Here is a 72,089-nt window from a genome sequence, read left to right as displayed (position 1 = left end):
AACAAGACCAAGGCCACAGATATATCTGGCAATGAGGTGGAGGTGCTCCCGGACGTCAACATTAACAACGTCAAGAAAAAGCAGTACTTCTTTGAGACCACGTGCCGTGGCGCCCGGGCGGGCAGCTCTGGCTGCCTGGGCATCGACGGGCGACACTGGAACTCCTACTGCACCAACTCGCACACCTTCGTGCGGGCGCTGACTTCCTTTAAGGACCTGGTGGCCTGGAGACTGATCCGCATCGACGTGGCCTGTGTGTGTGTGCTCAGCCGAAAGTCCTGGCGACAGTGACCGTACTGTAATCACTAGTCCTGTAGTCACTGCAGTACTGACCGACAGGACCACATGGTTACTGTTATGAAGTCACTGCAATACTGCATTTCCAACCCCCCCCCACTGGAGTACTGCAGTTCAAACCCCCCCACCCCACTGGAGTACTGCAGTTCAAACCCCCCCCCACCCCACTGGAGTACTGCAGTTCAAACCCCCCCACTGAACTGGAGTACTGCAGTTCAACCCCCCCCCCCCACCCCACTGGAGTACTGCAGTTCAACCCCCCCCCACCCCACTGGAGTACTGCAGTTCAACCCCCCCCACCCCACTGGAGTACTGCAGTTCAACCCCCACCCCACTGGAGTACTGCAGTTCAATCCCCCCCCCACCCCACTGGAGTACTGCAGTTCAACCCCCACCCCACTGGAGTACTGCAGTTCAACCCCCCCCCCCACCCCACTGGAGTACTGCAGTTCAACCCCCCCCCCCCCACCCCACTGGAGTACTGCAGTTCAACCCCCCCCCACCCCACTGGAGTACTGCAGTTCAACCCCCCCCCCCCCCCACCCCCACCCAACTGGAGTACTGCAGTTCAACCCCCCCCACCCCCACCCCACTGGAGTACTGCAGTTCAACCCCCCCCACCCCACTGGAGTACTGCAGTTCAACCCCCCCCCCCCCCCCCCCACTGGAGTACTGCAGTTCAAACCCCCCCACCCCACTGGAGTACTGCAGTTCAAACCCCCCCCCACCCCACTGGAGTACTGCAGTTCAAACCCCCCCACTGAACTGGAGTACTGCAGTTCAAACCCCCCCACTGAACTGGAGTACTGCAGTTCAACCCCCCCCCCCCCCACTGGAGTACTGCAGTTCAACCCCCCCCACCCCACTGGAGTACTGCAGTTCAACCCCCACCCCACTGGAGTACTGCAGTTCAATCCCCCCCCCACCCCACTGGAGTACTGCAGTTCAACCCCCACCCCACTGGAGTACTGCAGTTCAATCCCCCCCCCCACCCCACTGGAGTACTGCAGTTCAACCCCCCCACCCCACTGGAGTAGTGCAGTTCAACCCCCCCCACCCCACTGGAGTACTGCAGTTCAACCCCCCCCCACCCCACTGGAGTACTGCAGTTCAACCCCCCCCCCCCACCCCACTGGAGTACTGCAGTTCAACCCCCCCCCACCCCACTGGAGTACTGCAGTTCAACCCCCCCCCCCCCCCCCCCCACCCCCACCCAACTGGAGTACTGCAGTTCAACCCCCCCCACCCCCACCCCACTGGAGTACTGCAGTTCAACCCCCCCCACCCCACTGGAGTACTGCAGTTCAACCCCCCCCCCCCCCCCCCCCCCCCACCCCCACCCAACTGGAGGACTCTGACACTCTCTGCCCCACCCCAGCCCTCAGCTCACAGTTAATTATTGATTGAGGACTGCATGTATATAAACCAACCATTTGTTTATTAGTTGTTGTTATTTATTAAACACCTCCGTACATGCACTGCATCTGTGTGGCGTTATTGTCTGGGTGGTGGGTGTGGTGTCCGTCACAGGGACTAATGAGCAACAGTCAGAACGACAGAAGGACAAATAACAGGTAGGCTAGGAGACAGTACTGTAATGTCAATACAAGTCGCTATACTTAGAGGTTTTCTAAACGACACAAAATCCTGCTCCATGAGAACGTGGATGAATAGAAACATATGGCATTATTTTGATGTGCTTTGGTCAGCCTTTGGCTCATGCCTGCTGAGATTTCACTTTGTTATTTCAGGAAAAAAAAAAAAAAAATTTTCCCAAGAATCTCCATTTCAACTTGGATGAACCAGGCATATCTAAAATAAAAAGTCCCTGTGGAAAAAAATGTGTCCTAGAGTAGGTTTCCCGAAAGCTTCGTAGCTAACGTGATGCTTTATTTCTCTACATGGGCTGACTTTCCCGAAAGCCTCAGTCTGTTTGCGTCATGGAGAGAAATAACTTGAAGAGAATACCTAAAGTGCCATGTTGGATACGAGGCTTTCGGGAAATTTACTCCAGAACACAGTTTTTCCACTTTTTGGTCTATTTCAATTTTTATTTTAGAAGATGTGCCATGTTCATGTTCATTGAAAAGTTTCCCGAAAGCTCCGTAGCATTTTTCTCCCATGGCCATGACAATCCGATGCGTTCGGGAAACTCAACCCAAACAACTCTACTGTCCCTCAGACACCTTTTAACGTGGTCCAGCAGTCCTGGCTACATCTGGGATAGATCAAGGGATTGGAATATCCTCCTGGCTGAATGGAGCATCTCCACAGCCCAAACACTGAGCTGGACAGCCAGCAATGCATCCACCTCCTGGCTGTGACCCAAGGGAAAAGCAGGTCAGGGTAACCACAGGGTAATGAGGTCACATCTGTGGAGCTACAGCACTTGTCTTCAACCCTAAACCTAAAAAGACCCACATGGTGTGACTTGTTGTAATGTAGGTATTGTAAATTAAAGTTTAAAAAAGATACTTCAGCATGTATACAAATGTAGGATCTTAATTTGAGCAAGTTTCCTACACACGGAAAATAAATGTAAATTGTTATGTGGATTATAAACAATGAACATTTTTGCAGGTGTTGATACATTTTTCATTAGGGCAAATCAAGTGGAAATTCCAAACGTTAGAAGCCTTTTTAACCCTCAAATTAACTACAAGTTTGCATTTCCTGCAGCGCAGGAAAATTCTCAGCAATAAAATACTAAATAGATTAAGATCCTACATCTGTACGTATTTTCAAATCTTTCTGTTGGAAAATTCAACTTGAAATTGCACTTTTGTTCCAGCCCATGTGCTAGAACAACTGGTTCAATGCATTCAACTTATAATGAAGCCATTGATTAGTTGAATCAGGTGTAATTCTCGGCTGAAACAAACACATGCATACCATGTGGGTCTCTGGGACCCGGACAGAATAACACTGATCTACAGTCTGAGAGTTTACAGAAGTCACAGTAACATTAAACAGAATACTTTCAGTCCTAAAGACAGAAATGTAAGAGCAGGCCAGCATTTGTGTCTCATTACTGTTACACAACTGTTTCTCTGTCATTTTCAGTGAGCGCTTGTTCTGTTAATTCCAGAGGAAATAGAGGTGGCGTTTTTGTTGACCAAACCTAAGTGACATGCTGGTGAAGAATGCAGACAAATGGGCTCTATTCAATCCACTTTGTGGAAATTCAGATTTACAGTGCTTAATTTCAAATACACACTCAAATGCATTTCCATTTCACTCTGATATTTAGAAGGCTGATCTTTTAAGGGATGTTTTAAAGCTGAAGAAGAGTAAACCCCTGAAACAAGGTTCGCCAACATTCAATAGTGGAGCGTAAACCACAGATCAATACTGCCCTCTAGTGTTCTTCATGATGATCAACAATCTCTCTACAGCTCAAAGACATCACAACATTGACCATCGCCAATCACATTCATACTGCCATAGACAGGGTACCATTCTGCTCATGGAGAAAGGACAGGTAAAGACAAGCTCCTCTCAGAGTAGTAATGTTAAACCAACAATCTCTATGCCATGATTTCTTTGCCAGCTAGTTACACTTGATAACCATTTACTATTCCTAGCTGGAAAACAAAACCATATGTATGATGTAGACTGATGACCCAATATAAATGCTTCAGTTCTTGGTCATGTCCTTAACCAGAGAGAAATAAAATGTTGAAGTTGTTTGATCCACAGGCTGTATTTGGATAGAAAAGCCATTCTGAAAGAGAGCCAGCAGGGGTCGCTGTTTACCTTTCCTCAGCTAATAAAATACAAAATGAGTTGATCGCTGTGACCGTCGCTGCCACAACTAATGCCCTACCTCCTTCCCTGCCAATGGACAAGAGTAATACGAGATTAAAAAAGGTCCTCTGCTATTCTAACAATGAAACGAAAATCAGAGGTAAAAAATAAATAAAATAAGTTAATACCTTCATTTGGATGAGTGAAACTATATGTCATTTTCACCTATTTTCTCTAATCAAGTGCTAGCATAGGCTACTGTGCTTTAAAATCATATATTTAGTGGAAATTCAATACTACCAATATAACGCTGTCCGATGTTTCAGAACTTGGTCAACAAACTTGTGTACAACAGTGGAATCCTGAGTGACTTACAAGGCGTGGTCATGATGGTGTTCTGGGCATAACAAAGATCCCACAGGACTATTTCCATAATAAACAGATTATTCCATGGGCGAATAGCCGCACACAAGCCTAAGATCAACAAGCGCAATGCTAAGCGTCAGCTGGAGTGGTGTAAAGCTCACCGTCATTGGATTCTGGAACAGTGGAAATGCGTTCTCTGGAGTGATGAATCATGCTTCACCATCTGGCAGTCTGACGGACTAATCTGGGTTTGGCGGATGCCAGGACAATGCTACCTACCCCAATGCATAGTGCCAACTCTAAAGTTTGGTGAAGGAGGAATAATGGTCTGGGGCTGTTTTTCATGGTTCGAGCTAGGCCCCTTAGTTTCAGTGAAGGGAAATCTTAACGCTACAGCATACAATGACATTCTAGACAATTCTGTGCTTCCAACTTTGTGGCAACAGTTTGGTAAGGGCCCTTTCCTGTTTCAGTATGACAATACCTCTGTGCATACAGGTCCATACAGATATGGTTTGCAAGATTGGTGTGGAAGAACTTGGACTGGCCTGCACAGAGCCCTGACCTCAACCCCATCGATCCCCTATTGGGATGAATTGGAAAGCCGACTGCAAGCCAGACCTAATCGGCAAACATCAGTGCCCGACCTCACTAATGCTCGTGGCTAAATGGAAGCAAGTGCCCAAGCAACGTTCCAACATCTAGTGGAAAGCATTCCCAGAAGAGTGGAGGCTGTTATAGCATAAAGGGGGGGACCGACTCAATATTAAATGCCCATGATTTTGGAATGAGATGTTTGACTAGCAGTCCACATACTTTTGGTCATGTACTGTAGCTATGATGTCCCACTACATTTCCAATCCCCCTCCCTCAAACTATTTGGAATTGTGACTTTTTTCTGGAAATGTGTCTTGAGTTTTGTCTGGGAGGGATTTGGGGGGTCTGTTTTGGCCACATCTTAAAGCTGTTTATTGTTATTTTAGAATGGATGGGAATAGGCTCTGCTCATTCTTGGTAATATCAAGGTTACATTTGCTTATAGACATGTTGTCAGACTCAGCACACATTTAAGGCTTTTACCCACAGATTAAGGGCACAAGGCTGTCAGCAGTCTACTAACAATTGTTGTCACATTGCTAAGAAATGTGTTCATATCATATGTTTTTTACCTGGTTTCATATTGTTTTCTAATAATTGTTTACAAATGTGTCACATTTCTGAAACACATTGTTCTTGATTATACAATAAAACATAAACCAATATATATAAATGTGATGGATGTTACAGTACTTTAGCTCTGTTCCCGAGTGTAGAACTCTAGAACTCTCCCTCTGCCCTCTAAGACAATTGGTCATCCCCAGAGTGGTGTCACTTTGTCAGACAGCAGCCCTTTGTGCCTAGTTAAGAGACAAAAAGCAGTGGTGTTGTGAAACAAGCCAAAGAGGGCGGGTGGTAGAGAACAGGAGAAAACAGTCTGTTTGGGTTACAGTGCCTATACTTAGACAGCAGTACCATTCTGGTCATGGAGAAAGGACATGTAAAATACAACGACAAACTCCTCTAAGAGTAGTAATGTTAAACCAACAATCTCTATGCCATGATTTCCTTGCCAGTGATTTACTATTCCTAGGTGGGAAACAAAACAAAAACTAATTCAAAAACATTTAGTAAAACGGTGATTTTACCCTGATGTAGACTGATGACCCAATATAAATGCTTCAGTTATTGTCATATCCTTAACCAGAGAGAAATAAAATGTTTAAGTTGTTTGATCCACAGGATGTATTTGGATAGAGAAGCCATTCAGACCGAGAGCCAGCAGAGGTCGCTGTTTCTCTCCTCAGCCAATAAACAGCCAATTGAGTCAAAACAAAATGAGCAGAGATCTCTGTGACCTTCACTGCCACAACGAATGCCCTACCTCCTTCCCTGCCAATGGACAAGAGTAATACAAGTTTTTTTTAAAGGTGCTCTGCTACTTTAACAATGAAAATAAAACCAAAGATAACTGTAAAAATGAACTGAATCAAACTAATATTCCTTTCATTTGGCTCAATGAAACAATGATATTCGCTTTTCAACTATCGTCTCTGAATCATGTGTTAGCATAGTGTATTTTACAAACATATATTTGCTGGAAATTCAATACCACCAATATAATGCTATCTGATGTATCTGAACTTTTTCAACAGACTTGTGTACAAATATTTTTCTCATGAAATGATTGATGAGCAACGTCATAGTGGAATCCTGAGTGACTTACAAGGCGTGGTTATGATGGTGTTTTGGGCATAACAAAGATCCCACAGGACTATTTCCATAATAAACATACTTTGATATTTAGCCAACAAGTGCTCAGCTTACACTACCGTTCAAAAGTTTGGGGTCACTTAGAAATGTCCTTGTTTTTGAAAGAAAAGCACATTTTTTGTCTGTTAAAATAACATCAAATTGATCAGAAATACTGTGTAGACATAGTTAATGTTGTAAATGACTATTGTAGCTGGAAACGGCAGATTTTGTATGGAATATCTACAGAGGCCCATTATCAGCAACCATCACTCCTGTTTTCCAATGGCACGTTGTGTTAGCTAATCCAAGTTTATCATTTTAAAAGGCTAATTGATCATTAGAAAACCCTTTCGCAATTATGTTAGCACAACTGAAAACTGTTGTTCTGATTAATAAAGAAGCAATACAACTGTCCTTCTTTAGACTAGTTGAGTATCTGGAGCGTCAACATCTGTGGGTTCGATTACAGGCTCGAAACCTGCAAAACACCAGTCTCAACGTCAACAGTGAAGAGGCGACTATGGGATGCTGGCCTTCTAGGCAGAGTTACAAAGAAAAAGCCGTATCTCAGACTGGCCAATAAAAATAAAAGATTAAGATGGGCAAAAGAACACAGACACAGGACAAAGGAAGATTGGAAAAAAGTATTATGGAGTTCCTCTGTCCAGTGTCTGTGTCCTTTTGCCCATCTTAATATTTTATTTTTATTGGCCAGTCTGGGATAGGACTTTTTCTTTGTAACTCTGCCTAGAAGGCCAGCATCCAGGAGTTGTCAGTTGAGGACTTGTGAGGTGTCTGTTTATCAAACTAGACACTAAATGTACTTGTCCTCATGCTCAGTTGTGCACCGGTGCCTCCCACTCTTTCTGTTCTGGTTAGAGCCAGAGTTTGGGGATGACAATTTTCACAATAAAAATGCACCTTTATAGTTAAAGCATTACATGCATAATCGCATTTGCAGTCACTTTTGACAATGGTGTTTTCCCGCTAATGGAACATTCACCCTTATAGCCGACAGCCATGTGTGCACTGCTGTGCTTATAAATGTGAAGAAATAGCCTACTAGTTTATAAACATTTTAAGCTAAATGTTCTGATCTGTTGCATCAGCGACATTGCGTAAAAATATTTTTGGGATGCTAGTGGTTGTATTAATTTAGGATTTATTGCACCCCACAACTGTCCCAGACCATGTTTGGAATATTCATTTATCGCACATAATAGGTTGACTTTTGTACTATGGGGGATAGTAGATTGACATAGGCTAGTGGTTTTGCTGTTTGTTAGGCCTACTCAACTTGTTGGCTGACAAAAAGTAAATATGGACAGTTCTTCCAATATCTTCAATATGCACCTCGGAATTCGGATTTCGGATTCTTCTGAAAAGAAAGGTTCTTTAGACCCGTCTAAAATAAATAATGGATTTATTGTGAAGGTGTAGCCTATATTACATGGATTTATTATGCTTAAAAAAAATGCTTGTAGGCAATGTGTGGAAGCCAAGAGATGGTAAATATGACTCATCACCTACATTTGGTCTTATGTAGCAAAATTTGAATTTCAGTTTTTTGGATAAAAGTTGAGACAAAACCATACACTGTATTTGAGGAACAATGGGAAAGTAATTCTGCTTTGAATGTTGATAAACTTGTAAACACACCTTTACTAGTGTTTTTGTTTTTTTACAGCAATTCGACCATGAAGGCCTGATTCAAGCAGTCTCCTCTAAACAGTGGATGTTGAGATGTGTCTGTTACTTGAACTCTGAAGAATTGATTTGGGCTGCAATTTCTGAGGCTTGTAACTCTAATAAATGTATCCTCTGCAGCAGAGGTAACTCTGGGTCTTCCTTTCCTGTGGAGGTCCTCGTGAGAGCCAGTTTCATCATAGCGCTTGATGGTTTTTGCGACTGCATTTGAAGAAACTTTCAAAGTTCTTGCAATTTTCTGGATTACCTGACCTTCATGTCTTAAGGTAATGATGGACTGTCATTTCTCTTTGCTTATTTGAGCTATTCTTGCCATAATATGGACTTAGAATTTTACCAAATAGGGCTAACTTCTGTATACCAAACCCTACCTTGTGACAACACAACTGATTGGCTCAAACGCATTAAGGAAAGAAATTCCACAAATTAACAAGGCACACCTGTTAAATTAAATGCATTCCAGGAAGCTGGTTGAGAGAATTCCAAGAGTGTGCAAATCTGTCATCAAGGAAAAGGGTGGCTACTTTGAAGAATCTCAAATATAAAATATATTTGGATTTAACACTTTTTTGGTTATAAAATGATTCCATGAATGATATTTAATAGTTTTGATGTCTTCAATACTATTCTACAATGTAGAAAATTGTTTTGTTTTTTAAAGAAAAATCCTTCAATGAGTAGATGTGTACAAACTTTTGACTGGTGCTGTATGCTATTGTTCTGGCCTGTGTGGTTCATATGTGTTGTAGTTTGTTGCATCGTATTGCTTAGTTCATCATTTGTGTCAACTTTGAATTCAATCTAAGGCATAGATTGTTAACTACCTCCATTTTGTACTTGACCTTTACAGATGCAGACCCGAAGACAAACCAAGTCTCCAATTGTCCCAGTACTGTGGTGTACTGGTGTACTGCAGGCCTAAGTGACCACACACACTCAAATGGACCTACAGCTGGGGTAAGATTCTTCCATCATTCACACACAGTAGACACAGTTTAATTAAACGACCATGTTATCAACCAAATGCTGTCCTCATTGCTTAAGTTGTATTGTCTATGGCTCAATTTGTGGAAATACTGTGATCACTCATCTTTAATGTTGTGATTCACAGACACATGATGACCACAATTTGAACGCTGCAACCGAGATGGAATGACATGGAGGGACACACGCTGAGACCCTGAGTATGACTGGACATGGGCTAGGGTATTTGTGATGACCTAAAAATGGATGCAGAAGCACACCAGCACACCGTTTAATGTTCATTCCGTGGCCAACCATCCCTCTAGTTACCCCTCATTCCACACTTTGCCTTTTATGCTCCATGAACCCTCAACTTGACACCTTCACCCATTTTCCAAATCCAGCTACCTTCACTTGTTCTTCTCCTGATATAACATCTAGCAACACATTTAAAAGTGTTGTGGTGTACTGTTTTTGCTACCTTTTTTCACCTGTGTAATGCTGTACTCCTCTTATTCTGGGGTTCAGACTGAATGCAGTGGTAAAGGTGCTGCTCACAATGGACATCAGCAACATGGACCTGTTACATTGACCAGAAGACTGTTGATATAGCTGTGTTCAGGCATGGCTTCCTTGTTTTGAGTCTGTTGTTTCTCATTCTGCAGGAGTTGACCTAGCATTTTATATTAAATCTACTTCACACATCCAGTAGTTTCTCCTTTTGTAACCCACCAAAAATCACTACATGCTGTTTTACATTGTGTTATTTCTGCTGGTCTAATTCCTAAAAAGGAAAAGTAGACAAATCTCTGCGCTCTCAGATAGTAATAATAGTTCATATGGTGCTCTTCAATGTCCCATGTTTGTGGCATTGATGAATAAATAATTTGTTTACTTCAAATTAGATGTTTATATTTGATGTATAAAAGACATACAGTATGTATGTATTGGTTACTGTTGTGATTTCTTTAAAACAATGTAATTGTTGGAGTTCAAGTGTTTGACGTGATTGATGGGTGATTAGGTGCATTCTTGTCAAATAAATAGGCTTATTAATGCATGATTATGGATACATTCTGCAAAGAGTTAATCTGGCTTTGAATCTGCAACAGAACATGTCAACAAGTTAGTTCTGAATTTCTTTAATAAAGCAGTGCATTCTGACACCAAGAATTGAAATATATATCACCTTGTTCATATAGTTGGCAGTAATTCTAAGGGATTAAATATAGACCTCCACCGGCTGAAGGAGCAGAGGATCTGGTAAAACAAAGGTGTCAACTAGAGATGACATGCAGGGAGGGATCTTGCATGTCTACATTTATGCTAATTAGCATTTTCGAATTAGAGTAAATAGAGCCGAATATATTGATAAAAGTCACCTTGTCCAGGAGAGATTTACACAGTTATCAAAACGTCACGCCGGGGAAAGCCTACAATGAAACACAAGCCTTGTTTGAAGCAAAATGAATGGTGAAAAAAAACTAACGATTGGAACCATTTCAGTGTTTGTCGCTAGGTTTTATGGGTATTATGAGACGTCCACTGTGGTGAAGTAGTGGGATTGGTTGTTTAGCAACAAAACCGGTTTAGATTGTTGACAAAATATAAACTATATTTTTTCTCCAATGTTTATTGGAAACATATATACATTTACACAATGAGCACTTGTTGTCGCTCAAATACAGCTTGCAGTTGTTGGTAGCTAGCTACAGATGTTTTTGCCATGAAAATCTGTCAAAACACCTCAAAACAAGACATTGTTTAAATAACAAGATGAAACTAGCTGAGACGAGTCACTTACGATTCCCCACATGGCAGTTTCGTGTCATTGTTGATAGCTAGCTACCTGGTCATCCATAATCACAACAAGAGATTATTACCCCATTAAAGTGTCCATATCCTTTTCGTGACGTTGTCAACTAACCCAGCTATCTGATTAATCTCTACACTCACGAGTCAATGACAGAAAATGGGCAGTCCGACAAATAGCGTAAAATTCCTCTACAGATAAAACAATGAGACAGATATTTCACTGGATGTATAAATGTGAAGCATCCGGTGTGCGGTTCCACTCACTACCAAATATGGTAGTGCGGGGAAGCATACTGGCGGGCTGTGGGAGAAGTTGGAACGATATGGATTTTGGCCGACATTTTGCAAATCTTTTCATCAATTAAACATTTAATCTCAATACAATTTCTGTTCCCAAACCTAGAATCTGTTATAAACGGAACGGACTAAGTTTTGTAGACTTCACCATTTGCAAAAGTTTGTAAAAATCGAGTTGTTTAGGCGTTCCGTAAAGGAAATATGCAGATGTTAACTAGAACGCGCCAATAGGATATTGCTAGCGCGTGCTTGGCTCTGCCCACCTCCTTGCTTGTTCTGCCCACTCTGACTCATTTGTTGTTATTGGAAATGACAAGTTCTGGTCTATCTTGGTTTCCTTAAAAATCTTTGGCTCCTGCAATCATTTTGAGACTGCAGCGCGGGTTGTATGGTTGATGTCCAGTTATTTCCAACCCACATTTTTTAACAAAGTCTCACTCTCTTCTTGATCTTGTATTAGGATCTAGGACAAAAAAAAGCCTTTGGAATCATGAGTAAAGTGCAAGGTGGGATGAAATGCGTGAAATATCTCCTTTTCGTTTTCAACTTCATATTATGGGTAAGTGTTGGTCCTACTATCGATAAATTAATATACAGTTATTCAATCATAAACAAGGTTGCATGTGTGCATAATTGATCGTGATTGCAGATGCATTTTGCAGCAAGTGAATCTCTCACGCTGGTTGAAGCCGATTCATTTATATTCTTATCTAGGTCTGGGGGGAAACTTCATTTCGTTTTAGATCTATCTCTGCAATGTAATCTGATTTTTATCAATATAACTCGTTTCTTTTTTCCACGTATTCCACGTATTCTGACGGATGAGATAGGACTTCCTCACACATACACACAAGTACTGTACACACACTCTCTATTCTCATCCTTCTTTAACCATGATGTGGCACAATGTACCATCTGAATTTAATGTATAATGTCAACAAAATGCGTGAATTAACTATGTTAACAACTATTATATGTCTGCAAAAAGTATGTTCAAATTACATTTTCAAATCAAATCGTATTTGTCACATGCGCCGAATACAACAGGTATAAACTTTACCGTGAAATGCTTACTTAACAAGCCCTTAACCAACAATGACATTCAAGAAATAGAGTTGAGAAAATATTTACTAAATAAAGTAAAATTTTTACATATATATATATATATATATATGTATATATATATGTGTGTGTGTATATGTATGTGTGTGTATCAAAAAGTGACAAGAAAATTACATAACAATAAGAGGCTTTATACAGTCTCACTATGTTGCTGTAGACACTGTTATTCCCTGATGTGAGTCCAACATAGCATAGGCCTATGAATTTGTTGCAGAACTGCAGTTTGTTTCTATATTTCCAACATAGCTATCTATGATAATAGAGATCCTATTAAATAACTAGATGGGACATGTCATAAAACCTTAGAGTTCCAGAAGGGTGTGGAAAAGGCAGCCATATTGGTCAGGGAGACATCCAAACCTGTCTAATTGGAATGAATGGCAGTAGAGACATAATCTTGATTTTTCTTATGTAGGAAAATAAAAGTAAGGCATGTGATATCAGAAATTGTGTAATATAATTATTGTCAACCTACAATATTAAAATAGTTTCCACGGGTTTTATACCAATTTTCCGATAAATAGCCTAAAATATGTAAACAGACCATACATGTCTCCATGTTTTGTTTCATTGGAAAGCTGTGATTGCTATTATATTATACATTATCAGTACTTGTTGCATTTACAACTTGTCTAAGTCCTATCATCAACTGATTTCAGCCAGTGTATGGCTGTGGATGGACTGCATTTTCTGAATGGAATGTTGGCATAAACTTCTTAAAATCAATCCCATATACTATGATCTCACAAAACAAAGGTTTTAAATTCTCTAGTTCAGCAATATTAAAAACAGTCAAATGCTTCTCAAAGATGCCCTCTGGTGGTCAAACTAGCACTAACTAGCATTAATGGCAACAATGGCTGACACTAAAATAACATGCCATAGAATTCTGCGACTGCCCGCAAGCTGTGCTGCAGTACGACACAACCACTGTAGTCCCAGTCGGTATTAGATAGAACGTTGCGGCCCTACCCGCCAGTGGGGAAACAACCAGTGCTTACCTAGGTTACCCCATTGGCTCACACCAAAAACATGACCTTTTTCAAACACAATTTTCTTGTTGTCTGCTTTCTTGTCAATTACAAAACTACATTCAAGTAAAGTCCAACATGTCTAAAGATAACTATCAACAGTGCCTGTTCTCAGGCGTTCTCTCTACTTAAACGTAATACGATAGGGCTTCCCTCATGCCCCTTTTCATGATGGTGCTAGCAGTCACGTGAGTGAGTGTTAGCTAGCTATCGACCGGAACATTAAGCTAGTCAAGACCATTAACACAAGCAAATGGACTATTCAGCTACAAGTAGTAGTGAGTGGATATACAAATGGACAATACTAAACAAGTTAAATGTCTTACCTGTGGTGAAATGTTTTCCACACTCATAGCTACGTGTGTCCTACTTGGACACCGGGTCACCACATTTCCCACTATCCCACTCTGAATAGCCTGAAGCCCCACGGCTCTTCTCGCAGGCCTTATTTCCCTATGTAGGAGCATTGTGAACCGCAGGCCCTTATTTCCCTATGTAGGAGCATTGTGAACCGCAGGCCCTTATTTCCCTATGTAGGAGCATTGTGAACCGCAGGCCCTTATTTCCCTATGTAGGAGCATTGTGAACCGCAGGCCCTTATTTCCCTATGTAGGAGCATTGTGAACCGCATGTCGGGATTTTTGACCTGGTTGAACAGCAGCTTTTCGGCACGTTTTGTTATTTCTGTATAACAGAAAATTAGCTATGAAGTTGTCTCTTTTACACTGGGGGTCAATGGGATTTTTTTTTTCTTCCCTCAATTTTCATATATGAAGTTTTTAACCTGTTTTCATATTGTTTTCTAAAAGTAAACATTTTGACCAATGTGTCACATTTCTGAAACTGAAACTGAAATACAAATACATTGTTCTTGATGATATACGTAATATTATGGATATTAGAGTATCTCTATTCCCGACTTTACGATCTAGAGCTCTCTGCCCACGGTAAGACAATTGGTCGTCCCCAGAGTGGTGTCACTTCGTCAGACAGCAGCCCTTTGTGCCCAGTTATGAGACAAAAGCAGCAGCGTTGTGAGCTGAGCCAATGAGGGTAGGGTCATAGTGGTGAGGAGAAAGCCAAAGAGGGCAGGGTCATAGTGGTGAGGAGAAAGCCAAAGAGAACAGGGTGGTAGTGGACACAGCTTGAGGCTGAGACACCACGGCCTGCCCTGTCTAGGTTTTAGCTGTAGGCACAGATGTAGGATTAGTTTACCCTCTGCCTATCCCTCTGCTTATGCATCCCCATTAGGGGTTTAAAATGTAACACGGTCTTGGGGCCGTGTCTGCTTTGGCTGCCCCTCTACATGGTGCTCTGAAGGCCAAAGGCCCCAGAGGTTAAAAGCGGACTAGTTAGAATGTGCTACTTTTTTATTACAACATAATACCATTAGATTTCCACTATGTGCAGTAACGGTTGAAAACAACTGGTTATTGTGTATGTATTTTTAATGGGACACAGAGGACACACAAGGGCTGTGGTTAGTTGTGAAGTCAATTTATTCGTACTGGCTGTTCCTTTTAATGAAAACAGCCATTTTTGACAGTTGTTTTTTTTCTGAGTACAATGTTTTATTGAAGAGTCTGCCCAAGAGCATCTGCTCAGCCTCTATGTAAGGCCAGGCAGCACATGGATGGAATACCACCGTGTATCTGGTAAGGCTGTCATGGGGATCAGTGCTGTCCTGATCTGTTCTCAAGGTCAACTCGAGACAATGTTAATTAATAGGCACCAGTCAGTCTGAATCTCATCTATAGTATGCAACATCATGCTCTAATAAAGGTTAAGGTTCATGATGACATAAAAAAAAGGAATGTAATATTGTGCAGAATGGGTTAGTTGATTGTCAACGTGTTGCATTGTTAAACAGTGAATATCTGTATAACAATGTTGATGATTAATGAATACATTTATTTATTTATTTCCACTAAATGTTATACAGTGAATATTGGTGTATGTTTAAGCTTGATCTCTCCTTTTCTGCACCCCAGCTGTGTGGCTCATTTGTGTTGGCAGTGGGATTATGGCTGAGGTTTGACCCAGAGACAGTCCAGCTCCTGACTGGAGAGGAAGCCCCTGAGACCTTCTTCATAGGTGAGTCCAGTTCACAGTGAGACCAGGAGCCCAGATCAGCTGAACACCCTCCCAACTGTTCTACTGGAATTAGTTACCAGTCTTGTGTTTAGAATGGCATAACATAACCATAGCAAAATGCTAACATCTCCTCTGTTTCAAAAAAGGTTTTCAAAAAATGTCCTTACATTTCCTTGTACGGAACACAGCCCAGTTACCCACAATGTTCACTAGGGTAGGAATACGTTTGAAGTACAGTATTTAATGCGTGGCTATCTTTGTGTTTGTTGAAGCATTTCCCATCAACCTGGTCCTGTTTTAATCTCACAGGAACATACACTGAGTGTATAAAACATTAAGAACACCTTCCTGATATAAAGTTGCACCCCCTTTTGCCCTCAGAACAGCCTGTGTTCGTCGGCATGGACTCGACAAGGTGTCAAGCGTTTCGCAGGGATGCTTCCCACAGTTGTCAACTTGGCTGGATGTCCTTTGGGTGGTGGGCCATTCTTGATACACATGGGAAACTGTTGTGTGAAAAACCCAGCAGCGTTGTGATTCTTGACACACTCAAACCAGTAGGCCTGGCACCTACTAACATACCCCGTTCAAAGGCACTTAAATCGTTTGTCTTGCCCATTCACCCTCTGAATGGCACACATACAGTACACTACCGTTCAAAAGTTTGGGGTCACTTAGAAATGTCCTTGTTTTTAAAGAAAATATATTTTTTGTCCATTAAAATAACATCAAATTGATCAGAAATACAGTGGAGACATTGTTCATGTTGTAAATTACTATTGTAGCTGGAAACGGCAGATTTTGTATGGAATATCTACATAGGCCCATTATGAGCAACTATCACTCCTGTTTTCCAATGGCACGTTGTGTTAGCTAATCTAAGTTTATAATATGAAAAGGCTAATTAATCATTAGAAAACCCTTTTGCAATTACATTAGCACAGCTGAAAACTGTTTTGCTGATTAAAGAAGCAATAAAACTGTTCTTCTTTAGACTAGTTGAGTATCTGGAGCGTCAACATTTGTGGGTTCGATTACAGGCTCAAAACACCAGTCTCAACGTCAACAGTGAAGAGGCGACTCTGCAAAGAAAAAGTCGTATCTCAGACTGGCCATTAAAAGGAAAAGATTAAGATGGGCAAAAGAACACAGACACTGGACAGAGGAACTCTGCCTAGAAGGCCAGCATCCCATTTCCAGCTACAATAGTCATTTACAACATTAACAATGTCTACACTGTATTTCTGATCAATTTGATGTTATTTTAATGGACAAGAAATGTGCTTTTCTTTAAAAAAAACAAGGACATTTCTAAGTGACCCCAAACCTTTGAATGTTGGTGTACACAATCCATGTCTCAATGTTTAAAAATCCTCCTTTAACCTGTCTTCTCCCCTTCATCTACACTGATTGAAGTGGATTTAACAAGTGACATCAGCGTTTACCTGGATTCACCTGGTCAGTCTATGTCACTCAGTGTATATGCTATGACAGGAATCTTAACTTTTTGATGGCTTATTCTATTAGAGTCAGCACTCAATTGCCTGTGGGTCATCATCCCCTTTTAGGACATAATCACAGGTTTATTCTTGCAACAACAAACATATTTCCCACATGAGCTCTTTGAAGAGAAAGTGCTTGGAGGGGCATTTTCCTGAGCGTCCAATTATATGAAAATGATAACAATAACATTCACACAATGCCTCTCAACGTTCAGTATTAAGTACACTTCAGTTCAGTGTTCCATACAATAGCATCTCTCTCAATGGGTCTCCACCATGGAAATTAGTAGAATGCAGCCTATTCTTGTTACTCCCACTTAGAGCATGACCTAAAATGGTGACTTCACTTCATCAGCTCTTCACCATGCCTTCACCCAGTTGGCTGCTGTCCTCAGGGTGCTCTGAGGCTACAGTCTCCTAGTGACCGCCACTCCCATCAGCCAGAAAGTCATGATATCATCAAACATTGCGTCATTCATTGCACATTGTGATATTGACATCTGGTGCCAACTTCTTGATTTAATCCTAGTTAAATGCAGTAAAAGAAGATCTGGAAAGATGCCCAAGCTCTGGGATGATGTATGCAATGTAGCTGGTTATGATAACACTATCAAGTTAATTTAGGCTTTCAATGCAAATGTCATACCAGCGCTTTCCTGGGCATCCAAACCATGTGGCACAAAGAGAGCTTCTTACCCAACATGGTGACTTCTGAGTTTGGTAATACGCTCTTAGAAAAAAAGGGTTCCAAAAGGGTTCTTCGGCTATCCCCATAGGAACACCCTTTTTGGTTCCAGGTAGAACAGAACCCTTTTGGCTTCTACCTGAAACCAAAAAGCATTCTCTTAGGGAGACAGCCGAAGAACCCTTTTAGGTTCTAGATAGCACTTTATTTTCTTCTAAGAGTGTATTGGTTGTAGCCAACAATACATGCATAACCATGTGTTCTTATCCATTTCACTTCACATTTAATGTGGAGACGTTGCAACGACAACAACAAAAATCACTACGATTGATCATTCTTTTATCATATTGCCTTGGCAACACAAGACACATATTATCTTGGGCTGCATAAGAACCATAGGAGAGAGAAAGGCCTTATTGCAGCTGTCCCGACGAGACAAGACCAGACTGAACAGACAGAGATACCATAGAGGGGCAATATGCAGCATTCTCTACAGATGATTCACTTTCCATTCTGTCACTTCTGTGTCTGTCTAAGCTGAGACAAGCCTATGGGGAGCAGCCACAGTAGATTTGCACACTGAACTCTCAAAGATTTGCATTGCCCATTGCTATCCTCCACCAATACTGGGCCAACACAGAAGTGCAAATGCTTAGATATGGCAGATATCGATAAGGATGAGTGCTGTACATGTGTTGGGAAGGCCTCTCTTATCAACGTCGCTGTGTAGGTGCCTTTGTTTGTGTAAAGCAAGGCACCTGTCTTGTCTCATGGTGTTTTCCATTGCTAAGCAGGAGATAAGCTTTGAGCTCAGCCAGCCCTCTTGTTCCCAGTTTCCTCCCCCAACCACAGCGCAGCCACAGCGCAGCCACAGCGGACCGTTTCGCCACACCTCCTGTCTATTGTTCTTATGCAACGAAAACAACCTTAGCGCACCACGACCCCAATGTGGTTTAATTAGGCAGCCATAGCAGTTCCTGCCTGTGTCATTGATTAAGCCCTGAACACGAAGCATGGGGACTGCCCTGGTGTACCATTACTACCCTATCACAGGGCTGGTAATAAGAGGTGTAGGAAAGCAACACAGGGCTGGAAGTTAGGAGTATGGGGGGGAACCTCAGGGCTAGTAGTGAGGGTTATGGAGGGCGGCACCACCGGGCTGGTAGTGAGGGGTGGGGGGGGCACCACAGGGCTGGTAGTAATGGGTATGGGGGGGCATCACAGGGCTGGTAGTGAGGGGTGTGGTGGGGATACCACAGGGCTGGTAGTGAGGGGTGTGAGAGGGCACCACAGGGCTGGTAGTGAAGGGTGTGGGGGTGCACCACAGGGCTGGTAGTGAGGGGTGTGGGGGGGCACCACAGGGCTAGTAGTGAGGGGTGTGAGAGGGCACCACAGGGCTGGTAGTGAAGGGTGTGGGGGGGAACCACAGGGCTGGTAGTGAGTTGTGTGAGAGGGCACCACAGGGCTGGTAGTGAGGGGTGTGGGGGGGGCACCACAGGGCTGGTAGTAATGGGTATGGGGGGGCATCACAGGGCTGGTAGTGAGGGGTGTGGTGGGGATACCACAGGGCTGGTAGTGAGGGGTGTGAGAGGGCACCACAGGGCTGGTAGTGAAGGGTGTGGGGGTGCACCACAGGGCTGGTAGTGAGGGGTGTGGGGGGGCACCACAGGGCTAGTAGTGAGGGGTGTGAGAGGGCACCACAGGGCTGGTAGTGAAGGGTGTGGGGGGGCACCACAGGGCTGGTAGTGAGTTGTGTGAGAGGGCACCACAGGGCTGGTAGTGAGGGGTGTGGGGGGGCACCACAGAGCTGGTAGTGAGGGGTGGGGGGCACCACAGGGCTGGTAGTGAGGGGTGTGGGGTGCACCACAGGGCTGGTAGTGAAGGGTATGGGTGCGCACCACAGGGCTGGTAGTGAGTTGTGTGGGGGGGCATCACAGGGCTGGTAGTGAGTTGTGTGGGGGGGCATCACAGGGCTGGTATTGAGGGAGGGGGGTCATCACAGGGCTGGTAGTGAGGGGAGGTGATTATCTTTCCTACTCCTTGTGTTGAGAGGGGTAATGTTGCTCAAGCAGGGATGAAGCAGCTAACGACATCCACATGCCTCTGAAAATGAGTGTTGTGTTGATGAGAGAAATGTACTGCTGCACGTTCAGCAAAGATGTGCGTTGGATTACTTAAGCAACACCAAGATATTCAGGGTATGCAAAATATATTCAATCAACCGAGAGGCACTTTGAATAATGTGCAATTAGCACTTTGAAGTGAAAAGTACCTTGTTTTAATGACACTTTTCACAACTGTCAGGATTTTGCATCTCCTTTCAGCTCCTGTATTTTCCACATCGAACACTTCAGAATGTTAACATGTTAGCTGTATTATATACGGGATATTCCTTCACTTCAGTTTGCAGTTATCTAGATTGTGTTGCTGCATGGTTTGGTCCATGTGCAACAATCTTTGTTAATGCTGTCACCATCTGTTGATTCACTGAACCTCCCCCCGCTCACTCTCTGTCTATCTCTCCTCAGCCGTGTACATACTGATTGGTGCAGGTGGGGGAATGACGCTGGTGGGATTCTTTGGTTGCTGTGGAGCTGTGAAGGAGTCACAGTGTCTCCTTGCTTCGGTGGGTAATTGGTGGGAGTTTTACCTTAGGCACCTGTCTCTGTTCAGTGGAATGCAATTTTATCTTAGCTCTACCCAACCATTTTGAGTCAACACAAGCCTCCCACTGGGCACAGACGTCAATGCAATGTCTATTCCACGTTGGGTCATCATAATTTCATTGAACTGATGTGAAAACAACATTGGTTCCACCAGTGTGTGCCTGGTGGGCTTATCTTATGAGTATACTGTCAGCAGGCCCTGAGTTTTTACTAACCATATGTCCTGATCTGGGAAAACTCCTGGCCATATGTACAGGATACTGTATGGTAGGCTATGCATTAAAATGAACTGGGTGGTTCGAGCCCTGAATGCTGATTGGCTGACAGCCGTGGTATATCAGACGGTATACCATGGGTATGACAACATTTCTTTTTTTTACTGCTTTAGTTATGTTGGTAACCAGTTTATAACAACAATAAGGCTTCTCAGGGGTTTGTGGTATATGGCCAATATACCACGGCTAAAGGCTGTATCCAGGCTCTCCGCATCGCGTTGTGCATTAGAACAGCCCTTAGTCGTGGTATATTGGTGATATACCACACCCCCTCAGGCCTTATTGGCTTAATATGTCACTGCCCTCTCTGTTTTGCAGTTCTTTGCCTGCCTTCTTGTAATCGTTGGTGCAGAGGTTGCTGCAGGTGTGTTTGGATTCATGAGCAAAGACAAGGTATATCCACTCCAATCAATGGTCTGATATTAAACTTAAATGAAAGACAATTTATTGATACTGCAATCTCTGACCAATTTTAATTCATCCTTAATCTATGTTTTAGATCATTGAAGATGTTCAAAAGTTCTACAGTGAATCTATTTCAGAAGGTTCTGAAAATGCCAACCGGACGGCAATAGCAGCAATTTACCACACTGTTGTGAGTTAAACTACTGTTTTCTTTATGCTCTCATTAAGTACTTATTGATCATGTCACATTGTCAATGTTGTCCATTTCTATGTTTTGATATGCTATATTTATTTGTTATATTCTGTTTTATTTCCATTTGTAGCTGAATTGCTGTGGGGACTCCGTGACTAACCCGTCTCTGTGTCTTCCTGGTGAAGAAGACCTAAAGGTACGAACAACTCTTCTTTGCGCTCTCCTGCTGCAGTATCATATATTCCTCTAGGTGGCAGTATAACACCATTGAAAACAACATGGTTTACCGTAGTTCCACTTCTTGTCTCCTTTACTGTCTGATAGCCATTACTTTAGGCCGGCAGTTATCTATTTTACCTAATTTCAAATTAGATTATTAATTTCTAGTTTTATAGGCTAGTTATAGTACAGTAGCACCTATAGCTGTGCTTAGATCATGGGTTTCAGAGATATTGTGTGCTCTATAGAGGCTAATGAAGATACCCTAATGTTCTCTTATTAAGTGAATTAAGGTATTGTAAGTGACATTATTCTATGTGTGTTTCCAGAACTGTCTGAATGCAATAACGGACTTTTTTAATGAAAAGCTCTACATTATCGGATATGTGGGGATTGGTGTTGCAGGAGTAATGGTAAGAGTCTTACTGACACTCAGGCACAAATTACATTATGTTACATATGGTAACTCATTATATAATTATTTACAAAATATTACCAGAAATCTGCAGAAAACTGTATTACAAGCTTATAGTCGACTAATATAGTTTTTTGTTCTCTCCTCAGGTCATTGGTATGATCTTCAGTATGGTCCTCTGCTGTGCAATTCGGAACAACAGGGAGGTGATCTAGAAAGACCCAGTAGCTCCAGCCTTACCCCTCCCACCCTGCAGGCTTAATACCGACTCACCAGCTCTTTATAATCACAATGCCTGAACAAGGAGGGTACATCACATCTGGGATGGAGGACAGGGGAGCCTTTTTTAACACAAACATTCAAGTCCGGGGGTCCATTTAGTGGTGCGGGTGTGATATCACACACTCAAATGTTGGCAGGGATTTCCCCATCCCCTGGACAGAGGCAGTTAGACCAGAACCCCTCTCTCTCCTCTGGCATCTCGGTGACCTGAATAACTGGCCTCTTACTGCACTCCTCTCCAAGCACAACGTGGCTCAGCATCTGGCACTACTCTGAGACATCCCCCATGTTTCTCATCCTCTAACACTGCCATGTTCATGTACCGTCTTCCTCTTTGACGCAGGAATGTGATGGCTGAGGAGCATTGCTGTATACAAACTCCTTTGTGTGCTGTTTTTAACGTTATTTATTCAATGTCTTGTAACCTCAGTTCAAGGGTTAATTTTGTGTACAGAGCTACTGTAGTCGTACGTTGTCTGCTTGTAAAGTTGTATTTAGGTCAGTAATCTTAACTTCAGTCATTGAGTTTTACATAACTGTTGTTGGGACTTGCACCTACTGTATGCATCATACATTTCATTACTCACTAAATGTCTCAAATGTGTATCTTTGTATAGACAAGCCCAAGCAATCTATTCCTACCACAGCTGCATATTCTACTTTAACAAACGGTATGTTGTTTTCCTTTGCTTGGCCCATCAGCATAGTGTTGCTCTGCTACAAGCATACCCTGCACCTTGTTTTGGAAAAGAGCTGATTTCAACTTGACCAACATTCTGAAGAACTTTTGTCATTAATATTCTGTGTCGGGAAGCAGCTACATTTTATGAAGCACTGTCCTGTCATTATTTGAATGTCCAACCTGAAGTCTGGATGTTCAAGCCTTTTTGCATTGTCCTGGGCGAGGCCTCAGAGAACACGTGTGAACTGTTCCAGTGAGTTAGTGTATATTTTTGAATGAATCTAGTGGGTGTTAATATTGTTTGCACACAGTTGGCCCACACTGTTGTAGATCCAGGTTATGGATGCTAATAATGTCAAACAAAAAAAACATTGAACGCTTTTATTTTATCAGCATGTCCATTTGGTCAAATGAGATGTTTTTATCATATTTAAATGTTCATGGATCTCCCGTGAGAAAGCTAAAAGAAATTAGACTATTTAACCTAGTTAATAGCAGAAAGCTATTAGCTGTATTTGACAAACATTAGGGATGTGGGGGTCAGTTGATTGTTCACCCATCCGCAACCGCCTGACTATATGTGATAATGGTTGAATCTGATGCCCGACCCCAACCAGCAAATATAGAAAATGCACTGTACAGTTCCCATTTTTCGCTTTAACATTTATTTATTGACAAATGAAGTTTTAACATACAGGTGACCCCAAAGCTTAGGTTTACGCACTAATGCCAGATAAAAAATAATGAAAAACCGGTAACACTACCGGACACCCAGCATCTTAACACATTATGAAACGGTCATAATAACCATGTCATAATGTCATAACAGCTGACATAACTTGTTATGACACATATATTTGAACCTGTTGTGACATATATTGTGTTATTTTATGGCTGGTTATGACACCTACATAAGAGTGTCAAAACCTACCACACAACGCAAAACATTCCATTTCACCATAGCCTACTCTTCAACAGCATGTTTATGTTATATAACATTTTCTGAAATTGACCATATTAAAATATTGTTGTAATTGGGCACACATTGCTGTCAGACTTGCACCTACCCCAATGCTCTCTTTCTGATGACAGGGATGAACGCAGGAACAGATTTCAGGAGCAGGACAAGACACCCTCTTTTTGACTGATGACTGACATAAGGGCATGCACATGACAGGCCTATCTGGTTTATATGATTATGATGGTCATAATGCTTCTTGAGTGTCATTAAGTATATTTTTTACAAGTTAGTTAAAATATGATGAAAAAAAACATGACTGTAAATAATTCATCACAACAACAACAACAAAAAAACAAACAAACAAGTTAAAGAAACAAACTTTCAAACGAAAGGAAACTTCTTGGCAGGGAAAAAACACATGTGAATAAATATGGGTTTTGACACTTATGTAGGCGTCATAACCAGCCATAAAATAACACATATGTCACAACAGGTGTTTTGACCATATTGGGTCAGCTGTTATGACATAAACTACATGACCAAAACAAAAAGTATGTGGACACCTGCTCGTCGAACATCTCATTCCAAAATCATGGGCATTAATATGGAGTTGGTACCCCCTTTGCTGCTACAACAGCCTCCACTCTTCTGGGAAGGCTTTATACTAGATGTTGGAACATTGCTGCTACAACAGCCTCCACTCTTCTGGGAAGGCTTTATACTAGATGTTGGAACATTGCTGCAGGGACTTGCTTCCATTCAGTAACAAGAGCATTAATGTGGTCGGGCACTGATGTAGGGAGATTAGGTATGGCTTGCAGTCGGCGTTCCAATTCATCCCAATGGTGTTCGATGGGGTTGAGGTCAGGGCTCTGTGCAGGCCAGTCAAGTTCTTCCACACCGATCTCGACAAACCACTTCTGTATGGATCTTGCGTTGTGCACGGGGTCTTGTCATGCTGAAACAGGAAAGGGCCTTCCCCAAAATGTTGCCACAAAGTTGGAAGCAGAGAATCGTCTAGAATGTAATTGTATGCAGTAGCATTAAGATTTCCCTTCACTGGAACTAAGGGGACAAGCCCGATCTATGAAAAACAGCACCAGACCATTATTCCTCCTACACCAAACTTTACAGTTGGCACTGCATTGGGGCAGGTAGCATTCTCCTGGCATTCGCCAAACCCAGATTAGACCGTCGATTTCCAGATGGTGTAGTGACTCATCAATCCAGAAAACGGGTTTCCACTGCTCCAGAGTCCAATGGTGGCGAGCTTACACCACTCCAGCTGACGCTTGGCATTGAGCATGGGAATCTTAGGCATGTGTGCGGCTGCTCGGCCATGGAAACAAATTTCATGAAGCTCCCAACAAACAGTTCTTGTGCTGACGTTGCTCCGGAGGTAGTTTGGAACTTGGTAGTGAGTGTTGCAACTGAGGACAGATACATTTTTGCGCTTCAGCCCTCCGCGGTCCTGTTCTGTGCGCTTGTGTGGCATTCCACTTCACGGCTGAGCCGTTGTTGCTCCTAGGCATTTCCACTTCACACTAACAGCACTTACAGTTGACCGGTGCAGCTCTAGCAGGGCAGACATTTGGCCAACTGACTTGTTGGAAAGGAGGCATCCTATGACAGTGCCACGTTGAAAGTCACTGAGCTCTTCAGTGAGGCCATTCTACTGCCAATGTTTGTCTATGGAGATTGCATGGCTGTGTGCTCGATTTTATACACCGGTCAGCAACAGCTGTGGCCAAAATAGCCAAACTAATTTGAAGGGGTGTCCACATACTTTTGTGCATATGTATGTGTATTATGACATGGTTATGATAGTGTCAATGTTATGGCGCTGCATGTTAAGTCAAGTGCGTTAAACGTCAATGTAAACTAGATTAACTGCACAAGAAGTATACATGTATGGATTTTTTTTAAATACATTGTTCTCTTTATTCAAGCCACCCTTCATCCACACATTGCATGAACCTAAACCTGCCTGTCCCGTGGATATAACAGTCAGGACTGCAGGTTGTGTCAACCTGGGCATCACTTAAATACATACAAATCAAAATTAGACATACAACATAAAGTGATGTAACAGTAATTTCCTTTGTTAGATGACCTGGTGCAGATAGCGTCGGTGATGCTATTTGGCAGGATGTCAGTCTGAGAAAAATGCCAATCCACTCAGCTAAGGCAAATACAAAACCATGTGCATTACATTTAGGGGCATGTCATTAATAAAATAAACAAAATTATGGCCATAAACTAAAATTATTGAACTTTTGTCTATAGCCCTGAAGTAACAGACCACTTCACAACCTTACTGTATATGTATGTATAAATATGCATAATATAAATGATTCAAGTATTTAAAAATGTAAAAAATAAACTAAGATGCGAGTGTCTGTGGCAACGAACCATGAGGTGTAGCTGTGGAATAACCCCTAGGTGCTTGGTCCCTCTGTCTCAAACTAAACCTCAGTGAAATGCGAGTTGAAGAGGTTTCTTTTGAAAAAAAAACGTTAAAAAGCTAATTCTAACGTGTTTCTTTAGCCTTCTCAATCGACCACAGTTAAATTAACAATTCAAATGTGTCAATCAGATTGATAGCTTGAAATCACATGACTGCAAAAACATGACAGAGGCTATGAAATACCTTCACAAATGGAGGCTGAGGGGAGGACGGCTCATAATGTCTGGAACGGAACAAATGGAATTAAACACATGGAAACCAAGTGTGTATTTGACACCACTCCAGCCATTACCACGAGCCCGTCCTCCCCAATTAAAGGTGCCACCAACCTCCTGTGACCTATACAAATCTTTACACCACACTATGGCATTCAACCAACAGCACAAAAGTGGAATAAATTATCAAATATTTTTTACATAAACAATGGATAAAGAAAACAAAAAACGATGAAAAAAACTTTCAGTTGTTGTTTGTGTTGAAATGGCCCCTCACAGAGGGAGAGGAACCAGGGAGACTCCCCAGCCAGTGCCACTGCTGCACTTCATGGTCCGCAGTTCAGCAAACTGACACCTTCAAGTGCAATCGTTGTTCACAGCCCATTAAATAAGCCAGGAAAATATTTGGAGGAAGTGCAGTACAGCTGTTACACCATACAGGAAGTCAAGTACTATAGAATGTTTTTTTTATTTTCTCTTTTCTAGGATCCAAAGCTCTGACAGACACCTCAGTCTTACGTAGTTTATTTTTTCTGTACCAAATACTGATGGAATATAGCTGCCAGTATTTTTAGTCCCATGCACAGCCAGGTAATGTTGGTCTTGTCTCATGCAGACAAGTAGTTGAAAGGTGACTGGTCCAGGATGAACTCTCCGATGCCAATAAAGTACATGACCTGTGCAATGCCGAAGAGGGGAGCGATGACCAGCGCCCTGCATCCTGCTCCCTTCAGAAAGGCAAAGGGACCCTCCTTACGCATGATCTTACTGCAGGGAGAGAAAGGAAATAAAACACTGCTTGAATTTCAGGAATGTGGGTAAATCAATTTTTAGAGCACACTGGTTGTAAAGTTGCAACGAGTTCAAAGTCAGGGAATATAATGATTAAAGAGTGACTCTCTACCTGACGCAGTCAACCACACCGTTGTAGCTCTCCTCGTTGGCCCCTTTGCTCAGAGACTGCAATCTCGTTTTTACAACTGAAAGAAAGAGCGGAAACTTGTTAGACCAGAAAAAAAAGAAAAAAAAAATACCCATCCGCTAGCTTAATAGAAGTGGGTCACAAATGGAGAGATTCCAGACTCACCATCACAAGGATTGACTGCCACAGCTGCAGTGGAGCCAGCCAGACAGCCAGACAAGAAAGCCCAGTAGAAGGGTGCGGATTCATCTCGAGATGGCTGGCCCAGCCGGTTAAGGTGGGCAAACAGTGGGAAGTAGACCATGGAGAAGGGAACATCTCTGAAAGACAAGAAGTATTTTACTGGTTTGTAAATCTGTTTTCTAAAGCTATTTAAATTTTTCTTTGACTTTAAATGAATGTGTAAGAAGCCCTTACCTCATGAGGGTGGCCCCGAGGCCTTTGTAGAGGCCCTGGATGCCTTGTGTGTGCAGAAGGTCCCGGGCAATCTGGGTAGCAGACACTGCCCTGGCTGCAGGACTGGGCCCCACGTTGTAGGACCTGCTCAGCACTGTGTTAGTGGCAGCCAGCTTAGTAGGAGACATCATGGCTGGCATTCTCTGCTGAGCCGCTGGGAGGAACAAAAAGACATGAATATACTTGCACAAGATACATTTGCCGCTGTAGGAATCACATGTAACATACCTTCCATCAATCAATACGGTGTACTTGCTTACCTAGCCTCCCTGCGTCCTGAAGTTGAATCTTAAGCATTTCCATAGGAGTCGTAATGACAACTTGGCATATGCCTGCACCACAACCTGCCAACATCTCCTTAAACACCGTCAAGCCTTTCCTGCAACAAGGAGTCAGAGGTTAGAAAGCATCCACGGGATAGGATTGGTCTCTTCAATGACTAGTTGGACACTTCATTATATATCTATTAGCTACACTGTACTCTTAAATCTACCGTCTTCACTGTCCAAAATGCAAACTGTAATTTACCCATTTTTGCTAAGATGCTGGCGGAAGAAGTCATTTGCAGCTAGTTTGATGGCCTTCTCAGGAGTGACCAAGGTCAGATTCACAGCAGCACCTGAAGACAAAACAATTGAACATTAGTCAAACCTTAAAAATCATACATCAAAATGTGTTTACAAGGAAATGTTACAAATAAAAACATTCCCCGCCACCATCGATCCATTTAAGTATGCAATGCCATTGGCTGTACAGTAATAGCTATCAATCTAATACACACGTTTCTAAATTAAATAGACAAGAAGCACACAGGATGGCTGCTCTGGCATGATCATGGAGGGGGATTATTTCAAGCATAAGTCAACCTAATGAGTTACATTAAAACATGAGAAACATGATGAGAAGCAAGCAGAACAGGAATGCGAACAGAGATCAGACAACACTAGAGAAGGGAATGCAAAGAAGACAGTAAGTTCCCGGAGAAAATGAAAAAAGCTTAAGCTAATCTACTGGAAGACCAACTTCTCTTTAGAAAATAAATGTGGGAAGAAGACTTTACATGAAGACATAGGCTAGCCTACATGCCAGTGGGAAATGGATAGACGAGAATGAAAGTCACCTTAGCCGCCATTACTATGACATACATTTTCACAAGAGCATTGCTTGGCAATGGTTACAAGTGTTGGTGAAAAGTCAGTAAGCGAAAGGAGTCGAAAGCAGAAAGAACAGGTTCACTGATATGAAGACATGAAGGAGCAAAATTTTGAACAAATGGGAAATGGTTGCCTCGTTGAAATAAAGCATTATTGTAAGAACCATTAAATGATTTGCCTTCAGTGTGGCTGTGCCATATCGGCTAGCCGTTCAATTTCCCAGGGGGACCCAGGTCTGTAACATGGAAAAAACAGATGCAAAAAAAAAAAAAAAAAATAGCATTCCTCACACAAATGGAGTCCCATAAAATTAACTCCAACTGCCTGTCCACAAAAGACACTAGGCTATCTATGTACATGATGTTGCCCAACACAAATGTGTTTCATACAGTATTTAGTTTCAGTACTGCTAAAGTAATGCATTTCACTGTGAACATTGCATCAATCAATTCATCAATTGAAAATTAGATCATTCGCTTTTAAAAGGTTTGGAGAATATTCTACCATTTGTCATTCATTCAAATCTAAATAAATGAGTAGAAAGAAACAAGCCAATTTCTAATGATGCATTTAAACATCACTACATAAGTACAATGCAGTGACAATTAATCAACTTTTGAGATCACATCAGAATATAATTACGGATATCAATCATGAGAAACTACTGCATTGATTGTGATTGAACAGCAACTTGACTGCTTTCACTTTAAGCAAATAATTAAATCCAGATCAGTTATAGCTTAAAATCATTTTCTTACAAATTGGTCACAATTTCACTAATAACCCCCTTGTTGACTAAATATAGAACCCGTACTATAAAACTAGGACAAAACATGTAATGACTTACCTCTATACATGCCAAAGTATCCTTCTGATCGAACAGTCTTAACGAGGCAGTCCAGCCTAAGATAGAAAACACAACATGTCAGAATGAGGGAAATGTATCACAACGTCTTCTTCCTTCGGGCTCACGAGGGAGCAGATCCACCTACTCGTTCGTGTAGGTGGGGCTGTGACGGTAATGGAATTTTTGGTGAAGGTTATTTGTCAGGCAAAGGACTACAGTCACCGTTTAGAACTGTTACAATAGCAACAAAAGTCTCATCACGTTGTAAAGAGTCCATGTTATGGCGGAAGCGGACTCGACCACAAGTGTCAATCTTTTTTAATGCCTAGACGTCCCGCCTTCAGTCAGATGTCTGTTCCACAAAATTCTAGAACTGCCTAGTTTTGCCTCCCCTCGTCTCTGCTTATATAAGCTGTTTGATGTAAACCAGGCTTATATCCATTTGCTGCTATCAGGTAAATTGTCAACTATTTTTCATGATGGACAATCCATAATCGGTAGTTACACAATTATACAATAACTGCACCAGGCCTATCTATAGATAAAACAGACAGTCAGAACTAAGTAACATCAATGGGTTTAGGGTGGAGATGCCAACTAAATGGGTGCACAGAGCAAAGGGAAATTTCCACTCCCCTCACACATTCCTCAGGATTACTCAACAGGAAGAATGAGCCAATGACGGCAGTCGGTCGTCACAGACATGGGGCCCAAAGCCGGGCACAAGTATATGCTCTCACGACAGCAGCCGCACATCAAGATATCCCATCCTATATTAGTGTAATTCCATGTCCTTTGTGGTGTTTTTAAAAACGGTCAAATGAATGTAACTATCAAGATTTAGCTATGCAGAACCAGAAAAAATAGCAGGCCAAACTATCCCTCTCAGCACTGCCTGGACTGCGCAAAAATGCAAATGCTTTCCGTTTGAGTTATATTAGGTTTTATTTTCATCAGCCACACAGCATGACATGAAAAGGGAGGACAGACTCACATGTTCTTGTAGATCTGATGACCTTGCCTCTGGTTCTGTAACCTGGTCTTTACAAGGTCGATGGGAAACACACAGGTGACCCCAACAATGCCAGCAATACCACCATTGATCAGTTTAGCGGGAAGGCTGGAAAAAATAAAACCGTTTGAGATTAGGTTCAGATTGGCATTACACACACACACACACCTTCAAGGCACTTGAAATAGATAAAACATAAAGGAAGGATACATTTATGAAAACATTTTCCTGGGTTACTAACACTGAAAAAAAACTAAGCAACTCTCTAGATATTACATATATTGAGTAAAAAAGTGAAAGACGCTCAAGACAGATGAGAGAAAGCCACAGTTACAGTACCTGATCTGCTGCTGGTGAGCCATGGTAACTTTCAGATAGGTAACAGATGTAGAACGGAACCGTGATATCTTAGCTAGTCGTAAGTCGATCGTAGTGGTCAGTAGATCAAGTGCTGATGAGCTGCTGCTAGAGTTCTGGAGAGGAAGAGCCAGGGAGATTATTTATATATAGACAAGCCTGTCAGAGTCCTGAGCGCGAGTACACACACGCAAAATTAAACCTAATACACACAAAGCCTATCCCACACACAAACAGCAACATGCCCCTTGGATAATCTCCACCCACTCACACCTCAAAGGATCACGAGGGTTTACAACCTGCCTCTTACTGGAAGTGAAAAGTGAATCTCAATACACGCTCAGTAACAGGAAGTCTATATTTGGGCATCAGTTTGCATGACCCTGAGGCATCAACTCCAGTATCTTTGGCACAGTTGCTAGGGTAAAAGACATTCCAGGTCAGGACTTGAACAAGATTCAACTTGAGTCTAACTTGTAACTTTACTACACCCCAAACCAGTTTAATAATGAACTTTAGTTAGCTATTTCGCTTTCATTTAAAGCTAGAATCCTTATTTGCTACATTAATTTTCAGACACACATACACTATATTCACTACACAATATATATACACACACACATCGCCATTGGTTGTTGAAGAATATTACTTATGAGCTTAGTTCAATTGTCATACCCCATCAGAACCCAAAATATAAGCTTGTTTTACTCCAATGTTTGCAAATAACTTAAATATTAAGCAACGCTGCACAGTATAGCCTCAAAACATGGTTTAAACTATAGCGTATGGTGAATCATTGCACCACATACTAGATAATTTAGTAGAGCATGGACCTTGCAAAGCCAGGGTTGTGGGTTTGATTCCCACGGGGGACCATTAAGAACAAGTATAAAAATGAATGCACTCACTACTGTAAATAGCTCTGGATAAGAGTGTCCGCTAAATGCATAAAATGTCAAATTAGTGGTTAGCTTTAGTTAGCTACATTTTTGCCGGCCCCATCCATTAACTTAACTAACTAGCTACTATTATATTATAATTTTCCCTACGTAATCTTATTCAATAATAGCAAGAATATGTTTCATTACGATTGCGCCTTATTTACTTAGCTAATTAAGTTACGAAATCTAGCTAAATTAGTTAGCTGTTATTTATGCGGAAATGGCGTTTGCCAACGTTAGTTAATTCAGTATCTTCCGTAGATATATAACGTTGCTGTAAGATTATTAATCAAGTTTCTCTATGTATAAACATAATAATAATAATACTTAAAATTCGAATAGGTTGTTTAATTGCACTCAGAGCAAGCTAGTGTTAACTTGCTACCTAACTTTAACTAGCTAGCCGCGGCAGTTCCTCTTTCAATAATGCATTATAAGAAATTGAGCAACGATGACATTGAGAGTGTCAATCCAGTGATACATTAGCCAATAGTTATATTTGATAACGCGAAAGACACTCACCTGAAATTGAGATGAGATAGAGATGAGATATGTCGTTCTAGTACGTAAAAGTATCGTCTGTCTTGTCGTTAGTTGTGAAACTTGCTGAACGACATACTGGAAAATTCCATTACTTGATTAAATATGAAGGCGGGGCCAACTAGTCGCAACGAGAGTTCAAATTTATCCAATCGTCGTTTTCAAATGTACATATTGACGGTTCATTTGTCCTTTTATTTCGTTAGTTGTAAATACAACCAATGTTTATTTATTTTCCCTTTTGTACTTTAACTATTTGCACATCCTTACAACACTTTATATCGACCTAATATGACATTTGAAATGTCTTTATTTTTCAGAAACTTTTGTGAGTGTAATGTTTACTGTACATTTGTTATTGTTTATTTCACTTTTGTTCATGAACTATTTCACGTGCTTTGGCCCATGCCAATAAATCCCCGTATTAAATTGAAATTGTAAGAAGTGGCTGGGATTAAAGGCTGAAGTTGTCCCTCGGTGCTGATCTAAGGTCAGTTTGGAATTTTCGTGAAGATTTGGGGATGGTAACATCAACAAGATTATTCATCCAAGATCAATTCCTACTTACATCTTCCCAGAGCCAGAGAGTAGATGCACAGAGGGTTAGTTAAAAGTATCTTTGGTATAGGCAGTGGTTAAAAAAGTACCAAAGTGTCATACTTGCATAAATGTAAAGATACCTTAAAAGGACTCAAGTAAAAGTGAAAGTCACCCAGATAGAAAACTACTTGAGTACAAAATGTTTTTGGTTTCATATATACTTAAGTATTAAAAGTAAATGTAATTGCTAAAATATACTTAAGTATCAAAAGTAAATGTATGAATTATTTCAAATTAAGCAAACCAGAAGGTACCATTTTCTTGTTTTTTTAAATTCAGCGATAACCAGAGGCCCACTCCAACACTCAGACATAATTTACAAATGAAGTATGTATGTTTTGTGAGTCTGTGAGGCAGTAGGGATGACCAGGGATATTCTCTTGATAAATTGACCATTTTCCTGTCATGCTAAGCTTTCAAAACAGAACGAATACTTTTTGGTGTCCGGGAAAATGTATGGAGTAAAAACGACATTATTTTCTTGATGAATGTAGAGGAGTAAAAGTAAAAAATAATGAGCATTTTTACTTAAGTACTTTACACCACTGGGTAGAGACCTATGATTGGACATTGCACAGACTTTCTCCACATAAGATAGGACTAATAAAACGTTAAACTTAGTGTGTTATTGGTATAGTAGTGTTCTTAATATAGATGTAACAGTATAGACTTTAGGCCCGTCCCCTCGCCCCGACCTGGGCGCGAACCAGGGACGCTCTGCACACGTCAACAGTCACCCTCGAAGCATCGTTACCCATCGCTCCACAAAAGCCACGGCCCTTGCAGAGCAAGGGGAACCACTACTTCAAGGTCCCAGAGCAAGTGATGTCACAGATTGAAACGCCACTAGCGCGCACCCCCGCTAATTAGCTAGCCATTTCACATTGGCTACATAGACAAAGGCCAAATCCTACATGGCATGAGGAGTCAAATATATCAGATGGGTAGGATCACAGAGATCCTTATCTTATTCATTACTATGGGTAGCCTCTTCAACTGCTTTTTAATAGGCCTACACATGAACTAGGACAGGTTCATTGAAATTGAACTGCACTGCATGTAGGGATTTTTTTACAAAAGCATGAAAGGGGGATTATATAAAATGGTTTACATTAAGCTATCCAAAATAATGCTAACCATAACTGAGTGAATGAGAGTGAATGAGACTTGAATTATCTGAATGTCCTTGTGCCAAATAAAACAATTACAGAGAGTTGGATGTTTGCAGTGCTATAATCCCTAACATAATGTCAATGTATAATCCTTAACATGGGAAAGCAAACACAGACAATAATGCTAAACTGTTCATGAATTTATATTCCAATCATTAGCCACCACAGTACAGGAGCCAACACACAGGGTCAAGGGTCAAAGATGAGCTGGGTAAGTAAGGGATGTTATAATAGATGTATAATGTTCAATTACTAATGCTTTTTATTTTTAAAACAAGTCATAAAGTCCTTAAATCACAAAACATCTTTAAAAGATAAATATTGAATCAAATCTTTTATTTAGTATCACTGCTGTAAGTGAGATTCATTGCATGTTCTCTGAAATACATATATGGAAGGAATCTCAGGCAAGTCACATGAACATCCCATCAAGGTTACATGTGTTAACATGTGTTACATTATTAACATATCTAAACAATCAGTCATGGGTTTCAGTCATATTTGGGCGCTCTGAGTGACGCAGCAGTCTAAGGCACTGCATCTCAGTGCCAGAGGCGTCATTACAGACCCTGGGCTGTATCACAACCGGCTGTGATTGGGAGTCCCATAGGGTGGCGCACAATTGGCACAGTGTCGTCCGGGTTAGGGTTTGGCCGGTGTAGGCCGTCATTGTAAATAAGAATTTGTTCTTAACTGACTTGCCTAGTTAAATAAAGGTAAATAAAAAATAAAATATGTTGCTTTAAACCAATGAGATGTCAAATAAGTTTGAAAATGTTTTATTGTTTCTTTCTCCACAATAAAAACATGATGTTATGTCAAATGAATGTACACACCACTGTAAGTCATGACTCGATTTGGACAAAAATGGCTGCTAAATGGCATATACACTGAGTGTATACGACATTAAGAACACCTTCCTAATACTGAGTTGTACCTATTTTTGTACCTAATACTGAGTTGTACCTATCAGAACAGTCTCACTTCGTCTGGGCATGAACTCTACATGGTTTCGAAAGCGTTCCACAGGGCTGCTGGCCCATGTTCACTCCAGTGCTTCCCACAGTTGTCAAATTGGCTGGTAGTGGATCTCTAATCCAAATAGCTCATTCAATCTCATCCCAAAGATGCTCAATTGGATTGAGATCTGATGACTGGGCAGGCCACTGCAGAAAGCTGAATTCACTGTCATGTTTGTGAAACCATTCCTGGACAATCCTAGCCTTGTTGCATGGAGCATTATCCTGCTGAAAAAAATGTATATTTGCAGATGGATACAGAGGATTGCGCCGACAGAAATAAACATCTCTCTGGAAAGAAGAAGGGCGGGGGTGTATGTTTCATGATTAACGACTCATGGTGTAATTGTTACAACATACAGTAACTCAAGTCCTTTTGTTCACCTTACGTAGAATTCCTCACAATCAAATGCCGACCGTAATATCTCCCAAGAGAATTCTCGTTGGTTATTGTTACAGCTGTGTATATCCCCCCTCAAGCCGACACCACGATGGCCCTCAAGGAACCTCACTGGACTTTGTGTAAACTGGAAACCATATATCCTGAGGCTGCATTTATTGTAGCTGGCGATTTTAACAAAGCAAATTTGAGAAGAAGGCTACCTAAATTCTATCAGCATATTAATTGTAGCACTCATGCTGGCAAAACTGGATCACTGCTACTCTAACTTCCGCAATGCTTACAAGGCCCTCACCCGCCCTCTGACCACGACTCCATTTTGCTCCTCCCTTCCTATAGGCATAAACTCAATCAGGACGTACCCGTGGCCTCAGAGAATAATATTGTTTTATACGCTGATTCGGTGAGTGAGTTTATAAGGAAGTGTGAAGGAGATGTTGTACCCACTGTGACTATTAAAACCTACCCTAACCAGAAGCCGTGGATAGATGGCAGCATTCACACAAAACTGAAAGCGTGAACCCCTGCATTTAACCATGGACAGTTGACTGGGAATATGGCCGAATACAAACAGTGTAGATATTCCCTCCCCAAGGCAATCAAACATGCAAAATGTCAGTATAGAGACAAATTGGAGTCACAATTCAACGGCTCAGACATGAGACATGTGTATCAGGGTCTACAGACAATCACGGGCTACAAAAAGAAAACCAGCCACGTCACTGGGTCTCAACCCCGCCCTGTGCAATTGGGTCCTGGACTTCCTGATGCGCAGCCCCCAGGTGGTGAAGGTAGGAAACAACATCTCCACTTTGCTGATCCTCAACACTGGGTGTCCCACAAGGGTACATGCTCAGCCCCCTCCTGTACTCCCTGTTCACCCATGACTGCGTAGCCACACACGCCTCCAACTCAATCGTCAAGTTTGCAGACGACACAACAGTAATAGGCTTGAGTACCAACACCGATGAGACAGCCTATGGGGAGGAGGGGAGGACACTTGGAGTGTGGTGTCAGGAAAACAACCTCTCACTGAACGTCAACCAAACAAAGGAAACCAGACTTCAGGAAACAGCAAAGTGAGCATCCCCCTATCCACATTGATGGGACAGCAGTGAAGAAGGTGGAAAGTTTTAAGTTCCTCGGCGTACACATCACGGACAAACTGAAATAGTCCACCCACACAGGCAGTGTGGTGAAGAAGGCGCAATAGCGCCGCTTCAACCTCAGGAAAGCTGGGACCGAGAGACTGAAAAATAGCTCTTATCTCAAGGCCATCAGACTGTTAAACAGCCATCACTTACACAGTGAGGCAGTAGCCTACATACAGACTTGAAATCATTGGCCAAGTTATTAAATGGATCACTAGTCACTTTAGTAATGCCACTTAAATAATGTTAACATATCTTGCATTACTCATCTCATATGTATGAACTGTATTTTATACCATCTGTTGCATCTTGCCTATGCCGCTCGGTCATTGCTCATCCATATATTTATATGTATATATTCTTATTCCATTCCTTTACTTATATGAGTGTGTATCAGGTAGTTATTGTGGAATTGTTAGAATACTTGTTAGATATTGCTGCACTGTCTGAACTAGAAGCACAAGCATTTCGCTACACTCGCAATAACATCTTCTAACCATGTGTATGTGACCAATAAAATGTGATTTGATTTGATGCCATGCACTTGATTGGCAATGATGTTCAGATATCCTGGAGCATTCAAACATTGCTCCATTTTTATCAAGGAGCCCAATAGAGAGAAATAGTAATGCTGTCCTTTTGTAGGCACTAACTAACTCTGCCATGGTTCGTAGGACAAATGGTTAGTTGGAAAAATAATTTCCAACACAGAGTCATTGAACTTAATGTTGGTGATATGGCCCCTCATGTTCAGACAAGTAATCCTCTGTTGTGATTTGTTTCCTACCATTTGAAAAAGGGGAACACAACAAAAACAAAACTACACAGATTTGTTTGAATGGAACTGTGAATGGCATGTGCCCTACAGACAGTAGCTAATTCAATTCTGTGTAAAAGAATGCTGAGGAGTCAAATTCTGTTTGGATGATTGTTTTATTAATCAGAGTATCAGGGCTTTTCTCTTCAAAACACAGCTTGATGTGGTATGTCAGCTGGACAATTCACACCATTGTCATGTGATTAGTCTGATTGTTTAAGAGTAAATTCAGGCCAACAGTATTTTATTCATTTTTAACCAATTGCATTTAAAACAAATGGAAAAGCAACAGAATTATAATCACTGTCCAATCTGATTAAAGTAATGAGTCTTTCATGAGGTCAATTCTAGTTATGTAGTATTGACAAGGAAGTTGGGGTGGGGGGACAATATAACAATAATGTATATTGGGGGTTGAGTGAACCATGCTCGATACGCAATTTTGTGATGTTTAAATCATTCTGATGAATGCTATCTGACATATGTTCATTTTCCATCTATTAGTACTCAGCGATTAACCAACATTTCGGTTATTTTTGGTTTTTAAACAACTAATGAATTAGTCGACGTCGGTTCAATTATTTGAATTCCATTTCGTTTGTTTTCTTTCTGTGAGCTCAATGCGCACATCGCACACTTCCTCCGGTCGCGGACCTGTTAACATGCTGACCAGACCGGACACGTCGCGTGCGCGAGCGTCGCAAAATACATTTAGAAATCCATGTTATTCAATTATTGCACCCACACTGCTTGCGCGCGCCAACGAGCGTCTGCGACGCCAAGGGCTAAAATATAATTCATTCCTATTTCTGACGCAGATCGCGCTGAAAGTCCTACCTCTCCCATCTCCTCATTGGTTTATAGAAGCAGGTACCCACGTGCATCTCCTCATTGGTTATACCCACTTGGGTGATTGAAAGACGAACTGTTTTGCTGGTAGTCATGGTAATACAATGAAAGTTTAGATGGATCACCATATAAATTAAACGAGGAAAAAGCCTGGAAGGACGAGAGATGACTAGAAACGATTCGGTTGGCCGTTTTATGTGTGGATTGATTTTTAGAGTAGAGGTCCTTGTGCATTTCAGGTAAAATAACAACTCAATGTTTATATCCCAGGACAAATTAGCTAGCAACAGCAAACTAGCTAAATATGACAAATTAACGTTAACTATCTAAATCGCCATACCTGTTTAATGCTTTTCGACCTGTCTGCAAATTGATGTAATTGGTTCAGTTTGTTTTGATATTTTAACCTGCGTGTCATGATCGTGTTTGGTGTGGGGAGGCAAAATAAATGTATGCATGATAGCGCACGCGCGCAGCCGGTTTGGGTTCCGTGTAATTGTGGGTCGCGACGTGTCAGAGTAAATGTATAATTATTTCATGAATTACAACAATTGATTTGGCCAAGTGCAACTGCGCCCACTGTTCAGTGCGCTCTGCTTAGCAGCGTTGCCTCTGCTCAGTTTGGCAGATGCGCGAGTGAGAGGAAGACGTGCGTGTGCCTCGTGGTATACCTGATCTTTTTCCCGCAGTTTTCTTGAAGATCACTCCGCGACACACACGCTGTGGCGCTGTCATTCTGCAGCAGATGAAGCGCTGTCAGCCACTGACTTGTCATTCCCCTTGCCGTCACTCACCGCTGTTATCTAATTGACTCAAGTTTGCCTCAAGGTCTGACTGAACTCAATCGTCATGAAATGCAATACAGCTATGAGTTTCTCTCTCGGTTTCATGCAAACTATGAGAAATAACGAGGAGCGCCACAATGTATTTTGTGAAGGGAAGTGCTCAGTAATGAGTCTCAAAACGAACAAAAGAACGACACGTCCTGACCAAACATCCACAGCATGACGGTAAACCGTGGGACTTTTTTCAGAACAGGGCAGAATACTACAGGAAACAGTGCTTTGACAGTGGTGGAGTAAATCAGCTAGCAAGGCATTATTGTAATTTTATAACAGTTAATGATGACACTGTTAGCAGAAATAAGGGATTACTATCTCTCATAGTAGTCGATGTGAGTTTTTCTCTTAAAACATTGTACACAGCTAATAGTTAGCTAGCTTACGTAAACGTTAGGCGAAGCAAGCTAGCTAGCTACTGATACTGCAACCCTAAGTAACAGTACAGATGAAAAATAATCAAGTCTACTGTACATCTTACTGTATAAATTATTGTTGTTTATTCCAGTTCAGAATGAAAGTGATGTCTTGTATTTTAACAGCAACAGTTCCAACCTAGACAGATATGAAAGTGTTTTTAATGGGGAACAATACACATGGATAGCTATTTATATGGTTTTCATTTAATTGTTATTTGTTTTTGTCGATATTGCATTTGTTTTAGGCATTAGGACAATGTAATGTACACATATTTACATGTTTTTATAAGCAACCCATTAAAACAGAATTTCTTAATTTGGGTCCCAGGCTGAAAATGTTTAAGAACCCCTGAAATAGAAACCAGCTGTTGCTTCCCAAGGTATCTCTCTACCTGATATTTCATGATCTTCCAAGATGGCGTAGCAGTCAGACGTCTTTGTCTTTTGTCCTGTTGTGTCCCTTGTATATATTGTTTATTCCATGTTGTTGTATGTGTCGAATTGCTATGGTTTATCTTGGCCTGGTCGCAGTTGCAAATGAGAACTTGTTCTCAACTAGCCTACCTAGTTAAATAAAGTTTAAATATTATTTGGTATTCAGCAGTCTTAAATAGAGGTCGACCGATTATGGTTTTTCAACACCGATGCCGATTATTGGAGGACCAAAAAAAGCAGATACAGATTAATCTGCCTCTTTTTATATATATTTATAATTACAACAATACTGAATGAACAATGAACACTTTTATTTTAACTTAATATAATACAGAAAATCAATTTAGTCTCAAATAAATAATGAAACATGTTCAACTTGGTTAAATAATGCAAAAACACAGTGTTGGAGAAGAAAGTAAAAGTGCAATATGTACCATGTAAAAAAGCTAACGTTTAAGTTCCTTGGTGGTTCCTTTTAACATGAGTCTTCAATATTCACAGTTAAGAAGTTTTAAGTTGTGGTTATTATAGGACTATTTCTCTCTATACCATTTGTATTTCATAGACCTTTGACTATTAGATGTTCTTATAGGCACTATAGTATTGCCAGCCTAATCTCTGGAGTTGATAGGCTGGAAGTCATAAACAGTGCTGTGCTTCAAGCATTGCGGAGGAAAGTGCGGTTTGAATGAATGCTTACGAGCGTGCTGCTGCCTACCACCGCTCAGTCAGACTGCTCTATCAAATCATAGACTTAATTATAATATAATAAACACACAGAAATATGAGCCTTAGCTCAATAATATGGTCATATCCGGGAAACTATCATTTCGAAAACAAAACATTTCTTCTTTCAGTGAAATATGGAACCGTTCCCTATTTTATCAAACGGGTGGCAACCCTAAGTCTAAATATTGCTGTTACATTGCACAACCTTCAATGTTATGTCATAATTATGTAAAATTCTGGCAAATGAATTACGGTCTTTGTTAGGAAGAAATATTCTTCACACAGTTCGCAACGAGCCAGGCGACACAAACTGCTGCATATACCCTGACTCTGCTTACGCTGAATGCAAGAGAAGTGACACAATTTCAGGCACCACATTGATTATATGCAACGCAGGACAAGCTAGTTAAACTAGTAACAACATCAACCATGTGTAGTTAAGTAGTAATTATGTTAAGATGAATTGTTTTTATAAGATAAGTTTAACGCTAGCTAGCAACTTACCTTGGTTCCTTGCTGCCTGCACTCACGTTACAGGTGGTCAGCCTGCCACGCAGTCTCCTCGTGGATTGCAATGTAATCGGCGTCTAAAAATGCGGATTACGATTGTTATGACAACTTGAAATCGGCCATTCGGATTAACCGATCGACCTCTAGTCATAAACTTATTCCTTATTTACTTTGAAGAACTACAAAATAAGGATTTTTGTCAGACAGCATAGGCAGCAGCTCTATAGAGATGATGACTGTGAATGAAATAATAAAGTCATAAAATAAAACAAATGTAACATGCACAACTAAAGTATTTTATTAAAGTAATGTGAATAAATCATGGGACTTATATTCATTTTTTTATTCTGTGTTAGCATTCAACCCACAAAATGCACAATGCATTTAATGTAAAACATTTTTTATCGAAACAGAAATCGAGGACCTCAGTACATGTTTTGATAATCAAACCGAACTAACCTCAAAAGCACAAATCGCTCAGCATTTCCATCTAAGCCTCCTTACCTCTCCCTGCCCTGTGGTTTCCCTCTTTGAGTCATCATCATGTCATGACCCTTGTCACATTGACACTGATTGGATTACAACATAAAGTATGGCAAATTCATAATATCAGATGAAGCATTGATTGAGATAAAGGGAGTCCAAATGACAGGCACATAACATGTCCCCCTCTGAGCTGGTGACTTATATATAGACCACCAGCTGTCTCCCCAAATGTCCTTTGTTTATTTCTGACCACGCGTGCCCCCTGTGATACACTCCCACGAGACTAAAGTTATAACCAGATGCACTTTGGATAGGAATGGATAGGATAATGTATGAAATCCCATTCAATGATGTGTGTTAGTAATGTCTGTTCAGCAAGTGCACTTGGTGAAATAAAACAGTAATTCATTATACTATTTTGTGTTCATTTTTTTTGACAAAACTACTACTAAATCGTTTTAGAATTTAGAATGTTTTTTTAATTTAATAGTGCACCGGCTAATATCTCTGATTATTTCACACAGAAATAATTTCCAATCAGATTATCAAGCCAACGGAGGGAAAGTCGGGGAGTCATTGCCAAGGTCTTGTTAATCACTATGTTGTTGCTGTCAGTGTGTCTGTGTTGTGTTTTGAGTGTGACAGCAAGCTGTGTTCCTACACAGGATGTGATTAATTAAGATTACTGACAACTATTTACAGACTTCAGCTTTAATCTAGTTGCATTCATGGTATTGGTTCAACGTAAACAAAATAGTTCAGTGAGTCAATGGACAGGACAGACAGAGAAGGACAAACCCAGGAAGCAGACGAAAATACCAGGGTCAGCCTCCATTGTAAGTATAGCAATAAACTAAAAAGCACATCCAGATACAAAACAGACAGTATACATGTCACAATACATGGGGTTCACCACCCTGTAGCTACTGGTATGTATCCACCACAAACACATAAACACAATGCTAAGCACAATGATGTTCTATTTTGATAATGAGGAGGCTATTGACCATAAACTTTATTTGAACTGATCATTCTCATTACCTCCCCTGTTGGTAGTATGGTCATTACAGCCATCCTACAGATGCAGGGTCTTAATTGGATCACTCTTGTTGCTGAACATTTTCCTGCTCAGCAAAAAGGCTTCTAAAGTTTGAAATTTCCACTTTAAAATGTCAGGCATGATTTAGCCTAACGAAAAATGTATCAACCCTACAAAAAATGACCATGAACTATAATCCATATAATAATTAGCATTTCCTGTTGTTAAATAATTATTTTCCTGCTGTAGAAAACGGCTCAAATTAAGATCCTACATCTGTCCACGGAAGGGAGAGGATTTAGTTGGGGTGGATGTAGTTGTTCAGGCCAGGGTATGGGTAGATGTGTCTGAGTGGCTTGGTACACCTGGGGCCGTCACCACTGCTGGCCTTGTGGGCACACTCATCACTGTCTGTGTTGCAAGTGCCACAGTGGCAGCTGAGGGCTACGGGGTAGGTGAAGAGAGGGTTGGCATGGAGCGGGCAACCAGGCAGTATCACTGTACGGTACTCCACCTGGTCATAGGTACAGCCTCTCTGGACCAGGAATCGTGGTCCGGCCAGCTCCTTCATATTACTGTCCTGATTATCACACACACAGACACATGCTAAACATATATACATTAAATGCATGCGATGTAGGTCAAATATGCCTCACGGTCAGCCTGCCAAGTGGAATCTTACATAGTTCAAGTTTCAATACATATATTTTATCATCGCTTCTCCAATCCACAACATGTGACAGGATATAATTCACACATGGTATGTTGTATAATTGACCTTGTCTGTAACTACTAGTGTCCTGCCATTATGGCCAGGTCTGTCTTGTAAAATAGTATGCTTAATCTCAATGAGACTATGCTGATCAAATAAAGGGAAAACAAAACATGTTTTTGTGGGAGGATAAACGTTTTAAACTGAGTGGATTTTACAGATTTTTTTCTTGTTGAAAACTTAGAATGTCAGGTTCAGCCTGCTTACCCTTGAGTAGCAGAAACCCATGCAAATGGTAGTATTGATGGCCACGCAGAAGTCACATTCATGTCTCTCCTCATACAGAGTGTAGTCCGTGGGCACACACATGGGGACAGCTTGGCTGAACAGCAGGCAAAGGAGACCACACATGGCCACAGACGATTCCATTTGGCAAGCAGCGACAACTTTCTGTCATACAACCAAGAACCTGCATGGAATTAAAGTCAATGTCAAGAAGAAAATATGAACATTTTTATAGTCGGAAATATGAACAAATATATATATATATATATATATATATATATATATATATTAGTTAGTAAATCTATCCAAAAAAATGGATGTTTGTACATATGATAAGCCCTGTAAATAAAACTAAATTTGGTCCTTCAGCAAGGCTGCACCAATAGCTGGACAAAAGAAGCTGAACCAGTGTTCCTGTCAGATCAGCTCTGCTCACTCACCTGGTAGAGCTGGGCACCTGCAGGCCTGATGATGCTGCCTGATGATGCTGCCTGATGCTCTTTATACAGGCATTCTAATCTACCTCGATCCTACTGGACCATTATCTCCAATCTCTGACCGAGTGGAAGCAGGAGTCTCCAGGTCCATTATCAGGTTGACATACATAATTACATTTGAGTCATTTAGCAGACGTTCTTATCCAGAGCGACTTACAGTTAGTGCATTCATCTGAAGATAGCTAGGTGGGACAACCACATATCACAGTCATAATAAGTACAATTTTCCTCAATAAAGTAGATATCAGCAAAGTCAGGGATGGTAAGGGGGGGGGGAGTCAAGTTAGTTCACAAAAGGCTACTTAAAAATATTTATATAATAGGCACCCTCCGTAACTACAAACTTCCAGTACAGTAATGTGTGGGGGGAGGGTTTAACCTGTAATAACCTCATAATAAGTTTCTTTTTTTTAGCAGTCACATACTGTACTGCAGTATGTGACAATAGAAAACGAAGTGGCGAAGTCCGATTGGCCCGGTCCAGAAACAACTCCAAACCCAACTCCTAGGTAAGAGCGTCTGCTAAATGACTGAAATGTAAATACTATACTTCTTTATACCCCCTTTTTCTCCAGAATGTCAATCTTGTCTCAACGCTGCAACTCCCCAACGGGCTCGGGAGGCTAAGGTCAAGTCATGCATCTCTCCCGAAACATGACCCACCAAACCGCACTTCTTAACACCCGCCCGCTTAACCCGGAAGCCAGCAGCACTGATGTGTCGGAGGAAACACAGTTCAATTGATGACCGAAGTCAGTCTACAGGTGCCCGGCCCTTCACAAGGAGTTTCTAGAGCACGATGAGCCAAGTGAAGCCCCCCTGGCCAAACCCTCCCCTAACCCGGACGAAGCTGGGCCAATTGTGCACCACCCTATGGGACATCCAATCACAGCCGGGGATCAAACCCAGGTCTATAGTGATGCCTCTAGCACTGTGATGCAGTGCCTTAAACCGCTGCGCCACTCAGGAGGCCCGTACATGTTATTCTGACCTAGGAATAGGATCTGTTAAGTATTGGGTCTACATTAAGGTGAAAATTCCACCAAACCTATTAGAGGGCAAAGTGGAGATGCAACCATAAGCTTACATATCAAATTCTTTCACATCTACGGCCCCATCATGTGGGGCCGGCATTATGGCCTTCGGGGGCCCGGCCCGCCCTATTGTACATCGGATGCTGGAAACTTTAAATACAGTTTGATTTGATTTAATCCCATTCTTTGACCTTGATTTTTGGTTGAGATTGAGATGTGAATCCAACATATGTATTATTAACTTATAGATTCCATTTGAAATCAACCAACGCTTGAAACCCTAGGCCTAAATCTATTGTCTATTTTGACGGGAGTGGATCCTCAATATTTGTCCACGTGACAATTCAGCAGTTAGCAGACCAAGTGGGGATTTTTTGTATGGAGATCTATAGAGAGCAATAGTTATGGCATCTTTTTGTAGGCACTAACTCCGCCATGGCTTGTTGGTCAAAGCCTATGGGGGAATACATTTTTTGGAGGGTTTTTGGATAAATGCCGAAAAGAAGGTCTGTGGTAAACACAGGCTTAGGTGATCTTATACGTTTTATTCTATGAGATAATCTTCATCAGCTAACACCACTTTTTGTGAATTTTGAAGCATTTTCATAATCAAAACAAGCACATAAATCAAATTTTGCAGATGTTAAAACCTCTTAAGTCTACCCCTTCCTTTTTCGAACATTCTGTTAAAAATCGCGCAACTTTTCAGCGTCCTGCTACTCATGCCAGGAATATAGTATATGCATATGATTAGTATGTGTGGATAGAAAACACTCTGAAGTTTCTAAAACTGGTTAAATCACGGCTGTGACTATAACAGATCGTGTGTTTCATCGAAAAGCGCAAGAAAAACTGCTCTCTGAAAGCTAAAAATAATTTCCATGCGTCACTTTCACACGATGTCGCCATTGTCGTCATTTTCCAGGGACTTTTTTGTTGGTAAATCCAACTAACTGGATTCCATTTCTTCCCGTCTCCACCAGGATGTTTTGAATGTGCACATTGGCAGCCATTGATTTGAAGACGAGGAGCTATTGAATACACATCACCCTGTAATCATTTTGATAGATTATAAACGTTTACTAATACCTAAAGTTGGATTACAAAAGTATTTCGAAGTGTTTTGTGAAAGTTTATCGTCGACTTTTTTAATTTAAAAAAATGACGCAGCGTTTTAAAACGATGTTTTTTTCTGAATGACACAGCTTCCATAGAAAGCTATTTTGGGTATATATGGACCGATTTAAACGAAAAAAAAAACCCAATAGTGATGTTTATGGGGCATATAGGAGTGCCAAGAAAGAAGCTCGTCAAAGGTAATGAATGTTTTATATTTTATTTCTGCGTTTTGTGTAGCGCCGGCTAAGCTAAATCTTTGTTTACGTCGCATTCAGGCATTTTGGGGTGTTGCATGCTATCAGATAATAGCTTCTCATGCTTTCGCCGAAAAGCATTTTAAAAATCTGACTTGTTGGCTAGGTTCACAACGAGTGTAGCTTTAATTCAATACCCTGCATGTGCATTTTGATGAACGTTTGAGTTTTAACGAGTACATTTAGCATTTAGCGTAGCGCATTTGCATTTCCAGGTGTCTACTTGAGACATCTGCGTCTCAAGTAGGAGCAAGAAGTTAATGTGAGTGTAGCGAAATGCTTGTGCTTCTAGTTCCGACCATGCAGTAATATATAACACGTAATCTAACCTAACAATTTCATAATGCTTCAAAATTCATAAATGTAGCGCCGGGAGAGTCATGGGTGTGGAGTCAGACGCAGAGAGCAGAAGGTAGACGGGAAAAAACGCTTTAATGTCCTCAATCACAGTAACAGGTACAAACATGGGTGAAGCCCAAAACACAGGCGCAACAAACCCAAAACCACTGTTACAAAAATACCGGACAGCGAAAACCCAAAAGTCAACAAACACCACGAATGTAAAATAACCACAAGCCCGCACAAACACCAGCGGGCTAAACAAACTTAAATAACACCCATCCCAAAACCCCAACAAGGAACAGGTGAAAACAATTAGACAAAAACAAACGAAAAGGAAAAAGGGATCGGTGGCAGCTAATAGACCGGCGACGACGACCCCCGAGCGCCACCCGAGCAGGATGGGGAGCCGCCTTCGGTGGTATTCGTGACAATAAAGTTCATGTTAACTGACGCTTGTTCCCTTCTAGCCATGACCCTCTCGCTTCGCCTCTTCCTCTCCTCCAAACAAAGGGCAAATAATTAACATAATGAAACAATGAATGTGTCCGAATTGGCATGAAGCAGAAAGCACATGCAGTGCTATGCTCCTCTTACCATGCATGTGCTTTCTGCTTCCTGCCAATTCGGGCACATTCATTGTTTCATTATGTTAATTATTTGCCCTTTGTTTGTTAAATTTGTGTAAATTCCCAGATAAATATATCACAGTAGTGAATTTAACGTTCATCATGTCATTTCCCGTTATCCTCATCTAGAACGTTTGCTTATGGTAATTCGGTTCATTATGCTACATTTTAATTAGCTACCGTTCTCATTCAGAGTTCTTTGCAGAGCCTACAGACATGCTACACTTGAGCAAGATGTTTAGATTGATTTATTTCCATTTTAGAGTCTACTGTCAATTCCTTCAATGTTTTTCATTTGGACTGCTCCATGTGTGCTGGAACGAACAGCTTCTTCAGCCTAAGACTAGTAGGCCTACTAAGTTGAGATAAAATGGTAGCGTTTCGTTTGTAAAGTTCTATGAACTGTGATGATATGTTATGAAGTCTGGTGTAGACTCAAATTTAGGAGGTTTTCATAATGAATCTTGTTCTGGCGGAAGCTCTGCATTGTGGTCACTAGCTGGTACAGCCACAAAGTCATAAAATCTGAATTGAAACCTAACCTTAACCACACTGCCGCCAGAGCCATGTCCCAGTGAGACACAGGTGCCAGCCCACGTAGAAACTGAAAAGTCAGCCTTTTTTGGTAAAATAGTGTTGTAAATCCTGTATTGACTTGTGCCTACTTTGTCTACATGATGCTTGAATGGTGTATATAGACCATGTAGAGCTATCACAGCCTGACTGGGAGCACAAAGGCAACGTGACATTCAACAAATTGAAACACTATAAGACTAGTGGCAATTAAACAATAAATGGAACAAATTGTTCAGTGTTCCTCAGGAGTAGACTCAAAGCCAATGAATGTTCTGTTCCTAACTTAATCTGAACACCTGGTCATGACTGAATAAAGTAAATATTGTAGCCAGAAGTACCCACTGGGCAAAAACTGGTTGAATCAATGTTGTTTCCACCTCATTTCGACCAAATCAATGTGGAAAACTATGAATCTTTAACCTAAATCCAATGACAGGGTGACATTTTTGGTTGATTCACATTGAATTCACGTTAGTTGACAACTCAACCAAATGTAAATCAAAATGACACTACTAGAACCTAAAAGGGTTATTCGTCTGTCTCCAGAGGAGAAAACTTTGGAGAACCCTTTTTGTTTCCAGGTAGAACTCTTTTGGTTCAAGGTAGAACCATTTTCACAGAGGGTTCTACATGGAACCCAAAATGGTTCTTCCTGGAACAAAAATAGTTATCCTATGGGGACAGCCGAAGAAAAAAACGTTCCAAAAGGGTTCTAAGAGAGTTGAAGTTGAACTGACGTCTGCCCAGCGGGTAGCTTTGAGATGTCAAGTCTCCCTGTTCTATCAGGCTTATTTTCATCTGAAATCTTTCATATTATACCAAGTCTTCTTGTCTGTCCCAATGTCCAAATGCCATGTTGGCTTTCGCCTTGTTTTCTTTTTACACAATCTTAAATAAACGTAACCCAACTGTAAAATCTACATGCTTGATTGGCATGTAGTAAGGCCTCTATGCTGCCTTCCAGAACATGTGATAATCTACTGCATCGATGGGAACAGATATCCATCCATCCAACAGTTTTACACCAATCCTGGATGGTCCCTTATCTCCAAGTGTTTTCATTTCAAGTTAATGATTGTAGAGAGGATTATCCCTCTCTCTCATATTCGTGTAAGGTTATAACTGAGAGGACTTTTTTTTGATGGTGCCCTATCCAACATTTCACACTAAAACAAATGTTACTGAAATGAATGCAATCTGTGGATTGGAGCATTACAGTTTGAGTCCTTGAGTGATTCAGTATCCATATGTTCCTAAAAACTGGACATTATCTTCTCTTTCCTCAAGTGCTTATATCTATATGTACTAGACTTGTTTTTCCAACCTACTGACTCGTGCAATGGAATGGAATGACTTATTTATGGCTGATCTATGACTATGTTTTATGGCTGATTTATGACTGCATTATTTTTCTCAAAGCTGACTTTGCTTCTCTGGAACGTCTAATCAGTCAAATGTTGAGTAATCTGGTCTTGGAGTCCATAAGTACTGGAGGATTTCTTGTTGCAGAACCCTTTTCATGCTTTGAAAGTCACAACTGTGTCAGGCAGACCATACATGGTGTTCTAGAACTATACCAACCGTTCTATTTAATGGTAGATCGGAAGGCGGGCCAAACACACTTCATCAAGTCAGATATAATGATCATTCCATTTTAGAATCTTGGTAGGCAGTGCAGTGAATTCTGTATATTTTGTCCTTGGGTGATGATTAACTAAAGGTGTGTTTATGGTTAGCCGACAACAAGAGTGTGTTCTTCCATGCTTTTGTTAGGATAAGGGGACCACACAAGGAAGTCTTGCTAAACAGGAGGATGCATTTCTAGTAATTCTCAACTTTATTCAACCTCAACAAGTACGGAAGACTTAACAAATAGGAATATTGGACATTTGTTCTTGGAATTCTCAGACGTTTGTATAAGGATGTTTCTTTCAATTGTGGATGTCTATTGTAAGTGTCAAAGAACTGCAATAATCCAAACATGTTATCTGCATTAATACATTTCTGAGGTGCTTATCTAGTTGACTGAGAATTTATTTGCTATTGTTTTGTTTTCTTGGAATACTGAAAAAAGGTTGGACTCAATTTGAACAAAATTGATTTATTTGACATTCTTGATCAAATCAAACATTCCTTTTCTACTTAGTGAACGTTAAATATCAACCTGTTCTGTAATTCACATACCATTTATCTGATTAAATTGTAAATAGGAAAAATAGTGTGCATTGGAAAGAAAGGAAATTAAACATTAGCAACATTGCCTAACATTCAACCTCTAAGATCTAAGTGGCGACCAGTGGGTGAAAAGTGGTTAGATAGTGAAGATTAGATAAGTGTTGGTCTCTGCCGGAGGGATCTCTTCTGTACTCATTAACCATGACGACGGGTACAGGGGGCCCAGTGGCCTCGTTCTCTGTGTGGGACTATGTGGTGTTTGTGGGGACAGTACTGGGGGCGGCCGGCATCGGCCTGTTCCAAGCCATCCGGGGCCGCAAGAACACCAGCAGCAATGAGTTTCTGCTGGGGGGTCGTCAGATGACAGCGGTGCCCGTCGCCATGTCCCTCACTGCCAGCTTCATGTCTGGCATCACCGTGATCGGCACTCCAGCAGAGGCCTATCGGTTTGGGGCGGCCTTCTGGATATTTGGCATCTCCTATGCCATCATGTCCATCATCACCGCTGAAATCTTCGTCCCTCTCTTCTACCGCCTGGGCATCACCAGCACCTACGAGGTACTGTAAGATATACCAGGCTGGGTCAGACCCGCCTGGGCATCACCAGCACCTACGAGATACTGTAAGATATACCAGGCTGGGTCATATCCACCTGGGCATCACCAGCACCTACGAGGTACTGTAAGATATACCAGGCTGGGTCAGACCCACCTGGGTCAAATACATACACAGTATGTCAAATACATTACAACATTTGAGGTGCAAATAGCTTGATGATTCCTATCGGTGTAAGCAAGGTGGATTGAGATAAAGTTATAGGGGTATGAATTAAGATGATAGCTAGGTGGGTGAAGATGAGAGGGTTTGCTCTAAAATATTTTACCCCTTTTTCTCCCCATTTGGTAGTTACGGTCTTGTCCCATCGCTGCAACATCCATACGGATTCGGCAGAGACGAAGGTCGAGAGCTGTGCGTCCTCCGAAACACAACCCCGCCAAGCCCCGCTGTTTCTTGACACAATGCATACTTAACCCGGAAGCCAGCCGCACCAATGTGTCGGAGGAAACACCGTACACCTGGTGACTGTGTCAGCGTCCATGCGTCCAGCCTGCCACAGGAGTCGCTAGAGTCGCTAGAGCGCGATGGGACAAGGACATCCCGGCCAGCCAAACAAACCCTCCCTTAACCCGGACGACACTGGGGAAATTGTGTGTCGCCTGGGCACGGCCGGCTGCGACACAGCCCGGTATCGAACCAGGATCTGTAGTAATGCAGCCTTAGACCGCTGCGCCAGCAGTTGTAATGTAACTAATAATTAATCAGTGATCCGTGAAAACAATCTAATCCAGGAGGGGTGCCAAGATGTTACATCTGTTACATTCAGCATCTGGGGACTTTACCTACTAAAAATATGTGACTAGTTGCTATAAAAGTAATTACAGGTATTTAATTAGTTTTGTGCACCAAGCAACCATTTAGCAGGTTGGCATTTATTGGGAGGAGTCATGTACTGGAGGCAGCTCTGCAGGGTAATCACTGGCTGGCATTGACACAAAGTCATAAAATCAGATTTTAAACCTAAAAATAACCTTTACCACACTGCTAACCTTATGCCTAATGCTAATTAATATTTTTTAAAAAAGCAAATGTTTGTTTTCAGAATTTTTTACAATATATATAGCCAATTTTGGCTGCAGCTGGCACATCCAGTGGATATCGCTCAGATCTGCCTCCAGGACAAGATTCATCCCAATAAACATCAACCTGCAACCATTTATGACTTGAACAAAACAGATGTAGACCTGCAGATAGTCAGACTACTGAAAAGTCTATGAATCTTTCTTCATCATCACTTCCTGACTAGGAAAAAAGCTTTATAAGTGTAAAAAGCCAATGAAATCAGGCCAGGTTTGACTGAAATTTTTATTTTTTCTCTAGTATCTGGAGATGCGTTTCAACAAGTTGATTCGGGTGATCGGGACCACCATGTACATCATACAAACGGTAAACATTCATTTAACATCACGAAAATGGGGCAAAAGGGTAGATCTTAATGAAGCTAATGTTTTCCAAAGGATATGGTGGAAACAAAAATCTCAATAATGCATTAACTACAGAAAATGGCAACATTTGTCCTTGTCCTTTTTTCCATTGCGTGATTTCAGGAAGCCAATCTGGGCATCTAAGGTAAACATTCCGCTTTATGGATGTGCATCAAGCATATGTTTACATCCATCAACTATTGGCTGATTTTGTTTCAGGCCCTGTACACTGGTATGGTCATCTACGCCCCAGCTCTTGCTCTCAATCAAAGTAAGTCATATGCAAAGTATCTCTGTAATGTCCTTTAATGAATCAACATAATATTATTATCTGACTGTTGACAGAAGGTCAATCTCTGGACCAAACTGATGATAAATCTTTATCTAATTAATTTGGTCTGTGACCTGCCAATAAAGGTATTGTCTAGTTGCTTACCAATTGATGCTCTGGTGGACATTCCTGCAGCCACCATACCAATTGCACACTCCCTGATCTGTGGCATTGTGTTTTGTGACAAAACTGCATCTTATTGTCCAGAGCACAAGGTGCACCTGTATAAGGAACATGCTGTTTAATCAGCTTCTTGATATGCTACACCTGTCAGGTGGATGGATTATCTTGGCAAAGAAGAAATGCTCACTAACAGGGATGGAAACAAATTTGTGGAGTGCTTTTCGTGCATATTGAACATTTTTGGGAGCTTTTATCTCAGCTCATGAAAGATCTGACCAAGACTTTGCATGTTGCGTTTATCTATTTGTTTCAGGTCATGGAAACAGTATTATTAGTATTATTTGGAAAAGCTGTGTAAATGGGTCTGTGTGTGTTTCAGTCACAGGGCTGGACCTCTGGGGAGTGCTGGTGGCCACTGGGGTGGTGTGCATCATCTACTGCACCCTGGTCAGTGGTTCATCAGATCTCACTCACCAATCAGCAATCAACTCCTTCACACTATGACAATACATATTTTAATATTGAATATTTATTAGGATCCCAATTAGCTAACACAATAATGTCAGCTAATCTTCCTTGGGTCCAACACAGAGCTTAAACTATATTACAAACAATTGCATTTACAATAAGAAATTAACAACATTTAACAAGTAGACATTAAATCAAATCAAATCAAATGTATTTATATAGCCCTTCGTACATCAGCTGATATCTCAAAGTGCTGTACAGAAACCCAGCCTAAAACCCCAAACAGCAAGAAATGCAGGTGTAGAAGCACGGTGGCTAGGAAAAACTCCCTAGAAAGGCCAAAACCTAGGAAGAAACCTAGAGAGGAACCAGGCTATGAGGGGTGGCCAGTCCTCTTCTGGCTGTGCCGGGTGGAGATTAATAACAGAACATGGCCAAGATGTTCAAATGTTCATAAATGACCAGCATTGTCAAATAATAGGTCTGGGACAGGTAGCACGTCTGGTGAACAGGTCAGGATTCCATAGCCGCAGGCAGAACAGTTGAAACTGGAGCAGCAGCACGGGCAGGTGGACTGGGGACAGCAAGGAGTCATTATGCCAGGTAGTCCTGAGGCATGGTCCTAGGGCTCAGGTCCTCTGAGAGAGAGAGAGAAAGAAAGAGAGAAACAGAGAATTAAAGAGAGCATACTTAAATTCACACAGGACACCGGATAAGACAGGAGAAGTACTCCAGATATAACAAACTGACTCTAGCCCCCCGACACGACACAACTACTGCAGCATAAATACTGTAGGCTGAGACAGGAGGGGTCAGGAGACACTGTGGCCACATCCGATGATACCCTCGGACAGGGCCAAACAGGAAGGATATAACCCCACCCACTTTGCCAAAGCAGAGCCCCCACACCACTAGAGGGATATCTTCAACCACCAACTTACCATTCTGAGACAAGGCCAAGTATAGCCAACAAAGATCTCCGCCACGGCACAACCCAAGGTTGTCAAATTGTATTGTCACATGCGCCGAATACAACCTTATGCTTACTTAGAAGCCCTGAAATGATTACTTACAAGCCCTTAACCAATAAGAAATAGAGTTAAGAAATATCTACTAAATAAACTAAAGTAAAAAAAAAAAATTTTTATCCAGAAGGAACAAAATAAAATGTCATAATAATAATGAGGCTATACAGTATACAGGGGGTACCGAGTCAATGCGCGGGGGTACAGGTTATTCGAGGTAATTTGTAAAGTGACATAGATAATGCATAGATAATGAACAGTGAATAGCATCAGTGTAAAAACAAAGGGAGGGGTCAATGTAAATAGTCCAGGTGGCCATTTGATTAATTGTTTAGCAGTCTTATGGCTTGGGGGTAGAAGCTGTTAAGGAGCCTTTGGTCCTAGACTTGGCGCTCTGGTACCGTTTGCCGTGCGGTAGCAGAAAAAACAGTCTATGACTTGGGTGACTGGAGTCTTGACAATTTTTTGGGCCTTCCTCTGACACCGCCTAGTATATAGGTATATATAGTATATAGGTCCCGGACGTCAGGAAGCTTGGCCATACCAGGCGGTGATGCAACCAGTCAGGATGCTCTCGATGGTGCAGGATATGGGGAACCATGCAAAATCGTTTCAGTGTGCAGAGGGAGAAAAGGTGTCGCCGTGCCTGTCTTTGGACCATGAAAGTTTGTTGTTGATGTGGACACCAAGGAACTTGAAATGCTCAACCCCCTACATTACAGCCCCATTGATGTTAATGCGGGCTTGTTTGGCCCTCCTTTTCCTATAGTCCACGATTAGCTCCTCTGTCTTGCTCACATTGAGGGAGAAGTTGTTTTCCTGGCACCACAATGCCAAGTCTTTGACCTCTTCCCAATAGGCTGTTTCGCCATTGTCGGTGAACAGGCTGTTGTGTTGTCAACAAACTTAATGATGGTGTTGGAGTCGCGCTTGACCACGCAGTCGTGGGTGATCAGGGAGTACAGGAGGGGACTAAGCAGGCACCCTGAGGGGCCCCAGTGTTGAGGATCAGTGTGACAGATGTGCTGTTGTCTACCCTTACCACCTGGGGGTGGCCCGTTAGGAAGTCCAGGATCCAGTTGTAGAGGGAGGTGTTTAGTAACAGAGTTCTTAGCTTAGTGATGAGCTTTGAGGGTACGATGGTGTTGAACACTGAGCTGTAGTCAAGGAACAGCATTCTCACATAGGTGGTCTTTTGTCCAGATGGGGAAGGGCAGTGTGGAGTGTGATTGAGATTGCGTCATATGTGGATCTGTTTGGAGTGGGTCTAGGGTGTTGATGTGAGCCATGACCAGCCTTTCAAAGCACTTCATGGCTACCAACGTGAGTGCTACGGGGCAGTAATCATTTAGGCAGGTTAGCTTCTCTATCTTGTGAACAGGGACTATGGTGGTCTGTTTGAAACATGTAGATGTTACAGACTCGGTCAGGGAGAGGTTGAAAATGTCAGTGAAGACACTTGCCAGTTGGTCTGCACATGCTTTGAGTACCTGTCCTGGTAATCCGTCTGGCCCCATGGCTTTGTGAATGTTGACCTGTTTAAAGATCTTACTCACATTGGCTACGGAGAGTGTGATCACACAGTCGTCCAGAACAGCTGGTGCTCTCTTACATGCTTCAGTGTTGCATGCCTCGAAGCGAGCATACAAGGCATTTATCTCATCTGGTAGGCTCGCATCACTGGGCAGCTCACGTCTGGGTTTCCCTTTGTAGTCCGTAATAGTTTGCAAGCCTCGACACATCCTACTAGCGTCAGAGCCGGTGTAGTAGGATTCAGTCTTAGTCCTGAATTGACACTTTGCCTGTTTGATTTTTCGTGTGAGGGCATAGCAGGAATTCTTATAAGCATCCGGATTAGTGTCCCGCTCCTTGAAAGTGGAAGCTCTAGCCTTTAGCTTTGTGCGAATGTTGTCTGTAATCCATGGCTTCTGGTTGGGATATGTACGTACGGTCACTGTGGGGTCGACGTTGTCGATGCACTTATTGATGAAGCTGAGGTGGTATACTCCTCAATGTCATTGGATGAATCCTGGAACATTTTCCAGTCTATGCTATCACATGTGACATGCTGGTAGAAATGAGGTAAAACGGATTTTAGTTTGCATGCATTAAAGTCCCCTGCCACTAGGAGCGCCACTTCTGGATGAGCATTTTCTTGTTTGCTTATGGCCTTATACGGATCGTGGTCTTAGTGCCAGCATCGGTTTGTGGTAAATAGACGGCTATGAATAATATAGATGAGAACTCTCTTGGTAGATAGTGTGGTTTACAGTTTATCATGAGATACTCTACCTCAGGCGAACAATACCCCGAGACTTCTTTAATATTAGAAATCGCGCACCAGCAGTTATTGACAAATAGACACACACCCCCGCCCCGCGTCTTACCAGACATACCTGGAGAAGCCAGCCAACTCTATATTAACATTTTCGTCGTTTAACCACGTCTCTGTGAAACATAAGATATTACGGTTTTTATTGTCCCGTTGGTAAGATAGTCTTAATCGTAGATCGTCCAGTTTGTTTTCCAATGATTGCACGTTGGCCAATAATTTGGAGGGTAGTGGTGGTAGTGGTGGTTTACCTACTCGTCGGCTAATTCTTACAAAGCAACTGCCCTCCTCCCCCCATTTTCTCTGTCTTTACTTCACGCAGATGACAGGTGTTTGGGCCTTGTCTCAACAAAGCAGTATATCCTTCGCTTCGGACTCATTACAGAAAGAATCTTTGTCCAGGGCCAGATGTTTTTCCTGAACCCATGACATGTTCATGCAGGGAAAAGTCTCAGCCCCAGTTATGGGCAATTACTACTGTAGGGTCCAGTTTTTTCCTGGTCAGGTCACAGGGTCAGGGAACACACTTAAACCTACACATGAACAAACCTCTTTGGTGCACATGAGGTTGCAGCATACCTTCCTTCCCCTGACTCCATGTTGCATTGTGGTTCTCAGGGAGGGCTGAAGGCGGTCATATGGACAGACGTGTTCCAGATGGTGATCATGTTAGCAGGCTTCGTGGCCGTCATCGCCAGGGGGGCTGTCATCCAGGGAGGTCTGGGGAAGATCTGGGATGACTGTTACCAAGGAGGCAGGCTCAACCTTTTTGAGTAAGTAAAATAGCCACACGTCATGCAGGGATTAATTACCACCACAGTATGACTCCCTATAGTTATCTGAGAATTGTGACTTTAATACCTTCTAATGCAGTTTTGATCCAGACCCTTTGAAGCGTCACACGTTCTGGACGATCGTGGTTGGTGGTAGTGTGATGTGGGCGTCCATCTACTCCATCAACCAGTCACAGGTCCAGCGTTACATCTCCTGTAAAACCCTAACTCAAGCCAAACTGTGAGTGGCACTCCTACCTTCCACAGTCATAACATACAGGAACAGCTGTGAATGAAGAATAGCAATATGAGTGTTTGTTCCATGTTGGCTTTTTTTAAAACCCTCAGGTCACTGTATGTGAATATGATTGGTCTCTGGGTGACTGTGAGCTTAGCAGTGTTCTCCGGCCTCACCATGTACTCCATTTACAAGAACTGTGATCCACTCACCAATGGTGATGTAGGGGCACTTGATCAGGTCAGTAAATGTAAGACAGCTATGGCTCTTACACAGGCATGGACAGTGCTGCACTATGGCAGTGTTATTGAAAGCTAGTGGGTGGGGTGCTTATATTTGTCCTATTTCACACACGTACACGTGTGTATTAATATGTATGTGTGAATTGGACAGGACTGTGTGTGGGATTAATAGTGTGTGTTGTGTGTGTGTGTGTAAACAAGCTGCTTCCATACCTGGTAATGGACATCCTGGCAGCCTATCCTGGAGTCCCTGGGTTGTTTGTTGCGGCAGCATACAGTGGTACACTGAGGTGAGTATTCTCCAGGGGAACCCAAATAGACAATAGACACAAATCTTCCAGGTGGCAAAGATATGGATAGATAGATATAGTCACTTATCAGCATAGTAACAAACCCCTACCTCGCAACCCCTCCCCGTTCTGGATCTGGAACCAGACAGCGGTCCGCCTATTGTGTATAGCAGGTATACACTAACAAATGCATGCAATCTTCCACTACTTTTACAACTAACCTACCAATGAATGTGTTTAACCATGAGTTCCCTGCAGACAAAGGGCAATTCCTCCTCTTTCTCTTTGCCTCATCTCTTGTCATTGCGTCTGTTTCAGTACTGTGTCCTCCAGCATCAATGCGCTGGTGGCTGTCACTGTGGAGGACTTCATCAGGCCAATGTACAAAAACCTGACAGATAAACAGGTGACCTGGATGAACATGGGCCTCAGTGAGTTTCACACAAAACACTGTGTATATGTGGGTTCATTCAAATAGTAATGTCACACAAATAAAGGTCAGTTTGACATTTGCCGAGGTATGTACATTATATGTCAATACTTTGCATGGAAAAATACTTTGCATTGAAATATATTTATAATCATGAAATGTGTATGGAATATTTAATTACCTTTGCACTCATTCCAGGTGTTTTCTTCGGATTTTTGTGCATTGGGATGGCTGCAATAGCTTCGCTGATGGGGAGCATTCTGCAGGTAGGAAAACTATAATCAGAAGTGACTCCGTATCGCCACCTGCTGTCTGGTAGTTGTCACTTCTACTTTATGTCTCTAACGTTGTCTCTTTTCAGGCAGCCCTGTCCATATTTGGAATGATCAGTGGCCCTCTTCTTGGGCTTTACCTCTTAGGCATGTTCTCGCGCACAGCAAACTCAACAGTAGGTATCCCACATCTTATTCATATCACTTTCATTATTCATACTTAAAGAATGATTGACTAATTTACTCAAAGATATATTACTAACCAGTAACACTATAAATGTTCTGACATGCAAAGATTTTGGTTGTTGAATACAAAACAACGTTAGACAATATAATGACATAGAAATGTAATATATCTTTATGGGTGAGACTGAGACGGCTTCCTTGTGCATTGCAGGGGGGACTCACAGGGCTGATTATGGGCCTTGTTATTACCCTGTGGGTGGGGATTGGAGCTCAGATATACCCACCCTTAGCTGATAAAACCAACCCCCTGCCAATCAGTGTGGCAGGCTGTAACCGCACACAGGACCTGAACTACACCACCCTGGCCCCATGGACCAGTGCAGTAACAATGACCCCTCTGCCTGAGTGAGTTACTCACGGTCACTCTATAATCACTGTCTTCAAAGTCACCCTATTCCACATATAGTGCACAATTTTATTCCAGAGTCCTATGTTGCTTATAGCTAACTATGGGTTAGTAGCCTTGTTAAACCAGCCTGATCTTGTGAGCTCACATTCTGTTTCACTGAATGAAAACGTCAATGCTGTGACGATCGTTGTTGGTGGAATTTGCCGAAGATGCAGCGTGAGGTAGGTTACTCATATTCTTTAATGATAACCAGGAAAAACAAGAAAGAGAGAACCAACGAAACGAAACGTACAGACTTGTAGGGCTCAACAGCAACAATACAATAACAAGATCCTATAACAAAGGTGGAGAAAAAGGCTACCTAAGTATGATTCCCAATCAGAGACAACGATAGACAGCTGTCTGATTGGGAACCACACTCGGCCAAACACAAATAAATACAACACATAGAATGCCCACCCAAATCACACCCTGACCAAACCAAATAGAGATATAAAAAGGGTGTGACAGTACCCCCCCAAAGTTGCGGACTCCGGACGCAAAACCTGAACCTATAGGAGAGGGTCCGGGTGGGCATCTATCCTCGGTGGTGACTCTGGTGCGGGGACCCTCGTCACCAACCCGGACTGGCGACCCTCTTTGCAGACCCCGGACTGGGGACCCTCGTGGTAGGCCCCGGGCTGGGGACCCTCGCTGCAGCCCCCAGACTGTTGACGCTCGCTGCAGGCCCCGGACTGGGGACCGTCGCCGGTGGCTCCGGACTGGGGACCGTCGCCGGAGGCTCCGGACTGGGGACCGTCGCCGGAGGCTCCGGACTGGGGACCGTCGCCGGAGGCTCCGGACTGGCGACCGTCGCTGGAGGCTCCGGACTGGGGACCGTCGCCGGAGGCTCCGGACTGGAGACCGTCGCCGGAGGCTCCAGACAGGGGACCGAAGCCGGAGGCTTCGTGCCATGGATCCTCACTGCAGGCTCCGGGCCATGGATCATCACTGGAGGCTCCAGGCCATGGATCATCACTGGAGGCTCCGGGCCATGGATCATCACTGGAGGCTCCGTGCCATGGATCACCCCTGGAGGCTCCGTACCATGGATCATCCCTGGAGGCTCCGTGCCATGGATCATCACTGGAGGCTTCGTTCGTGGTGGAATTAGACCAAGATGCAGCGTGAGGTAGGTTACTCATATTCTTTAATGATAACCAGGAAAAACAATACAGCCTTGTAGGGCTCAACAGCAACAATACAAGAACAAGATCCCACAACATAGGTGGGAAAAAAGGCTACCTAAGTATGATTCCCAATCAGAGACAACGATAGACAGCTGCCTCTGATTGGGAACCACACTCGGCCAAACACAAAGAAATACAACACATAGAATGCCCACCCAAATCACACCCTGACCCATCCAAATAGAGACATAAAAAGGCTCTCTAAGGTCAGGGCGTGACAAATGCAGCGGTCAGTCTGGTTTCACAAGATGGCGCCGACAGATAGGGCAGCTTTGCTTCTAGCTACAAAGCAACTTTGTAGTATACAGTTTTTTGTTAGTTATTTCTTACATTATTATTCCAGGAAATGTTTTGTGTTATTACATACACCCGGAAATAACTTTTTAATATCAGAGTGGCGGTAACTCACCAGCATTTCGACCGGGAATACGACTTTCACAAATTGGATTCTTTGTTCGTCCAAAACACAGCCGACGAGAAGAGGTATTCGGAGTGGACTTCTAGTCCGACTCAGGAGGCGCACACCATCCACCGCATCCAAGTATATTATTCGCTAATGTTCAGTCTCTGGACAATAAATTAGACGAGCTCAGGGTTCTCAGCTAGCTGGGTTCTCAGTATATAGCATCGACAGGATTAAAGAACTCTCCGGGAAGAAGAAAGGCTGGGGTGTATGTTTCATGATTAATCACTAATGGTGTGATTGTGATAACATATAAAAACTCAAGTCCTTTCGTTCACCCAACCTAGGATACCTCACAATCAAATGCCGACCGTATTACCTCCCAAGAGAATTCTCTTCAGTTATAGTCACAGCCGTGTATATTCCCCCTCAAGCTGATACCATGATTGTCATGTTGTGTCTTGTCTCTGTCCTTTCCCTTCACCCTGTCTCCCTCTGCTGGTCGTTGTTAGGTTACCTTTTCTCCCCCTCTTTCCCCCAGCTGTGCCTTGTCTCCTCCTAACCACCTCGTCACCCCTTTTCCCACCTGTTCCCTTTTTCCCTCTGATTAGGTCCCTATATCTCTCTCTGTTTCTGCTCCTGTCCTTGTCGGATTCTTGTTTGTTGTGTTTCATGCCTGAACCAGACTGTCGTCATGTTTGCTGTAACCTTGTCTTGTCCTGTCGGAATCTGCCGGTCCGTCTGAGCCTACCTATGTTTGGTAATTAAAGAAGCTCTGTTTAAGTTAATTCGCTTTTGGGTCCTCATTCACGCACCGTAACAATGATGGCCCTCAAAGAACTACACTGGACTTTAAGCAAACTGGAAACCACATAACCTGAGGCCGCATTTATTGTAGCTGGGGATTTTAACAAAGCAAATTTGAGGAAAACACTACCGAAGTTCTATCAACACATTGACTGTAGTACTCGCTCTGATAAAACACTCGACCACTGCTACTACAACTTCCGGGATGCCTACAAGGCCTCCCCTGCCCTCCCTTCTGCAATTCTGACCACTACTCCATTTTTCTCCTCCCTTCCTATCAGCAGAAACTCAAACAGGAAGTATCCGTGCTAAGGATTATTCAATACTGGTCTGACAAATCGGAATCCACGTTTCAAGATTACTTTGATCACCTGGACTGGGATATGTTCCGGGTAGCCTCTGAGAATAACATTGACGAATATACTGATATGGTGACTTAGTTTATCAGGAAGTAAATAGGAGATGTTGTACCCACTGTGACTATTACAACCTACATTAACCGTGCATAGATGGCAGTTAAACTGAAAGTGCTCAGACATGAGACGGCTGTGGCAGGGTCTACAGACAACCACAGACTACAAAGGGAAAACCAGCCACGTCACAGACACCGATGTCTTGCTTCCGGACAAGCTAAACACCTTCTTCGCCCGCTTTGAGGATAACACAGTGCCACCGACACGGACTGCTATCAAGGACTGTGGGCTCTCCTTCTCTGTGGCCGAAGTGAGTAAGAGATGTATGCGTTAGCCCTTGCAAGGCTGCCAGCCTAGACCAGCTGGCTTGAGTGTTTGAGGACATATTCAATCTCTCCCTATCCCAGTCTGCTGTCCCCACTTGCTTCAAGATGTCCACCATTGTTCCTGTTCCCCAAAAAGCTAAGGTAACTGAAATAAATTACTTTCTCCCCGTAGCACTCACTTCTCTCATCATGAAGTGCTTTGAGAGGCTAGTTAAGGATCATATAACCTCTACCTTACCTGACACCGTAGACCCACTTCAATTTGCTTATCACCCCAATAGATCCACAGATGATGCAATCGCCATCGCACTGCACACTGCCCTATCCCATCTGGACAAGAGAAATACCTATGAAAGAATGCTGTTCATTGACTATATCTCAGCATTCAACACCATAGTACCCTCCAAGCTCATCATTAAGCTTGGGGCCCTGGGTCTGAACCTCACACTCTGCAACTGGGTCCAACAGGGGCCCCACACGGGTGCGTGCACAGCATCCTCCTGTATTCCCTGTTCACCCATGACTGCGTGGCCACAATCATCAAGTTTGCAGACGACACAACCATAGTAGGCCTGATTACCAGGAAAATAACCTATCACTCAAGGTTGACAAAACAAAGGAGCTGATCATGGACTTCAGGAAAAAGCAGAGGGAGCCACGCCCCTATCCAAATCAACGGGACTGCAGTGGAGCAAGTGAAAAGCTTCAAGTCCCTCGGCGTACACATCACTGACGATCTGAAATGGTCCACCCACACAGACAGTGTGGTGAAGAAGGCACAACAGTGCCTCTTCATCCTCAGGAGGCTGAAGACATTTTGCATGGCACCTAAAACCCTCACAAACTTTTACAGATACACAATTGAGAGCATCCTGTTCGGCTGTATCACCGCCTGGTATGGCAACTGCACCACCTGAAACCGCAGGACTCTCCAGAGGGGGGTGCGGTCTTCCCAATGCATCACCGTGGCCTACTAACTACCTATCAACTACCTACCCTCCAGTATACCTACAGCACCCGATGTCACAGGAAGGCCAAAAAGATAATCAAGGACAACAACCACCCAAGCTGCTGCCTGTTAACCCTGCTCTCATCCAGAAGGCGAGGTCAGTACAGGTGCATCAAAGCTGGGACCGAGAGACTGAAAAACAGCTTCTATCTCAAAGCCATCAGACTGTTAAATTAGCCATCACTAGGCGTCTTCCACCCGGTTACGTAACCCTGCACCTTAGACGCTGCTGTCCTATATACATAGACTTGAAATCACTGGCCTCTTTAATAATGGAACACTAGTCACTCTAATAATGTTTACATATTTTTGCTTTACTCATCTCATATCTATATACTGTATACTCTATTCTACTGTATTTTAGTCTTTGCCACTCTGACATTGCTCATCCTAATATTTATTTAGTTCTTGAGCTAGAAACACAAGCATTTTGCTACACCCGCAATAACATCTGCTAAACGTGTAAGTGACAAATAAGATTTGATTTGATTTAACAAAGCTAATGTGTTAGCGCAAGGCTACTGTGTTAGTGTGGGCTCAGGTATGACTCTGCATCTTATTGTTACAGTGACCGTCCAGCTCTGGCAGACTCTTGGTACTCCCTGTCCTACTTGTACTTCTGTCTTCTGGGCACTTTGGTGACTGTGATCGTGGGCTTGGTGGTAAGCGCTATCACAGGTGAGGCTACCTCCTTTAGATCCAACCCTAACAGCATAGTGCATGATATTAATTATTTTTTTTGACTTCATGACCTGACCAGGACAAACTTTACATTTGACATTTACGTCATTTAGCAAACACTCTTATCCAGAGCCACTTACATGACCTATTCGTGTTAAGTGCCTTGCTCAAGGGCAAAGATAGATTTTTCACCTAGTCAGCTCGGGATTCAAACCAGCAAACTTTTGGTTACTGGCCCAAAGCTCTTAACCACTAAGCTCTTAACTCTGGGGCTAGTTGTTCCTGGTCAGGGCTGTTAAAGGGAAAATTCCTGGCACTAGGCATAATGACTTTGGCTGGTTCAAATTGATATTTTATGCAGTTAGTTAAACGTGACGTCTCCCTGTGTTGTCTGTCCAGGTGGCTGCAAGCAGGAAAAGCTAAGCTCAGATCTCTTTGTAAGGAGAAGTGATCTATTCTGTGCTGGCTGTGGCAAGGACTCAGAGGTAAAGCTTCTTCCCCCACCCCACTTCACCTCACCTCACCCCACCTCTCTCTCTCTCTCTCATACCGTAGGCCTACAGCTGTATTAAATGTTTTGTGCCTGTGTTAACTGGCTCCCGGTGTGGTCTTTGTGTGTCTTCTGCAGGCATCAGAACCTGAGATAAATGAAAAGGCTGGGTCAGAGCTGAAGAAGGGATCAAACAACGCTGGATTCCAAGACACTCAGTTTAACATTGTGGAGAAGGATGTGGAGAAGGTCACTAAAATGTGATGCTGCCACCAAGCTAAATGCACTCTGTCAACTGGAGTTCTCCAAGAGAACAATTTTTCCTCTTACCTTTCCATTCTACTTTTATTGTAATAAAATTCATTACTAAGAGAAGGAACCCCAAGTGTGTAATAATGTAGGTTGATACAGTTGATCAACTAGCTAGCTCATGTATGTTAGGCTAACTAGCTATCTAAATCTTATAGTTATCATAGCCAGATTATTGCCCAGGTGCCTCGACCCCCAGGGGGCCTCCATTGATTTTGTAGAGTCATTAAAGTATCATATGAACACACATAAGACATGGCAAAATGTGTAGAATTGCAGGAAATGAGCTTTAAAACTGTAAAATGTTCTCTAAACCAACAAGAGTGGTGTGAATAGTTTAGGATCCCATGTGTTGTGAGGTGGTTTGTTACTATCCCAGTAAATGACCACATCCATCCAGCCACCTAGGAAATGTGTGTGACCAGACCTTCTCAAATAGTAGTTGAGCATCCCTGACCTAGGCCATGGAAGGGTACTGCAATGTAAAGCAATATTTGAATGTATACAGCACATGTTGTAAGGTAGGACTTTTCAACCATGTGTTAAGATAAAACAATATATAACAATGTAAATCTAACTTAATTGTCAGTAGAAATAAGCATATGCAGTTCATATGTAATCATATTTATTTTGTGTTTACAGCACTTTAGGCTGAAATGAGACATTTTACAGCATGTAATATTATTATTGTGGATATAAAGATTGTGCTGAAATGCATACCCGTTTGCTTGCTTGATTTATCTGTTATTGTTCTTTTGGGATTTTTTTTAATATTGTCAAGTTTTCATAAACAAGGCAATGAGCTAGACAAGGCAAATGCACACTTATTTCTAGACGGGTTTGGAGGGAAACAGTTATGCAACTGTATCTTGCATGCTTCACATGCATCTTTACAAAGGTGACAATATTAATTAGGTCAACCAATAACTGTATGCTACTAATGTATTACTGGCATTTGTTGGCAGCTGACTTGGACATGCAGGTTCAGCCTACCGTACGCAAACATCCAAAAAACATAGAGAAAAAGAGACATATTTTCCCCCCTCTCCCAACCACCAGTTATTTCACCAGTTATTTTAAATAATAACTTAACTGCTCTGCAAAAAGTTCTGATTTGCTGACTGTAAGCCTACACAGAGAGTTAAATTAATCTGACCAATGACCATAGCTGTGCTTGAATACTAACCTCAATAACTGTACTATTTGTGATGTAAATTGAAGCATAGTATGGATATATTTAGTATGCCAAAAGTTTCCGGAAGTTGTACTACATTCGCCAAAAAGTATAAATGTAGTTGACAGTAGTGGACAGATTGGAAGAAAATGGCGGAAAATATGCAGCCGAAGTCCAACGAGAGCAGATCTAAATTTAAGTATAGCAAATTAAGAAAAATACTAGGAAAATGTTGAGCAATGTAATACAAAAGTATTGACTTTTAAAATAAGTTACATTATACGGTATGTTGGCTGACAATTTGTTGGCTACGCTAGACTTACAAACCACAAAGCATATTATGTAGTGCCGGTATGTAAGCTAGCTAACGTTGGTTGGCTTCTAATACATGGAACTTGCTAGTTTTATAATTGTTTGCTATCTAATTACTCAACGTTAGGCCTAACATGCGTAAGATAACTAATCCTTTTAAACCCGATTTATGTAGACAGACTTTTATCTAAAAAGAGTGTCTATTTGACCATAGAGTCTGATGACAACACAGCAAAGTTGATAACCCGGTGGGCCAGAAACAAATTCCGGTTCACAGGAAAGAGGCATGCGGCATTGAAACGGTTTGAGTAAGCAGCTGAATTGTGCAGCATTTGTTTCCTTGTCAACCAACAGACAATTATGGAAGTGAACACAGAAGAGGATCGCCCACTTCACTGCTCTCTGTGTTCTGTAGGGAGCAAGGCCCCCAACCAAATCTCGCTTGGGGCCCCCCACTTGATGGCGTAGAACAATTTCCTGCAATTCTACACATTTTGCCATGGGGTGAAAGAAAGTGTTTCAGTTTTAAAGCAAGTTTTCTGCAGTTCTACACATTTTGCCATGGGCCAGAGAGAAAATGTTGCAATTTTATAACACATTTGATTAAATTCTACAAATTTTGCCATGGGGCAGAGATTTATTTGTTGTTCCAGCTAATTTCCTGCAATTCTACCAATTATTTTTTAATCACTTTTAAAGCAAATATCCTGCAATTCTACACACACAATTTGCCGTTACTATTGCCATGTTAATGATATCCGAGTGAGAGTGACTCACAAAATCAATGGGGGCCCCTTGGAGGTCAGGGGATGACTGTCAGTGACTGACATAACAGAACAATGTTGGTGCACAACCAAATTTTGAAGTTACAGCTTGTGTATTCTACTATTTTAACTGTCAACAGTAAGTTGAGAACCTTACTGAGTAAAGAAAAAAATATATAATAAAAAATGGGAGAGGGGTTGGGGTCAGGGGCCCCCTAGCGTCCTGGGGCCCTAAGCAATTGATTATGTTGTTTATGCCTGGAGCCGGCCCTGGTAGTGAGTGGAGAACAGAGTAAGAAGTTTGATCTATGGGATGGGAAAATAAATGACTGCTATAGCAATAGACCAAGTTCCTGGTTTTACTCTCAGGGGTGCCGGCTGTGTAAGGTGAGTTAAATGTATTTTCTGAATGTTGACTGTGAAAATGAAATGGTAGGGAATCAACGACGGTCGGTGCCATTTAAGATGAGAAAGGACGATTTTGTTTTGAGAGCATGGCCTTATTTCTATTACAGCATATTGGATGACTGTCATTCATATTCCATTCACCAGTTCAATATAACAGCGATAGGTTTGGCTACTACATGATACTCACATTTTCCCTATGCCCACCACGTGGTTGCTACAACCTAACCTATGAATGAAAGTTTACAACGTAGGTTCACACTGGTCGAGAGAAAATGTTGAGGGGACAGTGACACATGGACAGACAGTGACACAATCAATATTGCCTTGCACACTCTTGCCTGTATCTAGCTGTTCTAGGGTGTAATCATTAGTACAACAGTTGCGAATAAGAGCTTCTATTGGACAAATTCAGGTATGTTTATTCTACGCTTTGTTCCGTTTGCTTCCGTTTAAAAAAAAATGTTGTTCAACAGAATCGGCGGAATGAATACACCCATAATCACGCAAAAACACAGTTCACTTTCATAGCAGCCACGCTGTATTCCTTCTTGCATCTTTGCACTCTCCTCATCTCACATTTTTCCGTCGCTTGTGGACTTCAATGCACAACACATCAGCTGTATGTGACCAGACAAAAAACCTTTCCAAGCCATATCATAACCGCTACACATAGCCTACATTGTTGTCACCATTTAAGCTAAAGTAACATCATAGTCAACATACAGTGCATTCGGAAAGATTTCAGATCCCTTGAATTTTTCCACATTTTATCACGTTACAACCTTATTATAAAATGGATTAAGTAAAAATCTACAATCTACACACAATACCCCATTGTCACGCCCTGACCTTAGTATTCTTTGTTTTCTTTATTATGTGTGACATGGGTGATGTATGTGTTTTTGTCCTGTCTAGGAGTTTTGTATGTTTATGGGGGTGTTTACCATCTAGGTGTTTATGTATGTCTATGGTTGCCTAGATTGGTTCTCAATTAGAGGCAGCTGGTTATCGTTGTCTCTGATTGGGAACCATATTTAGGCAGCCATCTTCTTTGAGTATTTCGTGGGTTATTATCTATTTCTATGTATAGTTGCCTGTGTCTGCACTAATATTATATAGCTTCACGTTGGGTTTGTTGTTTTTGTATAATTTGTTAAGTGTTGTTTGACTTCATTAAAATCATGTATTCATATCACGCTGCTCCTTGGTCTCCTCAGTACAACGAACGTGACAGAATAACCCACCATAAAAGGACCAAGCAGCGTGATTGGGAGGAACAGTGCTTAATGGAGAAATGGACCCTGGAGAAGGACGAATGGGTAACAACCTGGGAGGAGATTGAGAGTTGGTCGATCGTTCCAGGGAGAGTGCCAGAGCCTGCATGGGATTCTTTGGAACAGTGCGAGGAGGGATACAGGAGAATGGAGGACCGACAAAGATATAAGGGTACATGGCTAGCATGGTAGCCCGAGAGGCAGCCCCAATATTTTTTGGGAGGGGGCACACGAGGAGATTGGCTAAGTCAGGTAGGAGACCTGAGCCAACTCCTTGTGCTTACCGTGGGGAGCGTGTAATTGGTCAGGCACCGTGTTATGCAGAGATGCGCACGGTGTCTCCAGTGCACATTTCTAGCCCGGTGCGCTATATTCCAGCTCCTAGGATTGGCCGGGCTAGAATGAGCATCCAGCCAGGACGGGTTGTGTCAGCTTTACACTCCAGACCTCCAATACGCCTCCACAGCCCAGTACGCCCTGTTCCTCCTCCCCGCATTCGCCCTGAGGTGGGTGTCTCCAGCCCGGTACCACCAGTGCCGGCACCACACACCAGGCCACCAGTGCGCCTCCAGGGTCCAGTACTCCCTGTTCCTGCTCCACGCACTCGCCCTGAGGTGCGTGTCCCCAGCCTGGTACCACTAGTGCCGGCACCACGCACCAGGCCTACAGTGTGCCTCGCCAGTCCAGAGCGCCCGGCAACAGTACCCAGTCCAGAGCGTCCGGCTACAGTACCCAGTCCAGAGCGTCCGGCTGCAGTACCCAGTCCAGAGCGTCCGGCTACAGTACCCAGTCCAGAGCGCCCGGCAACAGTACTCAGTCCAGAGCGTTCGGCTACAGTACCCAGCCCAGAGATCCGGCTACAGCACCCAGTCCAGAGCGTCCGGCAACAGTACCCAGTCCAGAGCGTCCGGCAACAGTCTACAGACCGGAACCTCCTACGACGGGCCGCAGACCGGAACCTCCTACGACGGGTTGCAGTCCGGAACCTACCACGACGGGTCACAGTCAGTCTCCTTCCAGTCCGGATCCGCCAGAGTCTCCTTCCAGTCCGGATCCGCCAGAGTCTCCTTCCAGTCCGGATCCGCCAGAGTCTCCTTCCAGTCCGGATCCGCCAGAGTCTCCTTCCAGTCCGGATCCGCCAGAGTCTCCTTCCAGTCCGGATCCGCCACAGTCTCCTTCCAGTCCGGATCCGCCAGAGTCTCCTTCCAGTCCGGATCCGCCAGAGTCTCCTTCCAGTCCGGATCCGCCAGAGTCTCCTTCCAGTCCGGATCCGCCAGAGTCTCCTTCCAGTCCGGATCCGCCAGAGTCTCCTTCCAGTCCGGATCCGCCAGAGTCTCCCTCCAGTCCGGATCCGCCAGAGTCTCCCTCCAGTCCGGATCCGCCAGAATCTCCCTCCAATCCAGAGGCGCCACTCACTCCAGACTCGACCATCAGTCCAGTGGCGTCCTCTAGTCTGTGGTTGGCGGTGAGGGTTCCCGCTCCAGAGACATTATGTAAGTGTGGGTCCACGTCCCGAGCCAGAACCGCCACCTCTGAGTCATGCCCACCCACACCCTCCCATATATGTTTAGGTGTGCGGCTGGGAGTCCGTATCTTTGGGGGGGGGGGGGACCTGACCTTAGCATTCTTTGTTTTCTTTATTATTTTGGTTAGGTCAGGGTGTGACATGGGTGATGTATGTGTTTTTGTACTGTCTATGGGTTTTGTATTTTTATGAGGGTGTTTACCATCTCTGTGTTTATGTATGTCTATGGTTGCCTAGATTGGTTCTCAATTAGAGGCAGCTGGTTATCGTTGTCTCTGATATGGAACCATATTTAGGCAGCCATCTTCTTTGGGTATTTTGTGGGTTATTATCTATTTCTATGTCTAGTTGCACTAGTATTATATAGCTTCACGTTCGGTTTGTTGTTTTTGTATAGTTTGTTAATTAAGTGTTCTTCGTCTTCATTAAAATCATGTATTCATATCACGCTGCGCCTTGGTCTCCTCCGCACAACGAACGTGGCAGCCATAATGACAAAGTGAAAACAGGTTTTTTGATTTTTTTCGCCCGTTTATATAAAAAACACAATGACCTTATCTAAGTAAGTATTCAGAACCTTTGCTATGAGACTCGAAATTGAGCTCAGGTGCATCCTGTTTCCATTGATCATCCTCGAGATTTTTTTACAACTTGATTGGAGTCCACTTGTGGTAAATTAAATTGATTGGACATGATTTGGAAAGGCACACACTTGTCTGCATTAGGTCCCACATTTGACAGCATGTCAGAGAAAAAAAACAAGCCACGAGGTTAAAGGAATTGTCCATAGAG

General features: G+C 42.4%; 5 protein-coding genes across 5 annotated transcripts in view; 3 read left to right on the top strand and 2 right to left on the bottom strand.

The window, feature by feature from the left end:
- The window catches only part of LOC139371375 (nerve growth factor b (beta polypeptide)), a 10,353-nt gene extending 10,062 nt beyond the window's left edge, over positions 1–291 (top strand). Inside the window, exon 2 of the mRNA XM_071111739.1 lies at positions 1–291. This exon is cut by the window's left edge and continues 333 nt beyond it. Coding sequence (XP_070967840.1) covers positions 1–291 — 291 coding nt within the window.
- An 11,492-nt stretch (positions 292–11,783) lies between these two features.
- Positions 11,784–24,289, top strand: LOC139371374 (CD9 antigen-like). The gene is made up of 8 exons (XM_071111738.1): positions 11,784–12,043; positions 15,629–15,731; positions 20,447–20,544; positions 21,178–21,252; positions 21,359–21,454; positions 21,588–21,653; positions 22,006–22,089; positions 22,241–24,289. Exons 1-8 carry the CDS (start codon positions 11,975–11,977, stop codon positions 22,304–22,306), a joined length of 657 nt encoding a protein of 218 aa, XP_070967839.1. The 5' UTR covers positions 11,784–11,974; the 3' UTR covers positions 22,307–24,289.
- A 1,643-nt stretch (positions 24,290–25,932) lies between these two features.
- Positions 25,933–33,046, bottom strand: LOC139371371 (solute carrier family 25 member 55a). Its single transcript, XM_071111734.1, has 10 exons — positions 32,910–33,046; positions 31,429–31,562; positions 31,072–31,197; positions 30,078–30,133; positions 28,605–28,695; positions 28,337–28,455; positions 28,038–28,230; positions 27,786–27,940; positions 27,603–27,678; positions 25,933–27,466 (listed from the first exon to the last, which is right to left on the bottom strand). The coding sequence occupies exons 2-10, from the start codon at positions 31,449–31,451 to the stop codon at positions 27,307–27,309; spliced, it is 999 nt and encodes a 332-aa protein (XP_070967835.1). The 5' UTR covers positions 31,452–31,562; positions 32,910–33,046; the 3' UTR covers positions 25,933–27,306.
- A 10,644-nt stretch (positions 33,047–43,690) lies between these two features.
- Positions 43,691–44,533, bottom strand: LOC139371377 (thyroid stimulating hormone subunit beta a). The gene is made up of 2 exons (XM_071111741.1): positions 44,372–44,533; positions 43,691–43,972 (listed from the first exon to the last, which is right to left on the bottom strand). The coding sequence occupies exons 1-2, from the start codon at positions 44,531–44,533 to the stop codon at positions 43,691–43,693; spliced, it is 444 nt and encodes a 147-aa protein (XP_070967842.1).
- A 5,912-nt stretch (positions 44,534–50,445) lies between these two features.
- LOC139371359 (sodium-coupled monocarboxylate transporter 1-like) lies at positions 50,446–66,557 on the top strand. Its single transcript, XM_071111709.1, has 15 exons — positions 50,446–51,570; positions 52,951–53,016; positions 53,274–53,325; positions 53,888–53,955; positions 57,952–58,106; positions 58,207–58,347; positions 58,455–58,584; positions 58,788–58,876; positions 59,195–59,307; positions 59,505–59,572; positions 59,668–59,754; positions 59,976–60,169; positions 64,929–65,038; positions 65,441–65,526; positions 65,670–66,557. The coding sequence occupies exons 1-15, from the start codon at positions 51,214–51,216 to the stop codon at positions 65,793–65,795; spliced, it is 1,842 nt and encodes a 613-aa protein (XP_070967810.1). The 5' UTR covers positions 50,446–51,213; the 3' UTR covers positions 65,796–66,557.
- Positions 66,558–72,089: the final 5,532 nt, after the last annotated feature.

The sequence above is a fragment of the Oncorhynchus clarkii genome, chromosome 17, assembly GCF_045791955.1.
Source record: "Oncorhynchus clarkii lewisi isolate Uvic-CL-2024 chromosome 17, UVic_Ocla_1.0, whole genome shotgun sequence".
Classification (NCBI taxonomy): Eukaryota; Metazoa; Chordata; class Actinopteri; order Salmoniformes; family Salmonidae; genus Oncorhynchus; species Oncorhynchus clarkii.
The sequence above is the reverse complement of the archived record's forward strand: the minus strand, read 5'-3'. Positions and strand labels throughout refer to the sequence as shown.

Bases quoted from the DNA above. Each gene is read 5' to 3' on its own strand.
- LOC139371374 (XM_071111738.1), top strand. From the start codon at position 11,975: ATGAGTAAAGTGCAAGGTGGGATGAAATGCGTGAAATATCTCCTTTTC. The intron at 12,044-15,628 runs GTAAGTGTTGGT...TCTGCACCCCAG, and splicing joins TTTTCAACTTCATATTATGG to CTGTGTGGCTCATTTGTGTT. The intron at 15,732-20,446 runs GTGAGTCCAGTT...ATCTCTCCTCAG, and splicing joins CCCTGAGACCTTCTTCATAG to CCGTGTACATACTGATTGGT.
- LOC139371371 (XM_071111734.1), bottom strand. From the start codon at position 31,451: ATGGCTCACCAGCAGCAGATCAG. The intron at 27,941-28,037 runs GTAAGGGCTTCT...CTTGTCTTTCAG, and splicing joins CTCGGGGCCACCCTCATGAG to AGATGTTCCCTTCTCCATGG. The intron at 27,679-27,785 runs GTGAGTCTGGAA...TCTTTCTTTCAG, and splicing joins GGCAGTCAATCCTTGTGATG to TTGTAAAAACGAGATTGCAG.
- LOC139371377 (XM_071111741.1), bottom strand. From the start codon at position 44,533: ATGGAATCGTCTGTGGCCATGTGTGGTCTCCTTTGCCTGCTGTTCAGC. The intron at 43,973-44,371 runs GTAAGCAGGCTG...TGTGATAATCAG, and splicing joins TGGGTTTCTGCTACTCAAGG to GACAGTAATATGAAGGAGCT.
- LOC139371359 (XM_071111709.1), top strand. From the start codon at position 51,214: ATGACGACGGGTACAGGGGGCCCAGTGGCCTCGTTCTCTGTGTGGGAC. The intron at 58,107-58,206 runs GTAAGTAAAATA...CTTCTAATGCAG, and splicing joins GGCAGGCTCAACCTTTTTGA to TTTTGATCCAGACCCTTTGA. The intron at 59,573-59,667 runs GTAGGAAAACTA...GTCTCTTTTCAG, and splicing joins TGATGGGGAGCATTCTGCAG to GCAGCCCTGTCCATATTTGG.